This window comes from Ascaphus truei, chromosome 23 (assembly GCF_040206685.1).
Source record: "Ascaphus truei isolate aAscTru1 chromosome 23, aAscTru1.hap1, whole genome shotgun sequence".
NCBI classification, from domain to species: domain Eukaryota; kingdom Metazoa; phylum Chordata; class Amphibia; order Anura; family Ascaphidae; genus Ascaphus; species Ascaphus truei.
Window position 1 is genome coordinate 144,589 of NC_134505.1, and position 72,089 is coordinate 216,677.

At 53.5% G+C, this 72,089-nt stretch overlaps 1 protein-coding gene across 2 annotated transcripts; it reads right to left on the reverse strand.

Moving 5' to 3' along the window:
• Positions 1-1,668: 1,668 nt before the first annotated feature.
• ZPBP2 (zona pellucida binding protein 2) lies at positions 1,669-37,266 on the reverse strand. Of its 2 annotated transcripts, none has more exons than XM_075580139.1 (6): positions 37,134-37,266; positions 35,791-35,952; positions 16,406-16,624; positions 11,729-11,814; positions 6,427-6,604; positions 1,669-2,207 (listed from the first exon to the last, which is right to left on the reverse strand). In XM_075580139.1, the coding sequence occupies exons 1-6, from the start codon at positions 37,210-37,212 to the stop codon at positions 2,110-2,112; spliced, it is 822 nt and encodes a 273-aa protein (XP_075436254.1). In that variant the 5' UTR covers positions 37,213-37,266; the 3' UTR covers positions 1,669-2,109. The 2 variants fall into 2 exon arrangements, with proteins under 2 accessions (XP_075436254.1, XP_075436255.1); XM_075580140.1 differs by having other exon boundaries at positions 6,321-6,604.
• Between the last annotated feature and the right edge of the window lie 34,823 nt (positions 37,267-72,089).

A 72,089-nucleotide genomic window follows, 5' to 3' on the forward strand; every position in this document is an offset into this window, starting at 1 on the left:
AGGAGCAGAGGGTAGAGTGAGGGGTTGAGCACCAATGGGAGAGGAGGAGCAGAGGGTAGAGTGAGGGGTTGAGCACCAATGGGAGAGGAGGAGCAGAGGGTAGAGTGAGGGGTTGAGCACCAATGGGAGAGGAGGAGCAGAGGGTAGAGTGAGGGGTTGAGCACCAATGGGAGAGAGAGGAGGAGCAGAGAGTAGAGTGAGGGGTTGAGCACCAATGGGAGAGGAGGAGCAGAGGGTAGAGTGAGGGGTTGAGCACCAATGGGAGAGGAGGAGCAGAGGGTAGAGTGAGGGGTTGAGCACCAATGGGAGAGGAGGAGCAGAGGGTAGAGTGAGGGGTTGAGCACCAATGGGAGAGAGAGGAGGAGCAGAGAGTAGAGTGAGGGGTTGAGCATCAATGGGAGAGAGAGGAGCAGAGGGTAGAGTGAGGGGTTGAGCACCAATGGGAGAGAGAGGAGGAGCAGAGGGTAGAGTGAGTTGTTGAGCACCAATGGGAGGAGCAGAGGGTAGAGTGAGGGGTTGAGCACCAATGGGAGAGGAGGAGCAGAGGGTAGAGTGAGGGGTTGAGCACCAATGGGAGAGAGAGGAGGAGCAGAGGGTAGAGTGAGGGGTTGAGCACCAATGGGAGAGAGAGGAGCAGAGAGTAGAGTGAGGGGTTGAGCATCAATGGGAGAGAGAGGAGCAGAGGGTAGAGTGAGGGGTTGAGCACCAATGGGAGAGAGAGGAGGAGCAGAGGGTAGAGTGAGGGGTTGAGCACCAATGGGAGAGAGAGGAGCAGAGGGTAGAGTGAGGGGTTGAGCACCAATGGGAGAGAGAGGAGGAGCAGAGGGTAGAGTGAGGGGTTGAGCACCAATGGGAGAGGAGAAGCAGAGGGTAGAGTGAGGGGTTGAGCACCAATGGGAGAGAGGAGGAGCAGAGGGTAGAGTGAGGGGTTGAGCACCGATGGGAGAGAGAGGAGGAGCAGAGGGTAGAGTGAGGGGTTGCAGAGATAGGTCAGAAGGAGAAAGGGAGGAGCAGAGGGTAGAGTGAGGGGTTGAGCACCGATGGGAGAGAGAGGAGGAGCAGAGGGTAGAGTGAGGGGTTGAGCACCGATGGGAGAGAGAGGAGGAGCAGAGGGTAGAGTGAGGGGTTGCAGAGATAGGTCAGAAGGAGAAAGGGAGGAGGCAGGTAGATCAGACAGGGAAATGGCTTGCACACTATGAGGGGCGGAACCAGGGCTCAGGGAAGACCTACAAGTGGAGCGTGTGCGCGCGCCTTCTGTAAGGGTGGGATGTGCGCGCACAGTGTGTGCCAGGGAGCGTGAGGAGCGTCGCGCCGTGGGGGCGCTCGCCAAGGACGGCGAGGGGGCTGAAGGAGGTAATGTGACAGGAGAGGGAATAGAGAGGCGCCGTGAGCAATGAGTGCCGCGGAGGGGATTGGGTGTTTGGGGATAAGCACGGACCTCGCGGGAAACGCGCGTGACAGCTGGACGTGCGTCCGGACAGGCCGCAGAGGAACGGGTGCGGGAGGAGGAAGGGAGAGGTGAACGAGGAGGTGGAGGAGAAAGGTCAGAGGCAGGGAGAACAGGGGTGACGGGGACACATTGGGAAGCAGGAATCCCCTTAACCGTCACAATATCACGGCGGGATCCTTATGCAGATGAAAAATAATTGGATGACAACCCATGTTGGATAGTGACAAAATCAATGCATTTATTTTATTATCTCATTGTTTCACTGTGACCTCAAAAAAAAAGACAAAAAGTGTGAAAATAACTTGGTGAAAAGGTGACAGAAATACTGCTGGAATAATGGGATGAATCTACGCCATTGTTACTGTGATGTCGCAGCCTGACCGCCTAGGAGATTGGGTAAGACACAGGACTTCCAGAAACTTCTTATCTTCTAGTGCAAGAACGTCAGACAGAGAGATGCCTCAGGCTACGTTCCTGGCCTTCTACCTCCACTGCTCTGAAGAGTCCGGTCGCGTTACATAACCGGGCGGGCATTTCTCAAGTGAAACTGCAGACATTAATGGCGCTGCTTGTGCCTGTTGAAACAATGCCCCGTGTAGAGACCTCCGGAAGCAGTCGAGGGGGTGACCAGCAGTTTTTCGGCGGGGTTTTTTTATTGGCTAGCAAGCTGTTGCTCCGTAGTAGGTGATTCGAATGGCCGTGCACACCTCACATTGGACGGCGTTGCTAGCACTGTATGATCCTGGGTCGCAGACCACTGCAAAATGCACAAAGTAATCAGTACAAAATAAAATCAGAGGCGTAGCTATGTGCGCGACCGGCGTGCACTGAGAAACGGGTGCAAGGGATACATAGAGCTTCAGAAAAACAAGTTTACAGCACTTAATCCCTTCACGGTCAGACTTTTAGGGGTCATAATTCCGTCGGGTTAAAGTTCTGATTGTGGAATATAATTGGAGAGGAGATAATAGGATGTAACTAAGAAAACCCCGCTCAACCTTCTAGGTTGTAATAGTGATTAATTGTTGCAAGGTGCTGCAGAGGAATAATCAGCAGAAAGGATATTTCAAAAAGGGGTGTTTGTGTCTGCAAACTAAGGTATTCCTATATAGCAAATAGTAACAGTGAACTTTGAATCCACAGTTTAAAATGTATACGTATAGCTAAATATACACGGATATTGATATATACTAATATAACAGATTATTTATTTAAAAAAAAAAAAACGACAAAACAAGAGTCTCTCAAAGGTCTATCCCAATGATTAATGAGTCCTGCTTAACTAACATCTAATTATTAATAATAATATTTATATTTAACTATATGTATATATTTTAACCTACAGGTTGGATCAAACGGTTACTATTTGCTTGGTGTGCGCCTATATAGAAATACCTTCGTTTGTATCTATACAAACGCCCTTTTTGGCGATAATAGCATATACCCATTTCTGCAGCACTTGCTGTCAATTCATCTATACACCATGTGTGTACGTAACCCCCACCCCCCACCCCCCACCCCTCCCTCCGCCCCCCACCACCACGTGTAAACTTTCATACATTTAAAGTGTGAAGCTTGTGGCAAACGTACAAAGAATACAAGTATCGTACATTTGTCACGGACAGGAGAGATGGGAAGAGTTTCCCCTGCAGGGCAGCAGCAAGTTATTCCAGCCTGCTTGGTACAAACCCCCCTCTGAGACATTTAGCAATTACACACAGGAAACAGGACTGGTGCTTCTCTACGCTCCCAGGGCTGGGGTAGGACTGAAGTGGTTAACCCTCGCAGCCAGCACTCACTGACCGGCAGACATTCTCCACCTGCCATGTCATTGCTGCTTTCTGTTGATGTTTAGCTGTCAGATAAATACATTTCAGGGCTAATGTTGACACTGAACGTCGTTATTCAACGTCACAGCTGCTTCTTGCTCCTGGCGATCAGCGCTTATAACCAGTGACAGCCTTCACTACATTACCAAACGAGACCCAGCATTCGCGCACACACTGTATGTTACTACGCTGAAGCGTGCAGCTCGGATATACTTAACTCCCATTATCTTCATGTATTGTACGGAGTGAGCTGTGCAGAACCCCCCTTGATAGCTTCCTGACAAGACGCGGTCTCATTAGTTGGATGAACTCGGGCTGATCCTGAACCTGTTCACTGCAGAAAGTGGAACATTTGTAGGACAGGAGGGAGCGCGTACCCCCCCCCCCCGTCCACCTCGCAGGCGTCTCCCCCGCCTCCTCTCTTCACAAACTGCTCTGGCTCCCCTTTCATACCGCTGTGTCTCCCCCTTACTTATGTCCTCCCTGGTGGCACGTGCATTATGGGTAACTGGGGAAGCGCTTGCTGTGATTAGCATGGAGGCGGTAGGGAAACGCCATGTGAATATTTCAGTCAGCGACCCCGCTTTACTTTGGGCCACATGTAATATGTGGTGCGAATACACAAGGTCTTATGTCCGAGTACCGCTTACTAAATAATATGACCCCTGGTCCCTATTGCCACGGACATCTCATCCCAACCTGCACCACATTTGTTTGATTTCCTTAGAAGAAATCTTTATGGGGGGTGGGGGGATCCAGGCGCACAATCCGGGGACTCCTTTACATCAGAGGCAGTGGGTGCCACGGGTAGCCCTAACATTGGCTGCATGTGCCACGGGTAGCCCTAACATTGGCTGCATGTGCCACGGGTAGCCCTAACATTGGCTGCATGTGCCACGAGTAGCCCTAACATTGGCTGCATGTGCCACGGGTAGCCCTAACTTTGGCTGCATGTGCCACGGGTAGCCCTAACATTGGCTACATATGCCACGGGTAGCCCTAACATTGGCTGCATGTGCCACGGGTAGCCCTAACATTGGCTGCATGTGCCACGAGTAGCCCTAACATTGGCTGCATGTGCCACGGGTAGCCCTAACTTTGGCTGCATGTGCCACGGGTAGCCCTAACATTGGCTGCATGTGCCACGGGTAGCCCTAACATTGGCTGCATGTGCCACGGGTAGCCCTAACATTGGCTGCATGTGCCACGAGTAGCCCTAACATTGGCTGCATGTGCCACGGGTAGCCCTAACATTGGCTGCATGTGCCACGGGTAGCCCTAACATTGGCTGCATGTGCCACGGGTAGCCCTAACATTGGCTGCATGTGCCAAGGGTAGCCCTAACATTGGCTGCATGTGCCACGGGTAGCCCTAACATTGGCTGCATGTGCCACGGGTAGCCCTAACATTGGCTGCATGTGCCACGGGTAGCCCTAACATTGGCTGCATGTGCCACGAGTAGCCCTAACATTGGCTGCATGTGCCACGGGTAGCACTAACATTGGCTGCATGTGCCACGGGTAGCCCTAACATTGGCTGCATGTGCCACAGGTAGCCCTAACATTGGCTGCATGTGCCACGGGTAGCCCTAACATTGGCTGCATGTGCCACGGGTAGCCCTAACATTGGCTGCATGTGCCACGGGTAGCCCTAACATTGGCTGCATGTGCCACGGGTAGCCCTAACATTGGCTGCATGTGCCACGGGTAGCCCTAACTTTGGCTGCATGTGCCACGGGTAGCCCTAACATTGGCTGCATGTGCCACGGGTAGCCCTAACATTGGCTGCATGTGCCACGGGTAGCCCTAACATTGGCTGCATGTGCCACGGGTAGCCCTAACATTGGCTGCATGTGCCACGAGTAGCCCTAACATTGGCTGCATGTGCCACGGGTAGCCCCACGCTCCCACTGACTCCAAGACCGCTGCTGTTCCCCAATGCATTCTGGGACGTGCGGCCTGCTGACTAGAGCCGCCCCGGGGCAGTGAGAAGAGTGGGGGGGGGGGGGTTCTCCATATCTCACTGTTTACTCTGGCATCAGCGGCTTTTATCTCTGAATGGCAGCCGTGTTCTCACGTGATATACATTGTATGATGAGACAATAAGGCCACGGCGGGTTCTATGAAAAGAATGGGATAAGTAACAGCGCACACGGCGCGCCTGAGCGTCCCTGCGCCGCCTCGCGTCTTATCGTTAGCGGCTTTTCCTAGAAAGGAGCACAGTGTGCGAGCAGCATTAGCTTATGCTCAGAAAATAAGTATGTGCGTTACAAGCTGAATGAAAACACAGCCGCATGAAAGGGCCAATTTCCTCCCACGGTGAGAGAGAGAAAGCAGGGAAAGCAGACAGCCCCCTTTCCCTCGCTCCTCCAGCCCGGGCAACAAATTATTATAATTACCATGCTAAATCAATATGCCTGACAAAGAAAAGATTACGTTACTCCTCTGATGGTTGTGCAATCAATTCAAACTCAGCGTGTGCGGCGGCGGCAGAGGAGGAGACACAGAATGGGAACTTATCTCCCAGGCCCCGTGCGACATGCTCCTGAAAACGAGTGATGGCCGGGGGGGGGGCTCACAGGCTGGGCGGGAATTACATCAGGGGGTGCAGGATAGGAGCGTGTTTGGGGGTTACGCTGACATGGACACCCAGGTTACATTACAACGATACATCGCACGGGGCCACGGTTTGGGTTATCTAGTCTCCCCCTTTTTATTCTCGTCACAAAGATTATTTGCTGGGATAAAACCCCGGAGAAATGCGATGGCCCGAGCAGCCGAAATTGCAGCACCCCCTTATAATAAACCCCAGAAATAATGTGTCCGTTATCTCTCACTAGCTGACCCTTCTGTAAACACTTGGCTGGCGCATTGAGCAAAGGCAGAGAAAAGCGCCTTAATACTGTGTACCCAACCCCGTCATTGCCAGCGAGCAGGTAATAGCAACCGCAATGCACCTCACACGTGGGACAGCCTGCCGGAGACTCTCACAGCCGCCACCAGGCCACGTAATTAGTAAGTGGTGCTATTCCCACCACACACCTCCCAGCCCAGGAGCTGGTATCCGGTACCTTCCGGACCGGCACTTATTAAACGTGGGGCGGATTCCCCAGACGACGCTGTGCTTGGGAAATAAAGCCGGTGTTACCGCAGCAGCCGGAGCAGTCGTGGTGCGTGACCTCGTTTTTCCCAAAGCCGGGGCGGCAGCTGTCAGAGCGCGTGATCTCCAAACTGTGCGGGATGTAATGTATGTCCGGGACGTTCACAAAGTCTTCCCTCAGCACGCGAGGCTGCTCAATGAAGAACTCCTGTATCCGATCTCTGGCCTAAAGTGCGAGCACAAGCGGAGGCGTCAGCATGCGCTCAGCACCCGGATCTCTCACTATATACCCCACATCTCACCCGGATCTCTCACTATATACCCCTCACCCTGATATCTCACTATATACCCCACATCTCACCCAAATGTCTCACTATATACCCCTCACCCTGATATCTCACTATATACCCCTCACCCCGATATCTCACTATATACCCCTCACCCTGATATCTCACTATATACCCCTCACATCTCACCCTGATATCTCACTATATACCCCTCACATCTCACCCGGATCTCTCACTATATACCCATCACATCTCACCCGAATGTCTCACTATATACCCCTCACCCTGATATCTCACTATATACCCCTCACCCTGATATCTCACTATATACCCCTCACATCTCACCCGAATGTCTCACTATATACCCCTCACCCTGATATCTCACTATATACCCCTCACCCTGATATCTCACTATATACCCCTCACCCTGATCTCACTATATACCCCTCACATCTCACCCGAATGTCTCACTATATACCCCTCACCCTGATATCTCACTATATACCCCTCACCCTGATATCTCACTATATACCCCTCACCCTGATATCTCACTATATACCCCTCACATCTCACCCTGATATCTCACTGTATACCCCTCACATCTCACTATATACCCCTCACATCTCACTATATACCCCACATCTCACCCTGATATCTCACTATATACCCCTCACATCTCACTATATACCCCACATCTCACCCGGATCTCTCACTATATACCCCTCACATCTCACTATATACCCCACATCTCACCCGGATCTCTCACTATATACCCCTCACATCTCACTATATACCCCACATCTCACCCGGATCTCTCACTATATACCCCTCACATCTCACTATATACCCCACATCTCACCCGGATCTCTCACTATATACCCCTCACATCTCACTATATACCCCACATCTCACCCGGATCTCTCACTATATACCCCACATCTCACCCTGATATCTCACTATATACCCCTCACATCTCACTATATACCCCACATCTCACCCGGATCTCTCACTATATACCCCACATCTCACCCGAATGTCTCACTATATACCCCTCACATCTTACCCTGATATCTCACTATATACCCCTCACCCTGATATCTCACTATATACCCCTCACCCTGATATCTCACTATATACCCCTCACATCTCACCCTGATATCTCACTATATACCCCTCACATCTCACTATATACCCCACATCTCACCCGAATGTCTCACTATATACCCCTCACCCTGATATCTCACTATATACCCCTCACCCCGATATCTCACTATATACCCCTCACATCTCACCCGAATGTCTCACTATATACCCCTCACCCTGATATCTCACTATATACCCCTCACCCTGATATCTCACTATATACACCTCACATCTCACCCTGATATCTCACTATATACCCCTCACATCTCACTATATACCCCTCACATCTCACTATATACCCCTCACATCTCACTATATACCCCTCACATCTCACTATATACCCCACATCTCACCCGAATATCTCACTATATACCCCTCACATCTCACTATATACCCCACATCTCACCCTGATATCTCACTATATACCCCTCACATCTCACTATATACCCCACATCTCACCCGAATGTCTCACTATATACCCCTCACCCTGATATCTCACTATATACCCCTCACCCCGATATCTCACTATATACCCCTCACCCTGATATCTCACTATATACACCTCACATCTCACCCTGATATCTCACTATATACCCCTCACATCTCACTATATACCCCTCACATCTCACCCGGATCTCTCACTATATACCCATCACATCTCACTATATACCCCACATCTCACCCTGATATCTCACTATATACCCCTCACATCTCACTATATACCCCACATCTCACCCTGATATCTCACTATATACCCCACATCTCACCCTGATATCTCACTATATACCCCTCACCCTGATATCTCACTATATACCCCACATCTCACCCTAATATCTCACTATATACCCCTCACATCTCCCCCTGATATCTCACTGTATACCCCTCACATCTCACTATATACCCCTCACATCTTACCCTGATATCTCACTGTATACCCCTCACATCTCACTATATACCCCTCACATCTTACCCTGATATCTCACTGTATACCCCTCACATCTCACTATATACCCCTCACATCTCACCCTGATATCTCACTATATACCCCTCACATCTCACTATATACCCCACATCTCACCCTGATATCTCACTATATACCCCTCACATCTCACTATATACCCCACATCTCACCCTGATATCTCACTATATACCCCTCACATCTCACTATATACCCCACATCTCACCCGAATGTCTCACTATATACCCCTCACCCTGATATCTCACTATATACCCCTCACCCCGATATCTCACTATATACCCCTCACCCTGATATCTCACTATATACACCTCACATCTCACCCTGATATCTCACTATATACCCCTCACATCTCACTATATACCCCTCACATCTCACCCGGATCTCTCACTATATACCCATCACATCTCACTATATACCCCACATCTCACCCTGATATCTCACTATATACCCCTCACATCTCACTATATACCCCACATCTCACCCTGATATCTCACTATATACCCCACATCTCACCCTGATATCTCACTATATACCCCTCACCCTGATATCTCACTATATACCCCTCACATCTCACCCTAATATCTCACTATATACCCCTCACATCTCCCCCTGATATCTCACTGTATACCCCTCACATCTCACTATATACCCCTCACATCTTACCCTGATATCTCACTGTATACCCCTCACATCTCACTATATACCCCTCACATCTCACCCTGATATCTCACTATATACCCCTCACATCTCACTATATACCCCACATCTCACCCTGATATCTCACTATATACCCCTCACATCTCACTATATACCCCACATCTCACCCGAATGTCTCACTATATACCCCTCACCCTGATATCTCACTATATACCCCTCAACCCGATATCTCACTATATACCCCTCACCCTGATATCTCACTATATACACCTCACATCTCACCCTGATATCTCACTATATACCCCTCACATCTCACTATATACCCCTCACATCTCACCCGGATCTCTCACTATATACCCATCACATCTCACTATATACCCCACATCTCACCCTGATATCTCACTATATACCCCTCACATCTCACTATATACCCCACATCTCACCCTGATATCTCACTATATACCCCACATCTCACCCTGATATCTCACTATATACCCCTCACCCTGATATCTCACTATATACCCCTCACATCTCACCCTAATATCTCACTATATACCCCTCACATCTCCCCCTGATATCTCACTGTATACCCCTCACATCTCACTATATACCCCTCACATCTTACCCTGATATCTCACTGTATACCCCTCACATCTCACTATATACCCCTCACATCTTACCCTGATATCTCACTGTATACCCCTCACATCTCACCCTGATATCTCACTATATAACCCTCACATCTCACCCTAATATCTCACTATACCCTCCTCTGCTCCACCTTACATCTCACCCTAATATCTCACTATATACCCTCACATCTCACCCTAATATCTCACTATACCCTGCTCTGCCCCTCCTTACATCTCACCCTAATATCTCACTATACCCTCCTCTGCCCCTCCTTACATCTCCCCCTAATATCTCACTATACCCTCCTCTGACCCTCCTTATATCTCACCCAAATATCTCACTATACCCTCCTCTGCCCCTCCTTACATCTCACCCTAATATCTCACTATACCCTCCTCTGCCCCTCCTTACATCTCACCCTAATCTCACTATACCCTCCTCTGCCCCTCCTTACATCTCACCCTAATATCTCACTATACCCTCCTCTGTCCCTCCTTACATCTCACCCTAATATCTCACTATACCCTCCTCTGCCCCTCCTTACATCTCAGCCCTAATATCTCACTATTCCCTCCTCTGCCCCTCCTTACATCTCACCCCAATATCTCACTATACCCCCCTCTGCCCCTCCTTACATCTCACCCTAATATCTCACTATACCCCCCTCTGCCCCTCCTTACATCTCACCCTAATATCTCACTATACCCTCCTCTGCCCCTCCTTACATCACGCCCTAATATCTCACTATACCCTCCTCTCCCCCTCCTTACATCTCACCCTAATATCTCACTATACCCTCCTCTCCCCCTCCTTACATCTCACCCTAATATCTCACTATACCCTCCTCTCCCCCTCCTTACATCTCACCCTAATATCTCACTATACCCTCCTCTGCCCCTCCTTATATCTCACCCTAATATCTCACTATACCCTCCTCTCCCCCTCCTTACGTCTCACCCTAATATCTCACTATACCCTCCTCTGCCCCTCCTTACATTTCACCCTAATATCTCACTATACCCCCCTCTGCCCCTCCTTACATCTCACCCTAATATCTCACTATACCCTTCTCTGCCCCTCCTTACATCTCACCCTAATATCTCACTATACCCTCCTCTGCCCCTCCTTACATTTCACCCTAATATCTCACTATACCCTCCTTTGCCCCTCCTTACATCTCACCGTTTGTATCTAAAGCCCCCTTCCACCTAAAACCTGTCTCCCTCACTGCCCCGCACCTCTGGAATGCCCTCTCCCTCAATATCCGATTTGCACCCTCTCTCCACCTTTAGGACCCACCTTAAAACACACCTCTGTAACTAAACATATGGGCAGCTCCGCTGGCTGACACTACATCTCATATGTACTGACCGTGGCCCCCTGCAGACGCACTTACCAGAACGCTCTCCTACTGTCTCTGTACGTTCTCCCCCACTTAGAGTGTGAGCTCTTCAGGGCAGGGCTCCCTTTCCTATTGTTTTATGTCTCATGCTCTTATTTGCACTGCGTTATATGATGACCCGTGCGTTGCTGCTGCGACGCGCTATGTACCTGGACGGTGCTACACACACACACACACACACACACACACACACACACACACACACACACACACACACACACACACACACACGGCGCGGCAGAAACCTACCTTTTGCACTCGCTTATTGCTATCGTCTTCGCAATCATACGAAATGCCTCTGCATATTGACTCCCAACCGCGGCCAAACGGATTGACTGAAGTGACAGGAAGAAGACACGGAAAGAAATGAGGAACACAAGGGGTGTCATGTCATCCTAAAGACATTATCGCCACTATTTATCACACTACTTTGGCACGGTTTCATTAGCAAAGTGCTACGGGGACTCGCGGTAAGGAGAATGTGGGGGAGTCAGGGTAAGGAGAATGTGGGGGAGTCAGGGTAAGGAGAATGTGGGGGACTCGGGGTAAGGAGAATGTGGGGGAGTCGCGGTAGGGAGAATGAGGGGGAGTCGGGGTAAGGAGAATGTGGGGGAGTCGGGGTAAGGAGAATGTGGGGGAGTCGGGGTAAGGAGAATGTGGGGGAGTCAGGGTAAGGAGAATGTGGGGGAGTCAGGGTAAGGAGAATGTGGGGGAGTCAGGGTAAGGAGAATGTGGGGGAGTCAGGGTAAGGAGAATGTGGGGGAGTCGGGGTAAGGAGAATGTGGGGGAGTAGGGGTAAGGAGAATGTGGGGGAGTCGCGGTAAGGAGAATGTGGGGGAGTCGCGGTAAGGAGAATGAGGGGGAGTCGGGGTAAGGAGAATGTGGGGGAGTCGGGGTAAGGAGAATGTGGGGGAGTCGCGGTAGGGAGAATTAGGGGGAGTCGGGGTAAGGAGAATGTGGGGGAGTCGCGGTAGGGAGAATTAGGGGGAGTCGGGGTAAGGAGAATGTGGGGGAGTCGCGGTAGGGAGAATTAGGGGGAGTCGCGGTAGGGAGAATTAGGGGGAGTCGGGGTAAGGAGAATGTGGGGGAGTCGGGGTAACGAGAATGTGGGGGACTCGGGGTAAGGAGAATTTGGGGGAGTCGGGGTAAGGAGAATTTGGGGGTGCTGCAAGGAGAATGTGGGGGAGTTGTGGCAAACGAGAATGTGGGGGACTCGGGGTAAGGAGAATTTGGGGGAGTCGGGGTAAGGAGAATTTGGGGGTGCTGCAAGGAGAATGTGGGGGAGTCGGTGATTTACCTGATACACACATGATTACGAGATGTCCTTTTTATATATTGTTTTCTACTGCAAGTAAATTGGGGGGATAAAATGATCATTACTACCCAAAATGTCCCCACTGTACGACGTGTTTGGCTGTATCCGTTCCCCCTTGGTATGAGAAACGTATGTCACATTATGACAGCGCAGGCGGCCATTGTGCTTCCCAGTTTCTCTTGGAAGCAATGTTTACTTATTTTTATCTCATATACTGTCCCTTTATTCTCCTATTCCCCAGAACGTCTGAACACCGGCTTAAAGGAAACGTGTCAGATTTCATTCAAGTGACCAGGCGTCCAGCGCAGGAAGACGTCTCACGCATTAGCACCACTTAGTAAATGGGGCCCAATTCCCTATGTTTTCTTGCTCATGCTTCCTCAGCGCACAAACCCCACTACTTTGTATTCGCAATACTGCCCCGCCTGCGCCTCCCATACAAGGCACGTTACCGGGATGGGGGGGGGGGGAGGGGGTGTTATAGCAGGAGGTACCGGCCCATTTCCCAGCATGACACTTACAGTTAGTGGTCTCTGGGCCGTGCGGTGAAGATCTGATTAGTGACGGTTGTGAGGAGAGCGCAGCTCGATATTATCGATGCTGAGAGGAGCCCCGCTATGTAACGGCGGCGGGATACCTCCTCTCCCCCAGGAAAGGGGAGCACACGGAGGCTTGTTTTTATTTGAACTATTTAGGATGAGAAGCCCCGCGGCAAATGATCCCGGCTTAACCCCTTGTGTGCTTACAAAGACGGCACCGCCTTCCAGGCCCCGGCAGTGGAAGCGCGGCTCACGTTATGCTCCTACACGTCCCGTTTATTACGATACGCTCCATGTCCTTTCTATGTGTGGGGACAGGGCTAACGAGGGTTTAACCCTTACAGCTGCGGCCTGTGTGGGGGGATCGCACGTCCGTAGCGGGCCCCCCGCGGTGGTTGCATGTCACCGTGGGGTTTCCTGGGCAGCAGGGACAGTACGCCTGGCTACATCTGTCAGAACATGACTTGCAATTCATCTTAGGCGCTGATCTGTACTGTGCACTAAGGGACTGACAAGCAAGCTGCCTTTGTCTCTCCTGCATAATAACAAACACTCCCTCCTTTAATGCCCATCCCCAGAGAGACCCTGGTAGCAGAGTTTGAGCAGTGACAGCTAACACATCCCGTTAAGTAGCCCCCACAGACCATGCTCTGAGAAAGAGGTCTGCTCGGGGAGGAAGTCCTCCTCCTCCTCCTGACTCATGGAACAGCCTCCGGCTGAGATCCTGGTTGTTAGTTCAGCGCGGCGGTGGAGGCGGCGTGGACACACCGCTACGTGAGATATGAAAGGAAGCCACGGCCCGAACATGCGGTGAGGTTTCACAACAAACAGAAGCTGGCTGGGAAGGGGCCAGTGCTCCGTAGGTGTTAATTTCACATGCTAATTAAACAGCATCACAACTAATAGTGCGTCTCACATGCACAAGCGACGCTGCTCTGGGTAACCACACTCAGTGCAGATGCTTTTAGCAGTGTAAAGATGGAGCTGCTTTCCTTGGGTGTTTGTGTGTAATGTGCGAGATGAGTGAGATAACCCTCTCACGCTTCCTTAGCTGGAGGCAGAGATACTTGCTACCATCGTGCTTGTGTTTGAGTGTCACCTTTGGGCGACTTGCAAGAATAACTGCAGCTTGCAGAGGAAATCCAGCTGCAGCCTGCTGAATTTCACTTTCTGTGATAACGCACAGTATTGCATTGTAACATTGCAGAATATCAGTCTGCAAAGGGTCTCCTGGCAGTGGGACACCCAGTGGGAGCTATAACTGGCTACATCTGTATATCGCCTCCCTGCTATCAAGGAGAAGGAGGCAAATCTCTACACAGACACAATTTCTACACGTTGGGTTCCTTTAAATCTCTGTAACCCCGCTAGTAACTAATTGCTTAGCGGTGACTTGTAGTCTCTTCAGGTAATGAAACCTAGCGGTATTCATATGGTAACCAGCTCCAGCCCGCCGCACCTATTACTGAGCGCAATAACCACGCTCAGAAACTGGAGGATAGGAGGCGGAGGGGAAGTAATGGCCACGTCACGGCAGAGGTTCAGCCAATGAGGGCGAACCAGCCGTGTGACGTCATGGCCGCGCCCTCGCCTTGAGTGATCTCTGTTGCGCGCGCGCACTGAGGCCGTAGCCTACGGGTACACAAAAACGCTTGGGATAGGCGCAATTCTGTCCTACATATCCTAAATGCGTCCTGAGGTTTCACAGCAGCGGGGGAATTGGACACGGAGGGGCCGAGGGGTTCTTATCTGCTGTCAATTCCTGTGACGTTACGTAAAACACTCCAAATAAAAACGTGGTTTTAAACCCCTCCGTACTATTGAACAGCAACTGCCTTCCGGCAACACCCGTCACAAGGATTCATAAAGCCGAGGATCGTCCCGAAAAGTCACGTCAAAAAATATATAAAAATACAGGCTATAAAAGAAAGAAGCAGGCTCCAGGCGTCTGTCACGATAATGTCATGAGCTATTCAGTATTTTAATCGATCTGGTTCTCCAGGGGTTAATGTGGTTACTGTTTGTCGTAAAATACAATATATTGGTTTTCGACAGACCAAGAACCTTCCTGGGTCTGTGCAGATCTTCTAAAGTGCGCTTAATTGGGGGAGGTTATCACTAATGGCTCACTAAAAAGAGACATATGTGTTGTTTAGATGGCTATAAACCGATAACCAGATACTACTCTGTCAGCCTCAAAGAAAACAGAACATTGCTGAGTAATCACTTGTGTATGTCAGAGAGAGGTGTGCGAAACAGGTCACCGCTGAGCCGGAGGACTTTATTCAAAATGAGAATGTCGTGTGACATCATCTATTCTGAATAACAACAGGAACGTCTATTTCACATAATAACAGGAACATGTGCGGCGTTGTGGCAATAAGAAATCAAACCACACACCACATGGGTAAGGAGGTGCCAAGGACAGGTAACGGTTTCTCCAGCGAAAATAGCCGAGAGGCGATAACGTTTTACACGCAGGCGTGCGTGGGGATAGCACGGACGCAGCCGTGACGGTGCATCGTTTTTCTATAATGGATAGGGACCTGAAACCCTGGCAGATATACATGACATATTTTGCATACTTCTCAGGTGGTGGCAGCATATAGATGTGATTGTAACGGAGTAAGGGGTTAATATTAACTCATTGGAGATACCTTTGCAGATGAGAAAAGTGAGTTGGCTAGAGTAGCTGTGTGTATTAACCCTGGTTACATGTCTAAGTCACGTGCTCACACGTGTGATGTCCGTGACAGGTGGTACATGGGGACGGATTGTTCATTTGAGGGACCTCTGCGGAGGTGAGAAGTGGGACCGCTTGCGAGCGGTGTATTAACCCTTGTCCTGTATGTAGGTCACGGGCCCATACGTGGCAAATATCATTAAAAACCCAAACAATATCGCATGACTGGGGTACCTTTAGGGGGGATCGGCTACCGAGTACGGCGCTCGCCAACAAGGAAGCGCCTCATCTCCCCCTGAATAACACTTCGGAAAGCAGCACGGTACCAACGTTTCCGTCCAGCAGGAGACGGACACGCCTTGGCTCCCACCCCCGTGGCGCGGGCTTACCTCTGAACGTAACAAACAGCTCGCTTTGCAGCGTGTGCTGCGGTGCTTTGATGACGTGGCACTTATAAAACTTGTTGGTTAGATGGCAGGTCAGGCCGGACACGAGCCCCTCTACTAGGTCAAGCAGCTTGTCGTAAAAGTGCCCGTTGGCCGCCGTGTCGCAGGGCTTGGCGGTAAAGCGCACGTTTATCTGGTACATGTAGTCGGGCTCCCGGTACGCTGGGAAGAGAAAGGGGGTTGTGTGTGAGGGTGAGCAGCTTGCTGCTAGTTACACGGGAGAGAAAGGGGTGTGTGTGTGAGCCCTGTGTGAGGGTGAGCAGCTTGCTGCTAGTTACACGGGAGAGAAAGGGGTGTGTGTGTGAGCCCTGTGTGAGGGTGAGCAGCTTGCTGCTAGTTACACGGGAGAGAAAGGGGTGTGTGTGTGAGCCCTGTGTGAGGGTGAGCAGCTTGCTGCTAGTTACACGGGAGAGAAAGGGGTGTGTGTGTGAGCCCTGTGTCAGGGTGAGCAGCTTGCTGCTAGTTACACGGGAGAGAAAGGGGTGTGTGTGTGAGCCCTGTGTGAGGGTGAGCAGCTTGCTGCTAGTTACACGGGAGAGAAAGGGGTGTGTGTGTGAGCCCTGTGTCAGGGTGAGCAGCTTGCTGCTAGTTACACGGGAGAGAAAGGGGTGTGTGTGTGAGCCCTGTGTCAGGGTGAGCAGCTTGCTGCTAGTTACACGGGAGAGAAAGGGGTGTGTGTGTGAGCCCTGTGTCAGGGTGAGCAGCTTGCTGCTAGTTACACGGGAGAGAAAGGGGTGTGTGTGTGAGCCCTGTGTGAGGGTGAGCAGCTTGCTGCTAGTTACACGGGAGAGAAAGGGGTGTGTGTGTGAGCCCTGTGTGAGGGTGAGCAGCTTGCTGCTAGTTACATGGGAGAGAAAGGGGTGTGTGTGAGCCCTGTGTGAGGGTGAGCAGCTTGCTGCTAGTTACATGGGAGAGAAAGGGGTGTGTGTGTGAGCCCTGTGTGAGGGTGAGCAGCTTGCTGCTAGTTACACGGGAGAGAAAGGGGTGTGTGTGTGAGCCCTGTGTGAGGGTGAGCAGCTTGCTGCTAGTTACACGGGAGAGAAAGGGGTGTGTGTGAGCCCTGTGTGAGGGTGAGCAGCTTGCTGCTAGTTACACGGGAGAGAAAGGGGTGTGTGTGTGAGCCCTGTGTGAGGGTGAGCAGCATGCTGCTAGTTACACGGGAGAGAAAGGGGTGTGTGTGAGCCCTGTGTGAGGGTGAGCAGCTTGCTGCTAGTTACACGGGAGAGAAAGGGGTGTGTGTGTGAGCCCTGTGTGAGGGTGAGCAGCTTGCTGCTAGTTACACGGGAGAGAAAGGGGTGTGTGTGAGCCCTGTGTCAGGGTGAGCAGCTTGCTGCTAGTTACACGGGAGAGAAAGGGGTGTGTGTGAGCCCTGTGTCAGGGTGAGCAGCATGCTGCTAGTTACACGGGAGAGAAAGGGGTGTGTGTGAGCCCTGTGTGAGGGTGAGCAGCTTGCTGCTAGTTACACGGGAGAGAAAGGGGTGTGTGTGTGAGCCCTGTGTGAGGGTGAGCAGCTTGCTGCTAGTTACACGGGAGAGAAAGGGGTGTGTGTGAGCCCTGTGTCAGGGTGAGCAGCTTGCTGCTAGTTACACGGGAGAGAAAGGGGTGTGTGTGTGAGCCCTGTGTCAGGGTGAGCAGCTTGCTGCTAGTTACACGGGAGAGAAAGGGGTGTGTGTGTGAGCCCTGTGTGAGGGAGAGCAGCTTGCTGCTAGTTACACGGGAGAGAAAGGGGTGTGTGTGTGAGCCCTGTGTGAGGGTGAGCAGCATGCTGCTAGTTACACGGGAGAGAAAGGGGTGTGTGTGTGAGCCCTGTGTCAGGGTGAGCAGCTTGCTGCTAGTTACACGGGAGAGAAAGGGGTGTGTGTGTGAGCCCTGTGTCAGGGTGAGCAGCTTGCTGCTAGTTACACGGGAGAGAAAGGGGTGTGTGTGTGTGAGCCCTGTGTCAGGGTGAGCAGCTTGTTGCTAGTTACACGGGAGAGAAAGGGGTGTGTGTGTGAGCCCTGTGTCAGGGTGAGCAGTTTGCTGCTAGTTACACGGGAGAGAAAGGGGTGTGTGTGTGAGCCCTGTGTGAGGGTGAGCAGCTTGCTGCTAGTTACACGGGAGAGAAAGGGGTGTGTGTGTGAGCCCTGTGTCAGGGTGAGCAGCTTGCTGCTAGTTACACGGGAGAGAAAGGGGTGTGTGTGTGAGCCCTGTGTCAGGGTGAGCAGCTTGCTGCTAGTTACACGGGAGAGAAAGGGGTTTGTGTGTGAGCCCTGTGTCAGGGTGAGCAGCTTGCTGCTAGTTACACGGGAGAGAAAGGGGTGTGTGTGTGAGCCCTGTGTGAGGGTGAGCAGCTTGCTGCTAGTTACACGGGAGAGAAAGGGGTGTGTGTGTGTGAGCCCTGTGTCAGGGTGAGCAGCTTGTTGCTAGTTACACGGGAGAGAAAGGGGTGTGTGTGTGAGCCCTGTGTGAGGGTGAGCAGCTTGCTGCTAGTTACACGGGAGAGAAAGGGGTGTGTGTGTGAGCCCTGTGTGAGGGCGAGCAGCTTGCTGCTAGTTACACGGGAGAGAAAGGGGTGTGTGTGTGAGCCCTGTGTCAGGGTGAGCAGCTTGCTGCTAGTTACACGGGAGAGAAAGGGGTGTGTGTGTGAGCCCTGTGTCAGGGTGAGCAGCTTGCTGCTAGTTACACGGGAGAGAAAGGGGTGTGTGTGTGAGCCCTGTGTCAGGGTGAGCAGCTTGCTGCTAGTTACACGGGAGAGAAAGGGGTGTGTGTGTGTGAGCCCTGTGTCAGGGTGAGCAGCTTGCTGCTAGTTACACGGGAGAGAAAGGGGTGTGTGTGTGTGAGCCCTGTGTGAGGGAGAGCAGCTTGCTGCTAGTTACACGGGAGAGAAAGGGGTGTGTGTGTGAGCCCTGTGTGAGGGTGAGCAGCATGCTGCTAGTTACACGGGAGAGAAAGGGGTGTGTGTGTGAGCCCTGTGTGAGGGTGAGCAGCATGCTGCTAGTTACACGGGAGAGAAAGGGGTGTGTGTGGGAGCCCTGTGTGAGGGTGAGCAGCATGCTGCTAGTTACACGGGAGAGAAAGGGGTGTGTGTGGGAGCCCTGTGTGAGGGTGAGCAGCTTGCTGCTAGTTACACGGGAGAGAAAGGGGTGTGTGTGTGAGCCCTGTGTCAGGGTGAGCAGCTTGCTGCTAGTTACACGGGAGAGAAAGGGGTGTGTGTGTGAGCCCTGTGTCAGGGTGAGCAGCTTGCTGCTAGTTACACGGGAGAGAAAGGGGTGTGTGTGTGAGCCCTGTGTGAGGGTGAGCAGCTTGCTGCTAGTTACACGGGAGAGAAAGGGGTGTGTGTGTGAGCCCTGTGTGAGGGTGAGCAGCTTGCTGCTAGTTACACGGGAGAGAAAGGGGTGTGTGTGTGAGCCCTGTGTGAGGGTGAGCAGCATGCTGCTAGTTACACGGGAGAGAAAGGGGTGTGTGTGAGCCCTGTGTCAGGGTGAGCAGCTTGCTGCTAGTTACACGGGAGAGAAAGGGGTGTGTGTTTGAGCCCTGTGTGAGGGTGAGCAGCTTGCTGCTAGTTACACGGGAGAGAAAGGGGTGTGTGTGTGAGCCCTGTGTCAGGGTGAGCAGCTTGCTGCTAGTTACACGGGAGAGAAAGGGGTGTGTGTGTGAGCCCTGTGTCAGGGTGAGCAGCTTGTTGCTAGTTACACGGGAGAGAAACGGGTGTGTGTGTGGGCCCTGTGTCAGGGTGAGCAGTTTGCTGCTAGTTACACGGGAGAGAAAGGGGTGTGTGTGTGAGCCCTGTGTCAGGGTGAGCAGCTTGCTGCTAGTTACACGGGAGAGAAAGGGGTGTGTGTGTGAGCCCTGTGTCAGGGTGAGCAGCTTGTTGCTAGTTACACGGGAGAGAAAGGGGTGTGTGTGTGGGCCCTGTGTCAGGGTGAGCAGTTTGCTGCTAGTTACACGGGAGAGAAAGGGGTGTGTGTGTGAGCCCTGTGTGAGGGTGAGCAGCATGCTGCTAGTTACACGGGAGAGAAAGGGGTGTGTGTGTGAGCCCTGTGTCAGGGTGAGCAGCTTGCTGCTAGTTACACGGGAGAGAAAGGGGTGTGTGTGTGAGCCCTGTGTCAGGGTGAGCAGCTTGCTGCTAGTTACACGGGAGAGAAAGGGGTGTGTGTGTGAGCCCTGTGTCAGGGTGAGCAGCTTGCTGCTAGTTACACGGGAGAGAAAGGGGTGTGTGTGTGAGCCCTGTGTCAGGGTGAGCAGCTTGCTGCTAGTTACACGGGAGAGAAAGGGGTGTGTGTGTGAGCCCTGTGTCAGGGTGAGCAGCATGCTGCTAGTTACACGGGAGAGAAAGGGGTGTGTGTGTGAGCCCTGTGTGAGGGAGAGCAGCTTGCTGCTAGTTACACGGGAGAGAAAGGGGTGTGTGTGTGTGAGCCCTGTGTGAGGGTGAGCAGCTTGCTGCTAGTTACACGGGAGAGAAAGGGGTGTGTGTGTGAGCCCTGTGTGAGGGTGAGCAGCTTGCTGCTAGTTACACGGGAGAGAAAGGGGTGTGTGTGTGAGCCCTGTGTCAGGGTGAGCAGCTTGCTGCTAGTTACACGGGAGAGAAAGGGGTGTGTGTGTGAGCCCTGTGTCAGGGTGAGCAGTTTGCTGCTAGTTACACGGGAGAGAAAGGGGTGTGTGTGTGAGCCCTGTGTCAGGGTGAGCAGCTTGTTGCTAGTTACACGGGAGAGAAAGGGGTGTGTGTGTGAGCCCTGTGTGAGGGTGAGCAGCTTGCTGCTAGTTACACGGGAGAGAAAGGGGTGTGTGTGTGAGCCCTGTGTCAGGGTGAGCAGTTTGCTGCTAGTTACACGGGAGAGAAAGGGGTGTGTGTGTGAGCCCTGTGTCAGGGTGAGCAGTTTGCTGCTAGTTACACGGGAGAGAAAGGGGTGTGTGTGTGAGCCCTGTGTCAGGGTGAGCAGCTTGCTGCTAGTTACACGGGAGAGAAAGGGGTGTGTGTGTGAGCCCTGTGTGAGGGTGAGCAGCTTGCTGCTAGTTACACGGGAGAGAAAGGGGTGTGTGTGTGAGCCCTGTGTCAGGGTGAGCAGCTTGCTGCTAGTTACACGGGAGAGAAAGGGGTGTGTGTGTGAGCCCTGTGTCAGGGTGAGCAGCTTGCTGCTAGTTACACGGGAGAGAAAGGGGTTTGTGTGTGAGCCCTGTGTCAGGGTGAGCAGCTTGCTGCTAGTTACACGGGAGAGAAAGGGGTGTGTGTGTGAGCCCTGTGTGAGGGTGAGCAGCTTGCTGCTAGTTACACGGGAGAGAAAGGGGTGTGTGTGTGTGAGCCCTGTGTCAGGGTGAGCAGCTTGTTGCTAGTTACACGGGAGAGAAAGGGGTGTGTGTGTGAGCCCTGTGTGAGGGTGAGCAGCTTGCTGCTAGTTACACGGGAGAGAAAGGGGTGTGTGTGTGAGCCCTGTGTCAGGGTGAGCAGCTTGCTGCTAGTTACACGGGAGAGAAAGGGGTGTGTGTGTGAGCCCTGTGTCAGGGTGAGCAGCTTGCTGCTAGTTACACGGGAGAGAAAGGGGTGTGTGTGTGAGCCCTGTGTCAGGGTGAGCAGCTTGCTGCTAGTTACACGGGAGAGAAAGGGGTGTGTGTGAGCCCTGTGTCAGGGTGAGCAGCTTGCTGCTAGTTACACGGGAGAGAAAGGGGTGTGTGTGTGAGCCCTGTGTGAGGGTGAGCAGCTTGCTGCTAGTTACACGGGAGAGAAAGGGGTGTGTGTGTGAGCCCTGTGTGAGGGTGAGCAGCTTGCTGCTAGTTACACGGGAGAGAAAGGGGTGTGTGTGTGAGCCCTGTGTCAGGGTGAGCAGCTTGCTGCTAGTTACACGGGAGAGAAAGGGGTGTGTGTGTGAGCCCTGTGTGAGGGCGAGCAGCTTGCTGCTAGTTACACGGGAGAGAAAGGGGTGTGTGTGAGCCCTGTGTGAGGGTGAGCAGCTTGCTGCTAGTTACACGGGAGAGAAAGGGGTGTGTGTGTGTGAGCCCTGTGTGAGGGAGAGCAGCTTGCTGCTAGTTACACGGGAGAGAAAGGGGTGTGTGTGTGAGCCCTGTGTGAGGGTGAGCAGCTTGCTGCAAGTTACACGGGAGAGAAAGGGGTGTGTGTGTGAGCCCTGTGTGAGGGAGAGCAGCTTGCTGCTAGTTACACGGGAGAGAAAGGGGTGTGTGTGTGAGCCCTGTGTGAGGGAGAGCAGCTTGCTGCTAGTTACACGGGAGAGAAAGGGGTGTGTGTGTGAGCCCTGTGTCAGGGTGAGCAGCTTGCTGCTAGTTACACGGGAGAGAAAGGGGTGTGTGTGTGAGCCCTGTGTGAGGGTGAGCAGCTTGCTGCTAGTTACACGGGAGAGAAAGGGGTGTGTGTGTGAGCCCTGTGTCAGGGTGAGCAGCTTGCTGCTAGTTACACGGGAGAGAAAGGGGTGTGTGTGTGGGCCCTGTGTGAGGGTGAGCAGCTTGCTGCTAGTTACACGGGAGAGAAAGGGGTGTGTGTGTGAGCCCTGTGTCAGGGTGAGCAGCTTGCTGCTAGTTACACGGGAGAGAAAGGGGTGTGTGTGTGAGCCCTGTGTGAGGGTGAGCAGCTTGCTGCTAGTTACACGGGAGAGAAAGGGGTGTGTGTGTGAGCCCTGTGTCAGGGTGAGCAGCTTGCTGCTAGTTACACGGGAGAGAAAGGGGTGTGTGTGTGTGAGCCCTGTGTGAGGGTGAGCAGCTTGCTGCTAGTTACACGGGAGAGAAAGGGGTGTGTGTGAGCCCTGTGTCAGGGTGAGCAGCTTGCTGCTAGTTACACGGGAGAGAAAGGGGTGTGTGTGTGAGCCCTGTGTGAGGGTGAGCAGCTTGCTGCTAGTTACACGGGAGAGAAAGGGGTGTGTGTGTGAGCCCTGTGTGAGGGAGAGCAGCTTGCTGCTAGTTACACGGGAGAGAAAGGGGTGTGTGTGAGCCCTGTGTGAGGGTGAGCAGCTTGCTGCTAGTTACACGGGAGAGAAAGGGGTGTGTGTGTGAGCCCTGTGTCAGGGTGAGCAGCTTGCTGCTAGTTACACGGGAGAGAAAGGGGTGTGTGTGTGAGCCCTGTGTCAGGGTGAGCAGCTTGCTGCTAGTTACACGGGAGAGAAAGGGGTGTGTGTGTGAGCCCTGTGTCAGGGTGAGCAGCTTGCTGCTAGTTACACGGGAGAGAAAGGGGTGTGTGTGTGAGCCCTGTGTCAGGGTGAGCAGCTTGCTGCTAGTTACACGGGAGAGAAAGGGGTGTGTGTGTGAGCCCTGTGTGAGGGAGAGCAGCTTGCTGCTAGTTACACGGGAGAGAAAGGGGTGTGTGTGAGCCCTGTGTGAGGGTGAGCAGCTTGCTGCTAGTTACACGGGAGAGAAAGGGGTGTGTGTGTGAGCCCTGTGTGAGGGTGAGCAGCTTGCTGCTAGTTACACGGGAGAGAAAGGGGTGTGTGTGTGAGCCCTGTGTCAGGGTGAGCAGCTTGCTGCTAGTTACACGGGAGAGAAAGGGGTGTGTGTGTGAGCCCTGTGTCAGGGTGAGCAGCTTGCTGCTAGTTACACGGGAGAGAAAGGGGTGTGTGTGTGAGCCCTGTGTGAGGGTGAGCAGCTTGCTGCTAGTTACACGGGAGAGAAAGGGGTGTGTGTGTGAGCCCTGTGTGAGGGAGAGCAGCTTGCTGCTAGTTACACGGGAGAGAAAGGGGTGTGTGTGTGAGCCCTGTGTCAGGGCGAGCAGCTTGCTGCTAGTTACACGGGAGAGAAAGGGGTGTGTGTGTGAGCCCTGTGTCAGGGTGAGCAGCTTGCTGCTAGTTACACGGGAGAGAAAGGGGTGTGTGTGTGAGCCCTGTGTCAGGGTGAGCAGCTTGCTGCTAGTTACACGGGAGAGAAAGGGGTGTGTGTGTGAGCCCTGTGTCAGGGTGAGCAGCTTGCTGCTAGTTACACGGGAGAGAAAGGTGTGTGTGTGTGAGCCCTGTGTCAGGGTGAGCAGCTTGCTGCTAGTTACACGGGAGAGAAAGGGGTGTGTGTGTGGGCCCTGTGTGAGGGAGAGCAGCTTGCTGCTAGTTACACGGGAGAGAAAGGGGTGTGTGTGTGTGAGCCCTGTGTCAGGGTGAGCAGCTTGCTGCTAGTTACACGGGAGAGAAAGGGGTGTGTGTGAGCCCTGTGTGAGGGTGAGCAGCTTGCTGCTAGTTACACGGGAGAGAAAGGGGTGTGTGTGTGAGCCCTGTGTGAGGGTGAGCAGCTTGCTGCTAGTTACACGTGAGAGAAAGGGGTGTGTGTGTGAGCCCTGTGTCAGGGTGAGCAGCTTGCTGCTAGTTACACGGGAGAGAAAGGGGTGTGTGTGTGAGCCCTGTGTCAGGGTGAGCAGCTTGCTGCTAGTTACACGGGAGAGAAAGGGGTGTGTGTGTGAGCCCTGTGTGAGGGTGAGCAGCTTGCTGCTAGTTACACGGGAGAGAAAGGGGTGTGTGTGTGAGCCCTGTGTCAGGGTGAGCAGCTTGCTGCTAGTTACACGGGAGAGAAAGGGGTTTGTGTTTGAGCCCTGTGTGAGGGTGAGCAGCATGCTGCTAGTTACACGGGAGAGAAAGGGGTGTGTGTGTGAGCCCTGTGTGAGGGTGAGCAGCTTGCTGCTAGTTACACGGGAGAGAAAGGGGTTTGTGTTTGAGCCCTGTGTGAGGGTGAGCAGCTTGCTGCTAGTTACACGGGAGAGAAAGGGGTGTGTGTGTGAGCCCTGTGTGAGGGTGAGCAGCATGCTGCTAGTTACACGGGAGAGAAAGGGGTGTGTGTGTGGGCCCTGTGTGAGGGTGAGCAGCTTGCTGCTAGTTACACGGGAGAGAAAGGGGTGTGTGTGTGAGCCCTGTGTGAGGGTGAGCAGCTTGCTGCTAGTTACACGGGAGAGAAAGGGGTGTGTGTGTGAGCCCTGTGTCAGGGTGAGCAGCTTGCTGCTAGTTACACGGGAGAGAAAGGGGTGTGTGTGTGAGCCCTGTGTGAGGGTGAGCAGCTTGCTGCTAGTTACACGGGAGAGAAAGGGGTGTGTGTGTGAGCCCTGTGTGAGGGTGAGCAGCATGCTGCTAGTTACACGGGAGAGAAAGGGGTGTGTGTGTGAGCCCTGTGTCAGGGTGAGCAGCTTGCTGCTAGTTACACGTGAGAGAAAGGGGTGTGTGTGTGTGAGCCCTGTGTCAGGGTGAGCAGCTTGCTGCTAGTTACACGGGAGAGAAAGGGGTGTGTGTGTGAGCCCTGTGTGAGGGTGAGCAGCATGCTGCTAGTTACACGGGAGAGAAAGGGGTGTGTGTGTGAGCCCTGTGTGAGGGTGAGCAGCATGCTGCTAGTTACACGGGAGAGAAAGGGGTGTGTGTGTGAGCCCTGTGTGAGGGTGAGCAGCTTGCTGCTAGTTACACGTGAGAGAAAGGGGTGTGTGTGTGTGAGCCCTGTGTCAGGGTGAGCAGCTTGCTGCTAGTTACACGTGAGAGAAAGGGGTGTGTGTGTGAGCCCTGTGTCAGGGTGAGCAGCTTGCTGCTAGTTACATGGGAGAGAAAGGGGTGTGTGTGTGAGCCCTGTGTGAGGGTGAGCAGCTTGCTGCTAGTTACATGGGAGAGAAAGGGGTGTGTGTGTGAGCCCTGTGTCAGGGTGAGCAGCTTGCTGCTAGTTACACGGGAGAGAAAGGGGTGTGTGTGTGAGCCCTGTGTGAGGGTGAGCAGCATGCTGCTAGTTACACGGGAGAGAAAGGGGTGTGTGTGTGAGCCCTGTGTGAGGGTGAGCAGCATGCTGCTAGTTACACGGGAGAGAAAGGGGTGTGTGTGTGAGCCCTGTGTGAGGGTGAGCAGCATGCTGCTAGTTACACGGGAGAGAAAGGGGTGTGTGTGTGAGCCCTGTGTGAGGGTGAGCAGCTTGCTGCTAGTTACACGGGAGAGAAAGGGGTGTGTGTGTGAGCCCTGTGTCAGGGTGAGCAGCTTGCTGCTAGTTACACGGGAGAGAAAGGGGTGTGTGTGAGCCTGTGTGAGGGTGAGCAGCTTGCTGCTAGTTACACGGGAGAGAAAGGGGTGTGTGTGTGAGCCCTGTGTCAGGGTGAGCAGCTTGCTGCTAGTTACACGGGAGAGAAAGGGGTGTGTGTGTGAGCCCTGTGTCAGGGTGAGCAGCTTGCTGCTAGTTACACGGGAGAGAAAGGGGTGTGTGTGTGTGAGCCCTGTGTCAGGGTGAGCAGCTTGCTGCTAGTTACACGGGAGAGAAAGGGGTGTGTGTGTGAGCCCTGTGTGAGGGGCAGCAGCTTGCTGCTAGTTACACGGGAGAGAAAGGGGTGTGTGTGTGAGCCCTGTGTGAGGGTGAGCAGCTTGCTGCTAGTTACACGGGAGAGAAAGGGGTGTGTGTGTGAGCCCTGTGTGAGGGTGAGCAGCTTGCTGCTAGTTACACGGGAGAGAAAGGGGTGTGTGTGTGAGCCCTGTGTGAGGGGCAGCAGCTTGCTGCTAGTTACACGGGAGAGAAAGGGGTGTGTGTGTGAGCCCTGTGTGAGGGGCAGCAGCTTGCTGCTAGTTACACGGGAGAGAAAGGGGTGTGTGTGTGAGCCCTGTGTGAGGGTGAGCAGCTTGCTGCTAGTTACACGGGAGAGAAAGGGGTGTGTGTGTGTGAGCCCTGTGTCAGGGTGAGCAGCTTGCTGCTAGTTACACGGGAGAGAAAGGGGTGTGTGAGCCCTGTGTGAGGGTGAGCAGCTTGCTGCTAGTTACACGGGAGAGAATAAGAGCAGCACAATGTTTACGTCGGCCTGTAACCTGGGCTAGCAACGCCTGCTGCTGCAGCTGCTGTCCTCTGCATCTTGTATGTTGTCCACATGCAATCCGGTGCAGGGCGTGAAATGATCTCTTATGCAAATAACCTGCAGGGCGGCGGCAGCAGGCTGGGTTACTTTGTCTCACGTTAACTCAAGCTAATAATACGATTTACTGCGTGACCAGCTTCCCCGGTACACTGCACGGCCCAGCTCAGCCAGTCACGGGGCAGGCACAAAAATAACATAGGAGTAGAAGGGACACACGTGGATTATAACGTCATTTTGAGAACACTGCAAGCATTTGTAACTCCTTCTACTATATATCTATACGGCCTTTCTACTCCTATGTTATATGTAGGGTGGCCACCTCCAGTCCTTAAGAGCCACCAACAGGCCGGGTTTTCAAGATCTCTGCTTCAGCATAGGTGGCTCAATCAGTGGTTCAGTCTTCAACGGCATCACCCGTGCTGAAGCTGGGACTGATGTGATGAAGCAGGCTGGAGTTGGCCTCCCCTGATCTATATTATATTAGCCTAGCTTACAAGTGAATTGTGGTGTGAAACGCGGCACTCAGCTGCCGGAGTGACTGCGATGAACGTGGCGTGCGCATGCGTTGCATCTAACCCCCGGCCCACCAGCTGAGGAGTCCTGCTCTAAATTACTTCAACTAAAGGATTAGCGCTGCGGGGGTCCCATTCACAAGCACGGACCCCTAAAGCAGGCACGGCCCCGGGGGCTGCGGGGGTCCCATTCACAAGCACGGACCCCTCAAGCAGGCACGGCCCCGGGGGCTGCGGGGTCCCATTCACAAGCACGGACCCCTAAAGCAGACACGGCCCCGGCGCTGCGGGGGTCCCATTCACAAGCACGGACCCCTCAAGCAGACACGGCCCCGGGCGCTGCGGGGGTCCCATTCACAAGCACGGACCCCTCAAGCAGGCACGGCCCGGGGGCTGCGGGGGTCCCATTCACAAGCACGGACCCCTCAAGCAGGCCCGGCCCCGGGCGCTGCGGGGGTCCCATTCACAAGCACGGACCCCTAAAGCAGGCACGGTCCCGGGCGCTGCGGGGGTCCCATTCACTAGCACGGACCCCTCAAGCAGACACGGCCCCGGGCGCTGCGGGGGTCCCATTCACAAGCACGGACCCCTCAAGCAGACACGGTCCCGGGGGCTGCGGGGGTCCCATTCACAAGCACGGACCCCTAAAGCAGACACGGCCCCGGGGGCTGCGGGGGTCCCATTCACAAGCACGGACCCCTCAAGCAGACACGGTCCCGGGGGCTGCGGGGGTCCCATTCACAAGCACGGACCCCTCAAGCAGGCACGGCCCCGGGCGCTGCGGGGGTCCCATTCACAAGCACGGACCCCTCAAGCAGGCACGGCCCCGGGGGCTGCGGGGGTCCCATTCACAAGCACGGACCCCTCAAGCAGGCACGGCCCCGGGCGCTGCGGGGGTCCCATTCACAAGCACGGACCCCTAAAGCAGGCACGGCCCCGGGCGCTGCGGGGGTCCCATTCACAAGCACGGACCCCTCAAGCAGGCCCGGCCCCGGGGGCTGCGGGGGTCCCATTCACAAGCACGGACCCCTAAAGCAGACACGGCCCCGGGGGCTGCGGGGGTCCCATTCACAAGCACGGACCCCTCAAGCAGGCACGGCCCCGGGGGCTGCGGGGGTCCCATTCACAAGCACGGACCCCTCAAGCAGGCCCGGCCCCGGGCGCTGCGGGGGTCCCATTCACAAGCACGGACCCCTCAAGCAGGCCCGGCCCCGGGGGCTGCGGGGGTCCCATTCACAAGCACGGACCCCTAAAGCAGACACGGCCCCGGGGGCTGCGGGGGTCCCATTCACAAGCACGGACCCCTAAAGCAGACACGGCCCCGGGGGCTGCGGGGGTCCCATTCACAAGCACGGACCCCTAAAGCAGGCCCGGTCCCGGGGGCTGCGGGGGTCCCATTCACAAGCACAGACCCCTAAAGCAGACACGGCCCCGGGCGCTGCGGGGGTCCCATTCACAAGCACGGACCCCTAAAGCAGGCCCGGTCCCGGGGGCTGCGGGGGTCCCATTCACAAGCACGGACCCCTCAAGCAGACACGGCCCCGGGGGCTGCGGGGGTCCCATTCACAAGCACGGACCCCTCAAGCAGGCACGGCCCCGGGCGCTGCGGGGGTCCCATTCACAAGCACGGACCCCTAAAGCAGACACGGCCCCGGGCGCTGCGGGGGTCCCATTCACAAGCACGGACCCCTAAAGCAGACACGGCCCCGGGCGCTGCGGGGGTCCCATTCACAAGCACGGACCCCTAAAGCAGACACGGTCCCGGGCGCTGCGGGGGTCCCATTCACAAGCACGGACCCCTAAAGCAGACACGGCCCCGGGTGCTGCGGGGGTCCCATTCACAAGCACGGACCCCTAAAGCAGACACGGCCCCGGGCGCTGCGGGGGTCCCATTCACAAGCACGGACCCCTAAAGCAGACACGGCCCCGGGCGCTGCGGGGGTCCCATTCACAAGCACGGACCCCTAAAGCAGACACGGTCCCGGGCGCTGCGGGGGTCCCATTCACAAGCACGGACCCCTCAAGCAGGCACGGCCCCGGGGGCTGCGGGGGTCCCATTCACAAGCACGGACCCCTCAAGCAGACACGGCCCCGGGCGCTGCGGGGGTCCCATTCACAAGCACGGACCCCTCAAGCAGGCACGGCCCCGGGGGCTGCGGGGGTCCCATTCACAAGCACGGACCCCTCAAGCAGGCACGGCCCCGGGCGCTGCGGGGGTCCCATTCACAAGCACGGACCCCTCAAGCAGGCACGGCCCCGGGCGCTGCGGGGGTCCCATTCACAAGCACGGACCCCTCAAGCAGACACGGCCCCGGGGGCTGCGGGGGTCCCATTCACAAGCACGGACCCCTAAAGCAGGCCCGGTCCCGGGCGCTGCGGGGGTCCCATTCACAAGCACGGACCCCTCAAGCAGGCACGGCCCCGGGCGCTGCGGGGGTCCCATTCACAAGCACGGACCCCTCAAGCAGGCCCGGCCCCGGGCGCTGCGGGGGTCCCATTCACAAGCACGGACCCCTAAAGCAGACACGGCCCCGGGTGCTGCGGGGGTCCCATTCACAAGCACGGACCCCTAAAGCAGACACGGCCCCGGGCGCTGCGGGGGTCCCATTCACAAGCACGGACCCCTAAAGCAGACACGGCCCCGGGCGCTGCGGGGGTCCCATTCACAAGCACGGACCCCTAAAGCAGACACGGTCCCGGGCGCTGCGGGGGTCCCATTCACAAGCACGGACCCCTAAAGCAGACACGGCCCCGGGGGCTGCGGGGGTCCCATTCACAAGCACGGACCCCTCAAGCAGGCACGGCCCCGGGGGCTGCGGGGGTCCCATTCACAAGCACGGACCCCTCAAGCAGGCACGGCCCCGGGCGCTGCGGGGGTCCCATTCACAAGCACGGACCCCTCAAGCAGGCACGGCCCCGGGCGCTGCGGGGGTCCCATTCACAAGCACGGACCCCTCAAGCAGACCCGGTCCCGGGCGCTGCGGGGGTCCCATTCACAAGCACGGACCCCTAAAGCAGACACGGCCCCGGGTGCTGCGGGGGTCCCATTCACAAGCACGGACCCCTCAAGCAGGCACGGTCCCGGGCGCTGCGGGGGTCCCATTCACAAGCACGGACCCCTAAAGCAGACACGGCCCCGGGGGCTGCGGGGGTCCCATTCACAAGCACGGACCCCTAAAGCAGACACGGTCCCGGGCGCTGCGGGGGTCCCATTCACAAGCACGGACCCCTAAAGCAGACACGGCCCCGGGGGCTGCGGGGGTCCCATTCACAAGCACGGACCCCTCAAGCAGGCACGGCCCCGGGCGCTGCGGGGGTCCCATTCACAAGCACGGACCCCTCAAGCAGGCCCGGCCCCGGGGGCTGCGGGGGTCCCATTCACAAGCACGGACCCCTCAAGTAGACACGGCCCCGGGCGCTGCGGGGGTCCCATTCACAAGCACGGACCCCTCAAGCAGGCCCGGCCCCAGGCGCTGCGGGGGTCCCATTCACAAGCACGGACCCCTAAAGCAGACCCGGTCCCGGGCGCTGCGGGGGTCCCATTCACAAGCACGGACCCCTCAAGCAGACACGGCCCCGGGGGCTGCGGGGGTCCCATTCACAAGCACGGACCCCTCAAGCAGACACGGCCCCGGGCGCTGCGGGGGTCCCATTCACAAGCACGGACCCCTCAAGCAGACACGGCCCCGGGGGCTGCGGGGGTCCCATTCACAAGCACGGACCCCTCAAGCAGGCACGGCCCCGGGGGCTGCGGGGGTCCCATTCACAAGCACGGACCCCTCAAGCAGACCCGGTCCCGGGCGCTGCGGGGGTCCCATTCACAAGCACGGACCCCTCAAGCAGGCACGGCCCCGGGCGCTGCGGGGGTCCCATTCACAAGCACGGACCCCTCAAGCAGGCACGGCCCCGGGGGCTGCGGGGGTCCCATTCACAAGCACGGACCCCTAAAGCAGACACGGCCCCGGGCGCTGCGGGGGTCCCATTCACAAGCACGGACCCCTCAAGCAGACACGGCCCCGGGGGCTGCGGGGGTCCCATTCACAAGCACGGACCCCTAAAGCAGACACGGCCCCGGGGGCTGCGGGGGTCCCATTCACAAGCACGGACCCCTCAAGCAGACACGGCCCCGGGGGCTGCGGGGGTCCCATTCACAAGCACGGACCCCTCAAGCAGGCACGGCCCCGGGCGCTGCGGGGGTCCCATTCACAAGCACGGACCCCTCAAGCAGGCACGGCCCCGGGGGCTGCGGGGGTCCCATTCACAAGCACGGACCCCTAAAGCAGACACGGCCCCGGGGGCTGCGGGGGTCCCATTCACAAGCACGGACCCCTCAAGCAGGCACGGCCCCGGGCGCTGCGGGGGTCCCATTCACAAGCACGGACCCCTCAAGCAGGCACGGCCCCGGGGGCTGCGGGGGTCCCATTCACAAGCACGGACCCCTAAAGCAGACACGGCCCCGGGGGCTGCGGGGGTCCCATTCACAAGCACGGACCCCTCAAGCAGGCACGGCCCCGGGCGCTGCGGGGGTCCCATTCACAAGCACGGACCCCTCAAGCAGGCACGGCCCCGGGCGCTGCGGGGGTCCCATTCACAAGCACGGACCCCTAAAGCAGACACGGCCCCGGGGGCTGCGGGGGTCCCATTCACAAGCACGGACCCCTCAAGCAGGCACGGCCCCGGGCGCTGCGGGGGTCCCATTCACAAGCACGGACCCCTCAAGCAGGCACGGCCCCGGGGGCTGCGGGGGTCCCATTCACAAGCACGGACCCCTCAAGCAGGCCCGGCCCCGGGGGCTGCGGGGGTCCCATTCACAAGCACGGACCCCTCAAGCAGACACGGCCCCGGGGGCTGCGGGGGTCCCATTCACAAGCACGGACCCCTCAAGCAGGCCCGGCCCCGGGGGCTGCGGGGGTCCCATTCACAAGCACGGACCCCTCAAGCAGGCACGGTCCCGGGCGCTGCGGGGGTCCCATTCACAAGCACGGACCCCTAGAGCAGGCACGGCCCCGGGGGCTGCGGGGGTCCCATTCACAAGCACGGACCCCTCAAGCAGGCCCGGTCCCGGGCGCTGCGGGGGTCCCATTCACAAGCACGGACCCCTCAAGCAGGCACGGCCCCGGGGGCTGCGGGGGTCCCATTCACAAGCACGGACCCCTAAAGCAGGCACGGCCCCGGGCGCTGCGGGGGTCCCATTCACAAGCACGGACCCCTAAAGCAGACACGGCCCCGGGGGCTGCGGGGGTCCCATTCACAAGCACGGACCCCTCAAGCAGGCCCGGCCCCGGGGGCTGCGGGGGTCCCATTCACAAGCACGGACCCCTAAAGCAGACACGGCCCCGGGGGCTGCGGGGTCCCATTCACAAGCACGGACCCCTCAAGCAGGCACGGCCCCGGGCGCTGCGGGGGTCCCATTCACAAGCACGGACCCCTCAAGCAGGCACGGCCCCGGGGGCTGCGGGGGTCCCATTCACAAGCACGGACCCCTCAAGCAGGCCCGGCCCCGGGGGCTGCGGGGGTCCCATTCACAAGCACGGACCCCTCAAGCAGACACGGCCCCGGGGGCTGCGGGGGTCCCATTCACAAGCACGGACCCCTCAAGCAGGCCCGGCCCCGGGGGCTGCGGGGGTCCCATTCACAAGCACGGACCCCTCAAGCAGGCACGGTCCCGGGCGCTGCGGGGGTCCCATTCACAAGCACGGACCCCTAGAGCAGGCACGGCCCCGGGGGCTGCGGGGGTCCCATTCACAAGCACGGACCCCTCAAGCAGGCCCGGTCCCGGGCGCTGCGGGGGTCCCATTCACAAGCACGGACCCCTCAAGCAGGCACGGCCCCGGGGGCTGCGGGGGTCCCATTCACAAGCACGGACCCCTAAAGCAGGCACGGCCCCGGGCGCTGCGGGGGTCCCATTCACAAGCACGGACCCCTAAAGCAGACACGGCCCCGGGGGCTGCGGGGGTCCCATTCACAAGCACGGACCCCTCAAGCAGGCCCGGCCCCGGGGGCTGCGGGGGTCCCATTCACAAGCACGGACCCCTAAAGCAGGCACGGCCCCGGGGGCTGCGGGGGTCCCATTCACAAGCACGGACCCCTCAAGCAGGCCCGGTCCCGGGCGCTGCGGGGGTCCCATTCACAAGCACGGACCCCTCAAGCAGGCACGGCCCCGGGGGCTGCGGGGGTCCCATTCACAAGCACGGACCCCTAAAGCAGGCACGGCCCCGGGGGCTGCGGGGGTCACATTCACAAGCACGGACCCCTCAAGCAGGCACGGCCCCGGGCGCTGCGGGGGTCCCATTCACAAGCACGGACCCCTCAAGCAGACACGGCCCCGGGGGCTGCGGGGGTCCCATTCACAAGCACGGACCCCTAAAGCAGACACGGCCCCGGGGGCTGCGGGGGTCCCATTCACAAGCACGGACCCCTAAAGCAGACACGGCCCCGGGGGCTGCGGGGTCCCATTCACAAGCACGGACCCCTCAAGCAGGCCCGGCCCCGGGGGCTGCGGGGGTCCCATTCACAAGCACGGACCCCTAAAGCAGACACGGCCCCGGGCGCTGCGGGGGTCCCATTCACAAGCACGGACCCCTAAAGCAGACACGGTCCCGGGCGCTGCGGGGGTCCCATTCACAAGCACGGACCCCTCAAGCAGGCACGGCCCCGGGGGCTGCGGGGGTCCCATTCACAAGCACGGACCCCTCAAGCAGGCACGGCCCCGGGCGCTGCGGGGGTCCCATTCACAAGCACGGACCCCTCAAGCAGACACGGCCCCGGGGGCTGCGGGGGTCCCATTCACAAGCACGGACCCCTAAAGCAGACACGGCCCCGGGGGCCCCATTCACAAGCACGGACCCCTCAAGCAGGCACGGCCCCGGGCGCTGCGGGGGTCCCATTCACAAGCACGGACCCCTCAAGCAGGCACGGCCCCGGGCGCTGCGGGGGTCCCATTCACAAGCACGGACCCCTCAAGCAGGCACGGCCCCGGGGGCTGCGGGGGTCCCATTCACAAGCACGGACCCCTCAAGCAGGCACGACCCCGGGGGCTGCGGGGGTCCCATTCACAAGCACGGACCCCTAAAGCAGGCACGGCCCCGGGGGCTGCGGGGGTCCCATTCACAAGCAGAAGCCCCTAAAGCAGGCACGGCCCCGGGGGCTGCGGGGGTCCCATTCACAAGCACGGACCCCTCAAGCAGGCCCGGCCCCGGGGGCTGCGGGGGTCCCATTCACAAGCACGGACCCCTAAAGCAGACACGGTCCCGGACGCTGCAGCCGGTTGCATGTTGGTCCGTGGTGCCGGGGACACGGTGCCTTCCTACGTCTGTACCCCCCAAACACCACAGTTTGCTCTCACAGGAACGGGCGCGTTCTGGGAAGGGGTCCCGGGCTGGAGAAGGGGGAGCGTGGCTGCCGAATCGCCAGCTTTTATTTGGGCCGGACATCACTGGGAGGAAGCAAGTGACCGTCGCTGCCCGGCCATTAGCATGTGCTGCTATTTCCCGCCCTGCTGAAGCAGTGACGGTGTGCGGGCTGTGCCCGTGTTTTCTGGGAAACTGAGCCGAGTGGCAACAATTTGCATTCAGCCACAGAGATCCGCCACCCCACGAGACACTGCAACGGGGAGGGACTGTGGGAGGGCGGTCAGGAGTACCACAAGCGCTGCGTTTTTATTTAAAGACACAAAGGAGCCATTGTTACAGTGTAAGGCCGGGGCTCCCAACTCCAGTGTGCAGGGGCCACCAACAGGGCAGGTTTTCCGGATATCCCTGCTTCAGCACAGGTGGCTCAATCGAAGACTGCCCCTGAGTGAGCCACCAAAGGGATATCCTTAAACCCTGCCCTGTTTGGGGGGCTTGAGGACTGGAGTTGGGAAGACCCCGGTGTAAGGGAAAGTGGGTAACGTGAGGGGAACCCTGGCCAATTAGTTGCAGACACATACTGTACAAAGCGCGCCGCTCACACTGCCGCTATATGACATCATTCCTCTTTATTGTTCCTATTCTTGTCTTGCCGACATCCGAAGAGGTTATGCCCCCAAATAAATGCAGGGTTCGAGCCTGCGCCCTTACCCAGCACCAGGAACGCATAGCTCTTAAACTTCTCCTTTTCCTCCCTGATGTTGTTCTTGATGCTGCTGAAAGATAGGGTGCAGCTGTAGGGCCCCGACATGGATTTCTCAAAAGATTTCAGCGCCAGCTTTCCTGTTTCGGTTATGTTCGCGTTGCTGTGACCTGAGACAAAAACAGGAAATGACTGTAGGCGACAGCTGGAATATACCGACGCCTGGTACGTACAGGAGCCCATGCAGAGGCTGCCAGGACAGTCATCCAGTGTGCAGTATGTCACCGTTAGTGAGCCGTGAAAGGTCACCCGTGGCTGGTGGAAGGAAGCGCTCAGTGGCGTTCGCTGACACCGCTGTGCTATGGCAAGCGAGAGGAATCCCAGAGGTTATGCTGCTTTGTACGTGATGGGGTCTTTGCACCTCAAAAGGAGTTAGCCACACACACCACCCACCCTGTCTGTGGGACTATTTGTAAGGGTGATATCACTAGCATATACTTATATTATGCCGATTTTATCGCCCATCAGCATGGTTTGCTGTAAGATTGTTAGCAGCTCCTGTCTTGTTACACTAAGCAAGGGCTGTAAAAGAGCTGGTGAAAGATATTGGAGTTGTCCTTATAACTTTAAGAGGACCTGTATCTTCAAACATGCCTGAGGTGTTAATCTGTGACCAAACCCGCCCTCAGCATGGCAAAGAGTTACTCTGACAAGATGGCGGGGTACGATTCTTAGCTTACAGAAAGTATACAGCTTCAGGGGTGCTTGAGAATTTTTTTTGTGGGTGGGGCACGGCAGAGTTAGGGTTGGAGTGCGCCCCATGTCACTCCCTGCGCGTTACCTTTGGGGAGACTGAGTTTACTTTACCCCCTTTGTGTGGTTCGTTGCTGGAGTAAAAACGTTCTTGCACCAGCACTTCTGCATGTGCTTCTTCCTACATGTACTCAACAATAGCGGTGTGATTCACCGTGTCCCTGTTCAACGGAGGAGTGTGCAACATTAGCAGTGCTGGTGTGTGACTGTGTACTCACTTTATCACACCCTGCCAGTACGCGCTGTGAACACTAACTTTCTGTACTCTCTGTATATAGCGGTCGGGAACGTGCGAGTGTTAGGCAGCCCCTGATCTGACTTTCACTGGAATTGCACCAAACAGTATTAGCTATTTGTTTGTCACTTATGTCACCAGTTTAAGTTTGCGCCTTGTTTCCTTTACATTACATGGAGTAGGTGGAGCAGGAGAGGCCTAATGACTGAGCTACCTGTGCTGAAGCAGGGATATCCTGCCCTGTGGTGGCCCTTGAGGACTGGAGTTGGCCACCCCTGAGATAGAGAAAAGGATGGTACCTACCTTTTAAGTTTCTGCCATCAGGACCCAGCCATATGTAATACGGGTCTATGGTCTCCTTCAGAGCGATGTCCACGTCCATGCATGCCAGGACCGGGCTGTCCCTGAACACTTTCACATACACCGCCACTGGGAGGCAACAGAAAGGCCGTTATTACATTACGTCACCGTTACTACACCCGCACAGCGCCACTGGGAGGCAACAGAAAGACCGTTATTACATCACGTCACCGTTACTACACCCGCACAGCGCCACTGGGAGGCAACAGAAAGACCGTTATTACATCACGTCACCGTTACTACACCTGCACAGCGCCCTGCGCTCGCCACAGGAGGGCCGTTATTACATTACGTCACCGTTACTACACCTGCACAGCGCCCTGCTCTCACCACAGGAGGGCCGTTATTACATTACGTCACCGTTACTACACCTGCACAGCGCCCGGCTCTCACCACAGGAGGGCCGTTATTACATCACGTCACCGTTACTACACCCGCACAGCGCCCGGCTCTCACCACAGGAGGGCCGTTATTACATTACGTCACCGTTACTACACCCGCACAGCGCCCTGCTCTCACCACAGGAGGGCCGTTATTACATTACGTCACCGTTACTACACCCGCACAGCGCCCGGCTCTCACCACAGGAGGGCCGTTATTACATCACGTCACCGTTACTACACCTGCACAGCGCCCGGCTCTCGCCACAGGAGGGCCGTTATTACATTACGTCACCGTTACTACACCTGCACAGCGCCCGGCTCTCACCACAGGAGGGCCGTTATTACATTATGTCACCGTTACTACACCCGCACAGCGCCCGGCTCTCACCACAGGAGGGCCGTTATTACATCACGTCACCGTTACTACACCCGCACAGCGCCCGGCTCTCACCACAGGAGGGCCGTTATTACATCACGTCACCGTTACTACACCTGCACAGCGCCCGGCTCTCACCACAGGAGAACCGTTATTACATTACGTCACCGTTACTACACCTGCACAGCGCCCTGCTCTCACCACAGGAGGGCCGTTATTACATTACGTCACCGTTACTACACCTGCACAGCGCCCGGCTCTCACCACAGGAGGGCCGTTATTACATCACGTCACCGTTACTACACCTGCACAGCGCCCTGCTCTCACCACAGGAGGGCCGTTATTACATCACGTCACCGTTACTACACCTGCACAGCGCCCTGCTCTCACCACAGGAGGGCCGTTATTACATTACGTCACCGTTACTACACCCGCACAGCGCCCGGCTCTCACCACAGGAGGGCCGTTATTACATTACGTCACCGTTACTACACCTGCACAGCGCCCGGCTCTCACCACAGGAGGGCCGTTATTACATTATATCACCGTTACTACACCTGCACAGCGCCCGGCTCTCACCACAGGAGGGCCGTTATTACATTATGTCACCGTTACTACACCCGCACAGCGCCCGGCTCTCACCACAGGAGGGCCGTTATTACATCACGTCACCGTTACTACACCTGCACAGCGCCCGGCGCTCGCCACAGGAGGGCCGTTATTACATCACGTCACCGTTACTACACCTGCACAGCGCCCGGCTCTCACCACAGGAGGGCCGTTATTACATCACGTCACCGTTACTACACCTGCACAGCGCCCGGCTCTCACCACAGGAGGGCCGTTATTACATCACGTCACCGTTACTACACCTGCACAGTGCCCTGCTCTCACCACAGGAGGGCCGTTATTACATTACGTCACCGTTACTACACCTGCACAGCGCCCTGCTCTCACCACAGGAGGGCCGTTATTACATTACGTCACCGTTACTACACCTGCACAGCGCCCGGCTCTCACCACAGGAGGGCCGTTATTACATTACGTCACCGTTACTACACCTGCACAGCGCCCGGCTCTCACCACAGGAGGGCCGTTATTACATCACGTCACCGTTACTACACCCGCACAGCGCCCTGCGCTCACCACAGGAGAACCGTTATTACATCACGTCACCGTTACTACACCTGCACAGCGCCCTGCTCTCACCACAGGAGGGCCGTTATTACATTACGTCACCGTTACTACACCTGCACAGCGCCCGGCTCTCACCACAGGAGGGCCGTTATTACATCACGTCACCGTTACTACACCCGCACAGCGCCCTGCTCTCACCACAGGAGGGCCGTTATTACATTACGTCACCGTTACTACACCTGCACAGCGCCCTGCTCTCACCACAGGAGGGCCGTTATTACATTACGTCACCGTTACTACACCCGCACAGCGCCCGGCTCTCACCACAGGAGGGCCGTTATTACATTACGTCACCGTTACTACACCTGCACAGCGCCCTGCTCTCACCACAGGAGGGCCGTTATTACATTATGTCACCGTTACTACACCTGCACAGCGCCCGGCTCTCACCACAGGAGGGCCGTTATTACATCACGTCACCGTTACTACACCTGCACAGCGCCCGGCTCTCACCACAGGAGGGCCGTTATTACATTATGTCACCGTTACACCTGCACAGCGCCCGGCTCTCACCACAGGAGGGCCGTTATTACATTACGTCACCGTTACTACACCTGCACAGCGCCCGGCTCTCACCACAGGAGAACCGTTATTACATTACGTCACCGTTACTACACCTGCACAGCGCCCTGCTCTCACCACAGGAGGGCCGTTATTACATTACGTCACCGTTACTACACCCGCACAGCGCCCGGCTCTCACCACAGGCGGGCCGTTATTACATTACGTCACCGTTACTACACCCGCACAGCGCCCGGCTCTCACCACAGGAGGGCCGTTATTACATTATGTCACCGTTACTACACCTGCACAGCGCCCGGCTCTCACCACAGGAGGGCCGTTATTACATTACGTCACCGTTACTACACCTGCACAGCGCCCTGCTCTCACCACAGGAGGGCCGTTATTACATCACGTCACCGTTACTACACCTGCACAGCGCCCGGCTCTCACCACAGGAGGGCCGTTATTACATTACGTCACCGTTACTACACCCGCACAGCGCCCGGCTCTCACCACAGGAGGACCGTTATTACATTACGTCACCGTTACTACACCCGCACAGCGCCCGGCTCTCACCACAGGAGGGCCGTTATTACATTACGTCACCGTTACTACACCTGCACAGCGCCCGGCTCTCACCACAGGAGGGCCGTTATTACATCACGTCACCGTTACTACACCTGCACAGCGCCCGGCTCTCACCACAGGAGGGCCGTTATTACATTACGTCACCGTTACTACACCTGCACAGCGCCCGGCTCTCACCACAGGAGGACCGTTATTACATCACGTCACCGTTACTACACCTGCACAGCGCCCGGCTCTCACCACAGGAGGGCCGTTATTACATTACGTCACCGTTACTACACCTGCACAGCGCCCGGCTCTCACCACAGGAGGGCCGTTATTACATCACGTCACCGTTACTACACCCGCACAGCGCCCGGCTCTCACCACAGGAGGGCCGTTATTACATCACGTCACCGTTACTACACCTGCACAGCGCCCGGCTCTCACCACAGGAGGGCCGTTATTACATTACGTCACCGTTACTACACCTGCACAGCGCCCGGCTCTCACCACAGGAGGGCCGTTATTACATTACGTCACCGTTACTACACCTGCACAGCGCCCGGCTCTCACCACAGGAGGGCCGTTATTACATTACGTCACCGTTACTACACCTGCACAGCGCCCGGCTCTCACCACAGGAGGGCCGTTATTACATCACGTCACCGTTACTACACCTGCACAGCGCCCGGCTCTCACCACAGGAGGGCCGTTATTACATTACGTCACCGTTACTACACCTGCACAGCGCCCGGCTCTCACCACAGGAGGGCCGTTATTACATTACGTCACCGTTACTACACCTGCACAGCGCCCTGCGCTCACCACAGGAGGGCCGTTATTACATCACGTCACCGTTACTACACCTGCACAGCGCCCTGCTCTCACCACAGGAGGGCCGTTATTACATTACGTCACCGTTACTACACCTGCACAGCGCCCGGCTCTCACCACAGGAGGGCCGTTATTACATCACGTCACCGTTACTACACCTGCACAGCGCCCGGCTCTCACCACAGGAGGGCCGTTATTACATTACGTCACCGTTACTACACCTGCACAGCGCCCGGCTCTCACCACAGGAGGACCGTTATTACATCACGTCACCGTTACTACACCTGCACAGCGCCCGGCTCTCACCACAGGAGGGCCGTTATTACATTACGTCACCGTTACTACACCTGCACAGCGCCCGGCTCTCACCACAGGAGGGCCGTTATTACATCACGTCACCGTTACTACACCCGCACAGCGCCCGGCTCTCACCACAGGAGGGCCGTTATTACATCACGTCACCGTTACTACACCTGCACAGCGCCCGGCTCTCACCACAGGAGGGCCGTTATTACATTACGTCACCGTTACTACACCTGCACAGCGCCCGGCTCTCACCACAGGAGGGCCGTTATTACATTACGTCACCGTTACTACACCTGCACAGCGCCCGGCTCTCACCACAGGAGGGCCGTTATTACATTACGTCACCGTTACTACACCTGCACAGCGCCCGGCTCTCACCACAGGAGGGCCGTTATTACATCACGTCACCGTTACTACACCTGCACAGCGCCCGGCTCTCACCACAGGAGGGCCGTTATTACATTACGTCACCGTTACTACACCTGCACAGCGCCCGGCTCTCACCACAGGAGGGCCGTTATTACATTACGTCACCGTTACTACACCTGCACAGCGCCCTGCGCTCACCACAGGAGGGCCGTTATTACATCACGTCACCGTTACTACACCTGCACAGCGCCCTGCTCTCACCACAGGAGGGCCGTTATTACATTACGTCACCGTTACTACACCTGCACAGCGCCCGGCTCTCACCACAGGAGGGCCGTTATTACATCACGTCACCGTTACTACACCTGCACAGCGCCCGGCTCTCACCACAGGAGGGCCGTTATTACATTACGTCACCGTTACTACACCTGCACAGCGCCCTGCTCTCACCACAGGAGGGCCGTTATTACATCACGTCACCGTTACTACACCTGCACAGCGCCCGGCTCTCACCACAGGAGGGCCGTTATTACATCACGTCACCGTTACTACACCTGCACAGCGCCCGGCTCTCACCACAGGAGGGCCGTTATTACATTACGTCACCGTTACTACACCCGCACAGCGCCCTGCGCTCACCACAGGAGGGCCGTTATTACATTACGTCACCGTTACTACACCTGCACAGCGCCCTGCTCTCACCACAGGAGGGCCGTTATTACATCACGTCACCGTTACTACACCTGCACAGCGCCCTGCTCTCACCACAGGAGGACCGTTATTACATCACGTCACCGTTACTACACCTGCACAGCGCCCGGCTCTCACCACAGGAGGGCCGTTATTACATCACGTCACCGTTACTACACCTGCACAGCGCCCGGCTCTCACCACAGGAGGGCCGTTATTACATTACGTCACCGTTACTACACCTGCACAGCGCCCGGCTCTCACCACAGGAGGGCCGTTATTACATTATGTCACCGTTACTACACCTGCACAGCGCCCGGCTCTCACCACAGGAGGGCCGTTATTACATTACGTCACCGTTACTACACCTGCACAGCGCCCGGCTCTCACCACAGGAGGGCCGTTATTACATCACGTCACCGTTACTACACCTGCACAGCGCCCGGCTCTCACCACAGGAGGGCCGTTATTACATTACGTCACCGTTACTACACCCGCACAGCGCCCGGCTCTCACCACAGGAAGGCCGTTATTACATCACGTCACCGTTACTACACCTGCACAGCGCCCGGCTCTCACCACAGGAGGGCCGTTATTACATTATGTCACCGTTACTACACCTGCACAGCGCCCGGCTCTCACCACAGGAGGGCCGTTATTACATTACGTCACCGTTACTACACCTGCACAGCGCCCGGCTCTCACCACAGGAGGGCCGTTATTACATCACGTCACCGTTACTACACCTGCACAGCGCCCTGCTCTCGCCACAGGAGGGCCGTTATTACATCACGTCACCGTTACTACACCTGCACAGCGCCCGGCTCTCGCCACAGGAGGGCCGTTATTACATCACGTCACCGTTACTACACCTGCACAGCGCCCGGCTCTCGCCACAGGAGGGCCGTTATTACATCACGTCACCGTTACTACACCTGCACAGCGCCCGGCTCTCACCACAGGAGGGCCGTTATTACATCACGTCACCGTTACTACACCTGCACAGCGCCCGGCTCTCACCACAGGAGGGCCGTTATTACATCACGTCACCGTTACTACACCTGCACAGCGCCCGGCTCTCACCACAGGAGGGCCGTTATTACATTATGTCACCGTTACTACACCTGCACAGCGCCCGGCTCTCACCACAGGAGGGCCGTTATTACATTACGTCCCCGTTACTACACCTGCACAGCGCCCGGCTCTCACCACAGGAGGGCCGTTATTACATTACGTCACCGTTACTACACCTGCACAGCGCCCTGCTCTCACCACAGGAGGGCCGTTATTACATTACGTCACCGTTACTACACCTGCACAGCGCCCGGCTCTCACCACAGGAGGGCCGTTATTACATTACGTCACCGTTACTACACCTGCACAGCGCCCTGCTCTCACCACAGGAGGGCCGTTATTACATTACGTCACCGTTACTACACCTGCACAGCGCCCGGCTCTCACCACAGGAGGGCCGTTATTACATTACGTCACCGTTACTACACCCGCACAGCGCCCGGCTCTCACCACAGGAGGGCCGTTATTACATCACGTCACCGTTACTACACCTGCACAGCGCCCTGCTCTCACCACAGGAGGGCCGTTATTACATTACGTCACCGTTACTACACCTGCACAGCGCCCGGCTCTCACCACAGGAGGGCCGTTATTACATCACGTCACCGTTACTACACCTGCACAGCGCCCTGCGCTCGCCACAGGAGAACCGTTATTACATTACGTCACCGTTACTACACCTGCACAGCGCCCGGCTCTCACCACAGGAGGGCCGTTATTACATTACGTCACCGTTACTACACCTGCACAGCGCCCGGCTCTCACCACAGGAGGGCCGTTATTACATCACGTCACCGTTACTACACCTGCACAGCGCCCGGCTCTCACCACAGGAGGGCCGTTATTACATCACGTCACCGTTACTACACCTGCACAGCGCCCGGCTCTCACCACAGGAGGGCCGTTATTACATTACGTCACCGTTACTACACCTGCACAGCGCCCGGCTCTCACCACAGGAGGGCCGTTATTACATTATGTCACCGTTACTACACCTGCACAGCGCCCTGCTCTCACCACAGGAGGGCCGTTATTACATCACGTCACCGTTACTACACCTGCACAGCGCCCGGCTCTCACCACAGGAGGGCCGTTATTACATCACGTCACCGTTACTACACCTGCACAGCGCCCGGCTCTCACCACAGGAGGGCCGTTATTACATCACGTCACCGTTACTACACCTGCACAGCGCCCGGCTCTCACCACAGGAGGGCCGTTATTACATCACGTCACCGTTACTACACCTGCACAGCGCCCGGCTCTCACCACAGGAGGGCCGTTATTACATTACGTCACCGTTACTACACCTGCACAGCGCCCGGCGCTCGCCACAGGAGGGCCGTTATTACATTACGTCACCGTTACTACACCTGCACAGCGCCCGGCTCTCACCACAGGAGGGCCGTTATTACATTACGTCACCGTTACTACACCTGCACAGCGCCCGGCTCTCACCACAGGAGGGCCGTTATTACATTACGTCACCGTTACTACACCTGCACAGCGCCCGGCTCTCACCACAGGAGGGCCGTTATTACATTATGTCACCGTTACTACACCTGCACAGCGCCCTGCTCTCACCACAGGAGGGCCGTTATTACATCACGTCACCGTTACTACACCCGCACAGCGCCCGGCTCTCACCACAGGAGGGCCGTTATTACATTACGTCACCGTTACTACACCTGCACAGCGCCCGGCTCTCACCACAGGAGGGCCGTTATTACATTACGTCACCGTTACTACACCTGCACAGCGCCCGGCTCTCACCACAGGAGGGCCGTTATTACATTACGTCACCGTTACTACACCTGCACAGCGCCCTGCTCTCACCACAGGAGAACCGGCGGGCAACTTCGCTGCAGACAACAACAAAAGATCATTCAACCCAATCGGAAGCGGCATCAGGTGTAACAGAACACAACATGCCCATCTAAACACGTGTTTCCCAGCTCCAGTCCTCAGGGAACCCAAACAGGTCTTACGGATATCCCTGCTCCAGCACAGGCGGGCCAGTCAGCGGCTCAGTGACTGACCCGCCTGTGCTGGAGCGGGGATATCCGTAAGACCTGTTTGGGTTCCCGGAGAACTGGAGCTGGGAAACGCTGCTCTGCACACATGCAGACACAACGAGGGCTCTTTATACCCGCGCTGTAACACAACGCATAGAAAGGACGCAGCGTTTCCTTTCCCTGCACATCACTCATTCCTGTGACATTACATGAAGAAAGCCGTGGGCTTCCCGATCCTGCCTCTCTCCGCGCAGTAAGGCTGAGTCCCCGCTGGCGCTGAGCGGGCGGCTCTTGCGGCGGTTACTTGCATATATAGATATATGTAAGTCCCCGGTCGCACGGTGCTCGTGCACGGGCACACACGCTCACCCGCGCTCGGCGCCTATTTAAACAAAAAAACTATACGTACCCGCGCGCTCAACTACCCGCAATGCCCCCCGCCCCCCCCCCCCCCCCCCCCCGCGCGCGCGCGCGTACAAGCAGGACACCCGGTGCTCATACTTGGAGCGCTCTCCAAGCATGAGCGCGCTCAGCGCCAGCGGGGACTCAGCTTTAGGGACATGAAAGCGTATCAAACCAAAGTTCTTAATACACATCTTTCATGACCATGTTTGCCCCGTGGGTTTTTTTTATTTTTTATTGTCAGGTTGAAGTAAAAATTAAAAACAAAAAAGCAAAAGTTAACTTTCCATTACCCATGTAAATAAAACGCTGACTATAGAAGGACAAATGGAGAAGAAATGGGCAGAATGGTATATAATAACAGCACGATATAATGAAAGGGAAAACATTGATCACGGTTTGGATGGTATATAATAACGGCACTGCCGTACAATAGACACAATATAATGGAAGGGATCACATTGATCACGGTTTGGATGGTATATAATAACGGCACTGCCGTACAATAGACACGATATAATGGAAGGGATCACATTGATCACGGTTTGGATGGTATATAATAACGGCACTGCCGTACAATAGACACGATATAATGGAAGGGATCACATTGATCACGGTTTGGATGGTATATAATAACGTCACTGCCGTACAATAGACATGATATAATGGAAGGGATCACTTTGATCACGGTTTGGATGGTATATAATAACGGCACTGCCGTACAATAGACACAATATAATGGAAGGGATCACATTGATCACGGTTTGGATGGTATATAATAACGTCACTGCCGTACAATAGACACGATATAATGGAAGGGATCACGTCGATCACGGTTTGGATGGTATATAATAACGTCACTGCCGTACAATAGACACGATATAATGGAAGGGATCACATTGATCACGGTTTGGATGGTATATAGTAACGGCACTGCCGTACAATAGACACGATATAATGGAAGGGATCACGTTGATCACGGTTTGGATGGTATATAATAACGGCACTGCCGTACAATAGACACAATATAATGGAAGGGATCACATTGATCACGGTTTGGATGGTATATAATAACGGCACTGCCGTACAATAGACACGATATAATGGAAGGGATCACATTGATCACGGTTTGGATGGTATATAATAACGTCACTGCCGTACAATAGACACGATATAATGGAAGGGATCACGTTGATCACGGTTTGGATGGTATATAATAACGTCACTGCCGTACAATAGACACAATATAATGGAAGGGATCACGTCGATCACGGTTTGGATGGTATATAATAACGTCACTGCCGTACAATAGACACAATATAATGGAAGGGATCACATTGATCACGGTTTGGATGGTATATAATAACGGCACTGCCGTACAATAGACACAATATAATGGAAGGGATCACATTGATCACGGTTTGGATGGTATATAATAACGGCACTGCCGTACAATAGACACAATATAATGGAAGGGATCACGTTGATCACGGTTTGGATGGTATATAATAACGGCACTGCCGTACAATAGACACGATATAATGGAAGGGATCACGTTGATCACGGTTTGGATGGTATATAATAACGGCACTGCCGTACAATAGACACGATATAATGGAAGGGATCACGTTGATCACGGTTTGGATGGTATATAATAACGGCACTGCCGTACAATAGACACGATATAATGGAAGGGATCACGTTGATCACGGTTTGGATGGTATATAATAACGGCACTGCCGTACAATAGACACGATATAATGGAAGGGATCACGTTGATCACGGTTTGGATGGTATATAATAACGTCACTGCCGTACAATAGACACGATATAATGGAAGGGATCACATTGATCACGGTTTGGATGGTATATAATAACGTCACTGCCGTACAATAGACACGATATAATGGAAGGGATCACATTGATCACGGTTTGGATGGTATATAATAACGTCACTGCCGTACAATAGACACGATATAATGGAAGGGATCACGTCGATCACGGTTTGGATCGTATATAATAACGTCACTGCCGTACAATAGACACAATATAATGGAAGGGATCACGTTGATCACGGTTTGGATGGTATATAATAACGTCACTGCCGTACAATAGACACAATATAATGGAAGGGATCACGTTGATCACGGTTTGGATGGTATATAATAACGTCACTGCCGTACAATAGACACGATATAATGGAAGGGATCACATTGATCACGGTTTGGATGGTATATAATAACGTCACTGCCGTACAATAGACACAATATAATGGAAGGGATCACGTTGATCACGGTTTGGATGGTATATAATAACGTCACTGCCGTACAATAGACACAATATAATGGAAGGGATCACGTTGATCACGGTTTGGATGGTATATAATAACGTCACTGCCGTACAATAGACACGATATAATGGAAGGGATCACATTGATCACGGTTTGGATGGTATATAATAACGTCACTGCCGTACAATAGACACGATATAATGGAAGGGATCACGTTGATCACGGTTTGGATGGTATATAATAACGTCACTGCCGTACAATAGACACAATATAATGGAAGGGATCACGTCGATCACGGTTTGGATGGTATATAATAACGGCACTGCCGTACAATAGACACAATATAATGGAAGGGATCACGTTGATCACGGTTTGGATGGTATATAATAACGGCACTGCCGTACAATAGACACGATATAATGGAAGGGATCACATTGATCACGGTTTGGATGGTATATAATAACGTCACTGCCGTACAATAGACACGATATAATGGAAGGGATCACGTTGATCACGTTTTGGATGGTATATAATAACGGCACTGCCGTACAATAGACACGATATAATGGAAGGGATCACGTTGATCACGGTTTGGATGGTATATAATAACGTCACTGCCGTACAATAGACACGATATAATGGAAGGGATCACATTGATCACGGTTTGGATGGTATATAATAACGTCACTGCCGTACAATAGACACAATATAATGGAAGGGATCACGTCGATCACGGTTTGGATGGTATATAATAACGTCACTGCCGTACAATAGACACGATATAATGGAAGGGATCACGTTGATCACGGTTTGGATGGTATATAATAACGTCACTGCCGTACAATAGACACGATATAATGGAAGGGATCACGTCGATCACGGTTTGGATGGCATATAATAACGGCACTGCCGTACAATAGACACGATATAATGGAAGGGATCACGTTGATCACGGTTTGGATGGTATATAATAACGGCACTGCCGTACAATAGACACGATATAATGGAAGGGATCACGTTGATCACGGTTTGGATGGTATATAATAACGGCACTGCCGTACAATAGACACGATATAATGGAAGGGATCACGTTGATCACGGTTTGGATGGTATATAATAACGTCACTGCCGTACAATAGACACGATATAATGGAAGGGATCACGTTGATCACGTTTTGGATGGTATATAATAACGGCACTGCCGTACAATAGACACAATATAATGGAAGGGATCACGTTGATCACGGTTTGGATGGTATATAATAACGTCACTGCCGTACAATAGACACAATATAATGGAAGGGATCACGTTGATCACGGTTTGGATGGTATATAATAACGTCACTGCCGTACAATAGACACGATATAATGGAAGGGATCACGTTGATCACGGTTTGGATGGTATATAATAACGTCACTGCCGTACAATAGACACGATATAATGGAAGGGATCACGTTGATCACGGTTTGGATGGTATATAATAACGGCACTGCCGTACAATAGACACAATATAATGGAAGGGATCACGTTGATCACGGTTTGGATGGTATATAATAACGGCACTGCCGTACAATAGACACGATATAATGGAAGGGATCACGTTGATCACGGTTTGGATGGTATATAATAACGGCACTGCCGTACAATAGACACAATATAATGGAAGGGATCACGTTGATCACGTTTTGGATGGTATATAATAACGGCACTGCCGTACAATAGACACAATATAATGGAAGGGATCACGTTGATCACGGTTTGGATGGTATATAATAACGTCACTGCCGTACAATAGACACAATATAATGGAAGGGATCACGTTGATCACGTTTTGGATGGTATATAATAACGGCACTGCCGTACAATAGACACGATATAATGGAAGGGATCACATTGATCACGGTTTGGATGGTATATAATAACGGCACTGCCGTACAATAGACACAATATAATGGAAGGGATCACATTGATCACGGTTTGGATGGTATATAATAACGTCACTGCCGTACAATAGACACAATATAATGGAAGGGATCACATTGATCACGGTTTGGATGGTATATAATAACGTCACTGCCGTACAATAGACACGATATAATGGAAGGGATCACATTGATCACGGTTTGGATGGTATATAATAACGTCACTGCCGTACAATAGACACAATATAATGGAAGGGATCACGTTGATCACGGTTTGGATGGTATATAATAACGGCACTGCCGTACAATAGACACGATATAATGGAAGGGATCACGTTGATCACGGTTTGGATGGTATATAATAACGGCACTGCCGTACAATAGACACGATATAATGGAAGGGATCACATTGATCACGGTTTGGATGGTATATAATAACGTCACTGCCGTACAATAGACACAATATAATGGAAGGGATCACATTGATCACGGTTTGGATGGTATATAATAACGGCACTGCCGTACAATAGACACAATATAATGGAAGGGATCACATTGATCACGGTTTGGATGGTATATAATAACGTCACTGCCGTACAATAGACACAATATAATGGAAGGGATCACATTGATCACGGTTTGGATGGTATATAATAACGGCACTGCCGTACAATAGACACAATATAATGGAAGGGATCACATTGATCACGGTTTGGATGGTATATAATAACGTCACTGCCGTACAATAGACACAATATAATGGAAGGGATCACGTTGATCACGGTTTGGATGGTATATAATAACGGCACTGCCGTACAATAGACACGATATAATGGAAGGGATCACGTTGATCACGGTTTGGATGGTATATAATAACGGCACTGCCGTACAATAGACACGATATAATGGAAGGGATCACGTTGATCACGGTTTGGATGGTATATAATAACGGCACTGCCGTACAATAGACACAATATAATGGAAGGGATCACGTTGATCACGGTTTGGATGGTATATAATAACGTCACTGCCGTACAATAGACACAATATAATGGAAGGGATCACGTTGATCACGGTTTGGATGGTATATAATAACGGCACTGCCGTACAATAGACACGATATAATGGAAGGGATCACGTCGATCACGGTTTGGATGGCATATAATAACGGCACTGCCGTACAATAGACACGATATAATGGAAGGGATCACATTGATCACGGTTTGGATGGTATATAATAACGTCACTGCCGTACAATAGACACGATATAATGGAAGGGATCACGTCGATCACGGTTTGGATGGTATATAATAACGTCACTGCCGTACAATAGACACAATATAATGGAAGGGATCACGTTGATCACGGTTTGGATGGTATATAATAACGGCACTGCCGTACAATAGACACGATATAATGGAAGGGATCACGTTGATCACGGTTTGGATGGTATATAATAACGTCACTGCCGTACAATAGACACGATATAATGGAAGGGATCACTTTGATCACGGTTTGGATGGTATATAATAACGTCACTGCCGTACAATAGACACGATATAATGGAAGGGATCACATTGATCACGGTTTGGATGGTATATAATAACGTCACTGCCGTACAATAGACACGATATAATGGAAGGGATCACGTTGATCACGGTTTGGATGGTATATAATAACGGCACTGCCGTACAATAGACACGATATAATGGAAGGGATCACGTTGATCACGGTTTGGATGGTATATAATAACGGCACTGCCGTACAATAGACACAATATAATGGAAGGGATCACGTTGATCACGGTTTGGATGGTATATAATAACGGCACTGCCGTACAATAGACACGATATAATGGAAGGGATCACGTTGATCACGTTTTGGATGGTATATAATAACGTCACTGCCGTACAATAGACACGATATAATGGAAGGGATCACGTTGATCACGGTTTGGATGGTATATAATAACGTCACTGCCGTACAATAGACACAATATAATGGAAGGGATCACTTTGATCACGGTTTGGATGGTATATAATAACGTCACTGCCGTACAATAGACACAATATAATGGAAGGGATCACGTTGATCACGGTTTGGATGGTATATAATAACGGCACTGCCGTACAATAGACACGATATAATGGAAGGGATCACTTTGATCACGGTTTGGATGGTATATAATAACGTCACTGCCGTACAATAGACACGATATAATGGAAGGGATCACGTTGATCACGGTTTGGATGGTATATAATAACGGCACTGCCGTACAATAGACACGATGTAATGGAAGGGATCACGTTGATCACGGTTTGGATGGTATATAATAACGGCACTGCCGTACAATAGACACGATATAATGGAAGGGATCACATTGATCACGGTTTGGATGGTATATAATAACGTCACTGCCGTACAATAGACACAATATAATGGAAGGGATCACATTGATCACGGTTTGGATGGTATATAATAACGGCACTGCCGTACAATAGACACGATATAATGGAAGGGATCACATTGATCACGGTTTGGATGGTATATAATAACGGCACTGCCGTACAATAGACACAATATAATGGAAGGGATCACTTTGATCACGGTTTGGATGGTATATAATAACGGCACTGCCGTACAATAGACACAATATAATGGAAGGGATCACGTTGATCACGGTTTGGATGGTATATAATAACGGCACTGCCGTACAATAGACACAATATAATGGAAGGGATCACTTTGATCACGGTTTGGATGGTATATAATAACGGCACTGCCGTACAATAGACACAATATAATGGAAGGGATCACTTTGATCACGGTTTGGATGGTATATAATAACGTCACTGCCGTACAATAGACACGATATAATGGAAGGGATCACGTTGATCACGTTTTGGATGGTATATAATAACGGCACTGCCGTACAATAGACACGATATAATGGAAGGGATCACGTCGATCACGGTTTGGATGGTATATAATAACGTCACTGCCGTACAATAGACACAATATAATGGAAGGGATCACGTCGATCACGGTTTGGATGGTATATAATAACGGCACTGCCGTACAATAGACACGATATAATGGAAGGGATCACGTTGATCACGGTTTGGATGGTATATAATAACGGCACTGCCGTACAATAGACACAATATAATGGAAGGGATCACATTGATCACGGTTTGGATGGTATATAATAACGTCACTGCCGTACAATAGACACGATATAATGGAAGGGATCACATTGATCACGGTTTGGATGGTATATAATAACGGCACTGCCGTACAATAGACACGATATAATGGAAGGGATCACGTCGATCACGGTTTGGATGGTATATAATAACGTCACTGCCGTACAATAGACACGATATAATGGAAGGGATCACGTCGATCACGGTTTGGATGGTATATAATAACGTCACTGCCGTACAATAGACACGATATAATGGAAGGGATCACGTTGATCACGGTTTGGATGGTATATAATAACGTCACTGCCGTACAATAGACACGATATAATGGAAGGGATCACGTCGATCACGGTTTGGATGGCATATAATAACGGCACTGCCGTACAATAGACACGATATAATGGAAGGGATCACGTTGATCACGGTTTGGATGGTATATAATAACGGCACTGCCGTACAATAGACACGATATAATGGAAGGGATCACGTTGATCACGGTTTGGATGGTATATAATAACGGCACTGCCGTACAATAGACACGATATAATGGAAGGGATCACGTTGATCACGGTTTGGATGGTATATAATAACGTCACTGCCGTACAATAGACACGATATAATGGAAGGGATCACGTTGATCACGTTTTGGATGGTATATAATAACGGCACTGCCGTACAATAGACACAATATAATGGAAGGGATCACGTTGATCACGGTTTGGATGGTATATAATAACGTCACTGCCGTACAATAGACACAATATAATGGAAGGGATCACGTTGATCACGGTTTGGATGGTATATAATAACGTCACTGCCGTACAATAGACACGATATAATGGAAGGGATCACGTTGATCACGGTTTGGATGGTATATAATAACGTCACTGCCGTACAATAGACACGATATAATGGAAGGGATCACGTTGATCACGGTTTGGATGGTATATAATAACGGCACTGCCGTACAATAGACACAATATAATGGAAGGGATCACGTTGATCACGGTTTGGATGGTATATAATAACGGCACTGCCGTACAATAGACACGATATAATGGAAGGGATCACGTTGATCACGGTTTGGATGGTATATAATAACGGCACTGCCGTACAATAGACACAATATAATGGAAGGGATCACGTTGATCACGTTTTGGATGGTATATAATAACGGCACTGCCGTACAATAGACACAATATAATGGAAGGGATCACGTTGATCACGGTTTGGATGGTATATAATAACGTCACTGCCGTACAATAGACACAATATAATGGAAGGGATCACGTTGATCACGTTTTGGATGGTATATAATAACGGCACTGCCGTACAATAGACACGATATAATGGAAGGGATCACATTGATCACGGTTTGGATGGTATATAATAACGGCACTGCCGTACAATAGACACAATATAATGGAAGGGATCACATTGATCACGGTTTGGATGGTATATAATAACGTCACTGCCGTACAATAGACACAATATAATGGAAGGGATCACATTGATCACGGTTTGGATGGTATATAATAACGTCACTGCCGTACAATAGACACGATATAATGGAAGGGATCACATTGATCACGGTTTGGATGGTATATAATAACGGCACTGCCGTACAATAGACACGATATAATGGAAGGGATCACATTGATCACGGTTTGGATGGTATATAATAACGTCACTGCCGTACAATAGACACAATATAATGGAAGGGATCACGTTGATCACGGTTTGGATGGTATATAATAACGGCACTGCCGTACAATAGACACGATATAATGGAAGGGATCACGTTGATCACGGTTTGGATGGTATATAATAACGGCACTGCCGTACAATAGACACGATATAATGGAAGGGATCACATTGATCACGGTTTGGATGGTATATAATAACGTCACTGCCGTACAATAGACACAATATAATGGAAGGGATCACATTGATCACGGTTTGGATGGTATATAATAACGGCACTGCCGTACAATAGACACAATATAATGGAAGGGATCACATTGATCACGGTTTGGATGGTATATAATAACGTCACTGCCGTACAATAGACACAATATAATGGAAGGGATCACATTGATCACGGTTTGGATGGTATATAATAACGGCACTGCCGTACAATAGACACAATATAATGGAAGGGATCACATTGATCACGGTTTGGATGGTATATAATAACGTCACTGCCGTACAATAGACACAATATAATGGAAGGGATCACGTTGATCACGGTTTGGATGGTATATAATAACGTCACTGCCGTACAATAGACACGATATAATGGAAGGGATCACGTTGATCACGGTTTGGATGGTATATAATAACGGCACTGCCGTACAATAGACACGATATAATGGAAGGGATCACGTTGATCACGGTTTGGATGGTATATAATAACGGCACTGCCGTACAATAGACACGATATAATGGAAGGGATCACGTTGATCACGGTTTGGATGGTATATAATAACGGCACTGCCGTACAATAGACACGATATAATGGAAGGGATCACGTTGATCACGGTTTGGATGGTATATAATAACGTCACTGCCGTACAATAGACACGATATAATGGAAGGGATCACGTTGATCACGGTTTGGATGGTATATAATAACGGCACTGCCGTACAATAGACACGATATAATGGAAGGGATCACGTCGATCACGGTTTGGATGGCATATAATAACGGCACTGCCGTACAATAGACACGATATAATGGAAGGGATCACGTCGATCACGGTTTGGATGGTATATAATAACGTCACTGCCGTACAATAGACACGATATAATGGAAGGGATCACGTCGATCACGGTTTGGATGGTATATAATAACGTCACTGCCGTACAATAGACACGATATAATGGAAGGGATCACATTGATCACGGTTTGGATGGTATATAATAACGGCACTGCCGTACAATAGACACGATATAATGGAAGGGATCACATTGATCACGGTTTGGATGGTATATAATAACGTCACTGCCGTACAATAGACACAATATAATGGAAGGGATCACGTCGATCACGGTTTGGATGGTATATAATAACGGCACTGCCGTACAATAGACACAATATAATGGAAGGGATCACGTTGATCACGGTTTGGATGGTATATAATAACGGCACTGCCGTACAATAGACACGATATAATGGAAGGGATCACATTGATCACGGTTTGGATGGTATATAATAACGTCACTGCCGTACAATAGACACGATATAATGGAAGGGATCACGTCGATCACGGTTTGGATGGTATATAATAACGTCACTGCCGTACAATAGACACGATATAATGGAAGGGATCACGTTGATCACGGTTTGGATGGTATATAATAACGGCACTGCCGTACAATAGACACAATATAATGGAAGGGATCACATTGATCACGGTTTGGATGGTATATAATAACGTCACTGCCGTACAATAGACACGATATAATGGAAGGGATCACGTCGATCACGGTTTGGATGGTATATAATAACGTCACTGCCGTACAATAGACACGATATAATGGAAGGGATCACGTTGATCACGGTTTGGATGGTATATAATAACGTCACTGCCGTACAATAGACACAATATAATGGAAGGGATCACTTTGATCACGGTTTGGATGGTATATAATAACGTCACTGCCGTACAATAGACACGATATAATGGAAGGGATCACGTTGATCACGTTTTGGATGGTATATAATAACGGCACTGCCGTACAATAGACACGATATAATGGAAGGGATCACGTCGATCACGGTTTGGATGGTATATAATAACGTCACTGCCGTACAATAGACACAATATAATGGAAGGGATCACGTCGATCACGGTTTGGATGGTATATAATAACGGCACTGCCGTACAATAGACACGATATAATGGAAGGGATCACGTTGATCACGGTTTGGATGGTATATAATAACGGCACTGCCGTACAATAGACACAATATAATGGAAGGGATCACATTGATCACGGTTTGGATGGTATATAATAACGTCACTGCCGTACAATAGACACGATATAATGGAAGGGATCACATTGATCACGGTTTGGATGGTATATAATAACGGCACTGCCGTACAATAGACACGATATAATGGAAGGGATCACGTCGATCACGGTTTGGATGGTATATAATAACGTCACTGCCGTACAATAGACACAATATAATGGAAGGGATCACGTCGATCACGGTTTGGATGGTATATAATAACGTCACTGCCGTACAATAGACACGATATAATGGAAGGGATCACGTTGATCACGGTTTGGATGGTATATAATAACGTCACTGCCGTACAATAGACACGATATAATGGAAGGGATCACGTCGATCACGGTTTGGATGGCATATAATAACGGCACTGCCGTACAATAGACACGATATAATGGAAGGGATCACGTTGATCACGGTTTGGATGGTATATAATAACGGCACTGCCGTACAATAGACACGATATAATGGAAGGGATCACGTTGATCACGGTTTGGATGGTATATAATAACGGCACTGCCGTACAATAGACACGATATAATGGAAGGGATCACGTTGATCACGGTTTGGATGGTATATAATAACGTCACTGCCGTACAATAGACACGATATAATGGAAGGGATCACGTTGATCACGTTTTGGATGGTATATAATAACGGCACTGCCGTACAATAGACACAATATAATGGAAGGGATCACGTTGATCACGGTTTGGATGGTATATAATAACGTCACTGCCGTACAATAGACACAATATAATGGAAGGGATCACGTTGATCACGGTTTGGATGGTATATAATAACGTCACTGCCGTACAATAGACACGATATAATGGAAGGGATCACGTTGATCACGGTTTGGATGGTATATAATAACGTCACTGCCGTACAATAGACACGATATAATGGAAGGGATCACGTTGATCACGGTTTGGATGGTATATAATAACGGCACTGCCGTACAATAGACACAATATAATGGAAGGGATCACGTTGATCACGGTTTGGATGGTATATAATAACGGCACTGCCGTACAATAGACACGATATAATGGAAGGGATCACGTTGATCACGGTTTGGATGGTATATAATAACGGCACTGCCGTACAATAGACACAATATAATGGAAGGGATCACGTTGATCACGTTTTGGATGGTATATAATAACGGCACTGCCGTACAATAGACACAATATAATGGAAGGGATCACGTTGATCACGGTTTGGATGGTATATAATAACGTCACTGCCGTACAATAGACACAATATAATGGAAGGGATCACGTTGATCACGTTTTGGATGGTATATAATAACGGCACTGCCGTACAATAGACACGATATAATGGAAGGGATCACATTGATCACGGTTTGGATGGTATATAATAACGGCACTGCCGTACAATAGACACAATATAATGGAAGGGATCACATTGATCACGGTTTGGATGGTATATAATAACGTCACTGCCGTACAATAGACACAATATAATGGAAGGGATCACATTGATCACGGTTTGGATGGTATATAATAACGTCACTGCCGTACAATAGACACGATATAATGGAAGGGATCACATTGATCACGGTTTGGATGGTATATAATAACGGCACTGCCGTACAATAGACACGATATAATGGAAGGGATCACATTGATCACGGTTTGGATGGTATATAATAACGTCACTGCCGTACAATAGACACAATATAATGGAAGGGATCACGTTGATCACGGTTTGGATGGTATATAATAACGGCACTGCCGTACAATAGACACGATATAATGGAAGGGATCACGTTGATCACGGTTTGGATGGTATATAATAACGGCACTGCCGTACAATAGACACGATATAATGGAAGGGATCACATTGATCACGGTTTGGATGGTATATAATAACGTCACTGCCGTACAATAGACACAATATAATGGAAGGGATCACATTGATCACGGTTTGGATGGTATATAATAACGGCACTGCCGTACAATAGACACAATATAATGGAAGGGATCACATTGATCACGGTTTGGATGGTATATAATAACGTCACTGCCGTACAATAGACACAATATAATGGAAGGGATCACATTGATCACGGTTTGGATGGTATATAATAACGGCACTGCCGTACAATAGACACAATATAATGGAAGGGATCACATTGATCACGGTTTGGATGGTATATAATAACGTCACTGCCGTACAATAGACACAATATAATGGAAGGGATCACGTTGATCACGGTTTGGATGGTATATAATAACGTCACTGCCGTACAATAGACACGATATAATGGAAGGGATCACGTTGATCACGGTTTGGATGGTATATAATAACGGCACTGCCGTACAATAGACACGATATAATGGAAGGGATCACGTTGATCACGGTTTGGATGGTATATAATAACGGCACTGCCGTACAATAGACACGATATAATGGAAGGGATCACGTTGATCACGGTTTGGATGGTATATAATAACGGCACTGCCGTACAATAGACACGATATAATGGAAGGGATCACGTTGATCACGGTTTGGATGGTATATAATAACGTCACTGCCGTACAATAGACACGATATAATGGAAGGGATCACGTTGATCACGGTTTGGATGGTATATAATAACGGCACTGCCGTACAATAGACACGATATAATGGAAGGGATCACGTCGATCACGGTTTGGATGGCATATAATAACGGCACTGCCGTACAATAGACACGATATAATGGAAGGGATCACGTCGATCACGGTTTGGATGGTATATAATAACGTCACTGCCGTACAATAGACACGATATAATGGAAGGGATCACGTCGATCACGGTTTGGATGGTATATAATAACGTCACTGCCGTACAATAGACACGATATAATGGAAGGGATCACATTGATCACGGTTTGGATGGTATATAATAACGGCACTGCCGTACAATAGACACGATATAATGGAAGGGATCACATTGATCACGGTTTGGATGGTATATAATAACGTCACTGCCGTACAATAGACACAATATAATGGAAGGGATCACGTCGATCACGGTTTGGATGGTATATAATAACGGCACTGCCGTACAATAGACACAATATAATGGAAGGGATCACGTTGATCACGGTTTGGATGGTATATAATAACGGCACTGCCGTACAATAGACACGATATAATGGAAGGGATCACATTGATCACGGTTTGGATGGTATATAATAACGTCACTGCCGTACAATAGACACGATATAATGGAAGGGATCACGTCGATCACGGTTTGGATGGTATATAATAACGTCACTGCCGTACAATAGACACGATATAATGGAAGGGATCACGTTGATCACGGTTTGGATGGTATATAATAACGGCACTGCCGTACAATAGACACAATATAATGGAAGGGATCACATTGATCACGGTTTGGATGGTATATAATAACGTCACTGCCGTACAATAGACACGATATAATGGAAGGGATCACGTCGATCACGGTTTGGATGGTATATAATAACGTCACTGCCGTACAATAGACACGATATAATGGAAGGGATCACGTTGATCACGGTTTGGATGGTATATAATAACGTCACTGCCGTACAATAGACACGATATAATGGAAGGGATCACTTTGATCACGGTTTGGATGGTATATAATAACGTCACTGCCGTACAATAGACACGATATAATGGAAGGGATCACATTGATCACGGTTTGGATGGTATATAATAACGTCACTGCCGTACAATAGACACGATATAATGGAAGGGATCACGTTGATCACGGTTTGGATGGTATATAATAACGGCACTGCCGTACAATAGACACGATATAATGGAAGGGATCACGTTGATCACGGTTTGGATGGTATATAATAACGGCACTGCCGTACAATAGACACGATATAATGGAAGGGATCACGTTGATCACGGTTTGGATGGTATATAATAACGTCACTGCCGTACAATAGACACGATATAATGGAAGGGATCACGTTGATCACGGTTTGGATGGTATATAATAACGGCACTGCCGTACAATAGACACGATATAATGGAAGGGATCACGTTGATCACGGTTTGGATGGTATATAATAACGGCACTGCCGTACAATAGACACGATATAATGGAAGGGATCACGTTGATCACGGTTTGGATGGTATATAATAACGGCACTGCCGTACAATAGACACGATATAATGGAAGGGATCACGTTGATCACGTTTTGGATGGTATATAATAACGTCACTGCCGTACAATAGACACGATATAATGGAAGGGATCACGTTGATCACGGTTTGGATGGTATATAATAACGTCACTGCCGTACAATAGACACAATATAATGGAAGGGATCACTTTGATCACGGTTTGGATGGTATATAATAACGTCACTGCCGTACAATAGACACGATATAATGGAAGGGATCACGTTGATCACGGTTTGGATGGTATATAATAACGGCACTGCCGTACAATAGACACGATATAATGGAAGGGATCACGTTGATCACGGTTTGGATGGTATATAATAACGGCACTGCCGTACAATAGACACGATGTAATGGAAGGGATCACGTTGATCACGGTTTGGATGGTATATAATAACGGCACTGCCGTACAATAGACACGATATAATGGAAGGGATCACATTGATCACGGTTTGGATGGTATATAATAACGTCACTGCCGTACAATAGACACAATATAATGGAAGGGATCACATTGATCACGGTTTGGATGGTATATAATAACGTCACTGCCGTACAATAGACACGATATAATGGAAGGGATCACATTGATCACGGTTTGGATGGTATATAATAACGGCACTGCCGTACAATAGACACAATATAATGGAAGGGATCACTTTGATCACGGTTTGGATGGTATATAATAACGGCACTGCCGTACAATAGACACAATATAATGGAAGGGATCACATTGATCACGGTTTGGATGGTATATAATAACGGCACTGCCGTACAATAGACACAATATAATGGAAGGGATCACTTTGATCACGGTTTGGATGGTATATAATAACGGCACTGCCGTACAATAGACACAATATAATGGAAGGGATCACGTTGATCACGGTTTGGATGGTATATAATAACGTCACTGCCGTACAATAGACACAATATAATGGAAGGGATCACATTGATCACGGTTTGGATGGTATATAATAACGGCACTGCCGTACAATAGACACAATATAATGGAAGGGATCACATTGATCACGGTTTGGATGGTATATAATAACGGCACTGCCGTACAATAGACACAATATAATGGAAGGGATCACATTGATCACGGTTTGGATGGTATATAATAACGGCACTGCCGTACAATAGACACAATATAATGGAAGGGATCACGTTGATCACGGTTTGGATGGTATATAATAACGGCACTGCCGTACAATAGACACGATATAATGGAAGGGATCACGTTGATCACGGTTTGGATGGTATATAATAACGGCACTGCCGTACAATAGACACGATATAATGGAAGGGATCACATTGATCACGGTTTGGATGGTATATAATAACGGCACTGCCGTACAATAGACACAATATAATGGAAGGGATCACTTTGATCACGGTTTGGATGGTATATAATAACGTCACTGCCGTACAATAGACACGATATAATGGAAGGGATCACGTTGATCACGGTTTGGATGGTATATAATAACGGCACTGCCGTACAATAGACACGATATAATGGAAGGGATCACGTTGATCACGGTTTGGATGGTATATAATAACGTCACTGCCGTACAATAGACACGATGTAATGGAAGGGATCACATTGATCACGGTTTGGATGGTATATAATAACGGCACTGCCGTACAATAGACACAATATAATGGAAGGGATCACATTGATCACGGTTTGGATGGTATATAATAACGGCACTGCCGTACAATAGACACGATGTAATGGAAGGGATCACGTTGATCACGTATTTGCACATATACATTGTGAATACGTCACTTTGCTGAATGCTTGTTACAATCGATGCGGCGGCCCAGAGGCAGAATGGGAAACTATTTAGGGGCTGTGTGCCATTAATGCAGCCGGCGGGACGCACTGTTCCCGTAGCTCCCTAAAGGGGCCGTAATGGTTTCTTAATGCAGACGTTGCTAGCACAGGAGCAGCCTTTTATCCATTTATATGCCAGAGCTGAGAGTTGCCAGTAACAGGGATGTTGAAGCAACCTAGCACTGCACCCCAGCACTGCACCCCAGCACTGCACCCCAGCACTGGACCCCAGCACCGCACCCCAGCACCGCATCCCAGCACCGGACCCCAGCACTGCACCCCAGCACTGCACCCTAGCACCGCACCCCAGCACCGGACCCCAGCACTCCACCCCAGCACTGCACCCCAGCACTGCACCCCAGCACTGCACCCCAGCACTGCACCCTAGCACCGCACCCCAGCACCGGACCCCAGCACTCCACCCCAGCACTGCACCCCAGCACTGCACCCTAGCACTGCACCCCAGCACCGCACCCCAGCACCGGACCCCAGCACTCCACCCCAGCACTGCACCCCAGCACTGCACCCTAGCACTGCACCCCAGCACTGCACCCCAGCACTGCACCCCAGCACCGGATCCCAGCACTGCACCCCAGCACTGCACCCCAGCACCGGACCCCAGCACTGCACCCCAGCACCGGACCCCAGCACTGCACCCCAGCCCCGGACCCCAGCACTGCACCCCAGCACCGGATCCCAGCACTGCACCCCAGCCCCGCACCCCAGCACCGGATCCCAGCACCGGACCCCAGCACCGGACCCCAGCACTGCACCCCAGCACCGGATCCCAGCACTGCACCCCAGCCCCGGACCCCAGCACTGCCTGCAGCCATGCACGGGGTATAATCCAAGTGGTCAGTAAGATGTATCGGTGATTACGTGCTGGGGACGATGGGAAAGGTACAGCCCCGGGGGATGGAAGAGGGGAGGCTTCGGTAAAATGGCGGGTTACACATGTAGGAGGTTCACAAATCCTACCCTCAAGTCTCCTCACCCAGGGGCGGAAGTAGTCACCGTGGGCCCCTCTCGCTCTCCCCCCGGGGCCCGATCGGTGGAACCCACTCAGGAGATGATTGCGGAAGGAAGGACCACCTGTGTGGGCCTCCGCCGGGTAAGGACTCACTCCACGGGTGGGACCCGTGGACGGGGTGTGCAGAAAAGGAAGGGGGGGGGGGGTCCCGGCGCGTGGCGGGTGGAAGCCTAAAGGCGGTGCTCTGCACATATGGGAGCTTCGCAACTGGCATCTACAGCAAATACTAGACACAAAATAAGTTATTAAAGTGTGAAAAAAGTGACAAAAACCCTCTGCTGTGCGGAAAATGTACCCCCCACGTAATGAGCCCATTCACACGCCTCAGGCAGGTCTGCAACCATGCTCTTCCCCCTCATCTCTTAGCATACAGTGCTTCCACTGCAGCTAGGCATTCTGGGCCATCACATGCAAATGAGCGCTGGCAGTAAATACTACAAGGCAGCGTGCTCACGCTTGATTTTGGCACGCGGTAAACTGTTTGCACCACGGCACAAGTACCAAGCCCTTGATATGCAGCCCCCAAACCGTGCTCTTCCCACACCGGCACAGGGAGGAGCTCGTAACTCCCTGTGCGCTCCAGCTATTAACAGGCTTCACTCCCGACCTGCGCTCGACTGCGGCATCGCAAACGGCTGGGACTAAAATAGCAGATCACGTGAAATCCTGTCAGTGAGAAGTGAGGCGGTAAAAACACAAGCGCCAGAAATAACACTCCTCCCGGGACGCGCGCGAAGCACGCCGCCTCTCTGCCGCCCCGGGGAACAGGAAACGCACTGCGGGTCCCTCTAACAGAGAAGGGGGGTCGTTAGGAGTGAAACGCTTCTCTCGCGTTAATGTCCCGGGCCCACGGGCATCGTTACTGCTCTAGAGATCCTCCTGTGTGTCATGCGGTGCTCTCCCTGTTACAGTCAGACCGCGCCGGGCGCTGCCCACGCAGCGCGGGAACACGCGCCTCTGAACAGCTTCGTGTAATAAGCCACAAGGGAAATTTGGGAGAACTTTACGAGGCTTTGTTTGAGTTTCTGACAATGGGTGGGAATGATTGTGCCGGTCTCGCGCTTTGCAATGCCTGTCTGTGTCTATAAAGAGAATATTTCTTTCACTGGAAGCGCTGATGTTATATGTAACATATATGTACATTATAATATGTATATTATATGTACTATAGGACGTGGCCGGGGGCCCGTATTATATACGCTGAACGTCATGAGGTTTTGCTGGTTTTCTAGGGGGGAGGTGGGGGGGGCGTTTGTGATCACAAGAGCGCTGATTGCAAACTAAACAGACCCCCCCCCCCCCCTCGCTTCATTTACAGCTTCCTATTGGCCTGTTGGACCTGCACCCATTTTTTTTTAATGTCTGCAAAGAGATTTTAAACCCGGGAACTTCCTCAGGAAAAAGGAGCCACAATATGGTGCAGTTCAGCTCCGGAGCCTGGCGGGGAGGTCAGGCAGGGAGTTTAGCTCTGCGGGGAGGTCAGGCAGGGAGTTTAGCTCTGCGGGGAGGTCAGGCAGGGAGTTTAGCTCTGCAGGGAGGTCAGGCAGGGAGTTTAGCTCTGCGGGGAGGTCAGGCAGGGAGTTTAGCTCTGCGGGGCGGTCAGGCAGGGAGTTTAGCTCTGCGGGGAGGTCAGGCAGGGAGTTTAGCTCTGCGGGGCGGTCAGGCAGGGAGTTTAGCTCTGCGGGGAGATCAGGCAGGGAGTTTAGCTCTGCGGGGAGATCAGGCGGGGAGTTTAGCTCTGCGGGGCGGTCAGGCAGGGAGTTTAGCTCTGCGGGGAGGTCAGGCAGGGAGTTTAGCTCTGCGGGGAGGTCAGGCAGGGAGTTTAGCTCTGCGGGGAGGTCAGGCAGGGAGTTTAGCTCTGCGGGGAGATCAGGCAGGGAGTTTAGCTCTGCGGGGCGGTCAGGCAGGGAGTTTAGCTCTGCGGGGCGGTCAGGCAGGGAGTTTAGCTCTGCGGGGAGATCAGGCAGGGAGTTTAGCTCTGCGGGGAGATCAGGCAGGGAGTTTAGCTCTGCGGGGAGGTCAGGCAGGGAGTTTAGCTCTGCGGGGAGGTCAGGCAGGGAGTTTAGCTCTGCGGGGAGGTCAGGCAGGGAGTTTAGCTCTGCGGGGCGGTCAGGCAGGGAGTTTAGCTCTGCGGGGAGGTCAGGCAGGGAGTTTAGCTCTGCGGGGCGGTCAGGCAGGGAGTTTAGCTCTGCGGGGCGGTCAGGCAGGGAGTTTAGCTCTGCGGGGAGGTCAGGCAGGGAGTTTAGCTCTGCGGGGAGGTCAGGCAGGGAGTTTAGCTCTGCGGGGAGGTCAGGCAGGGAGTTTAGCTCTGCGGGGCGGTCAGGCAGGGAGTTTAGCTCTGCGGGGAGGTCAGGCAGGGAGTTTAGCTCTGCGGGGCGGTCAGGCAGGGAGTTTAGCTCTGCGGGGAGGTCAGGCAGGGAGTTTAGCTCTGCGGGGAGGTCAGGCAGGGAGTTTAGCTCTGCGGGGAGGTCAGGCAGGGAGTTTAGCTCTGCGGGGCGGTCAGGCAGGGAGTTTAGCTCTGCGGGGCGGTCAGGCAGGGAGTTTAGCTCTGCGGGGCGGTCAGGCAGGGAGTTTAGCTCTGCGGGGAGGTCAGGCAGGGAGTTTAGCTCTGCGGGGCGGTCAGGCAGGGAGTTTAGCTCTGCGGGGAGGTCAGGCAGGGAGTTTAGCTCTGCGGGGAGGTCAGGCAGGGAGTTTAGCTCTGCGGGGCGGTCAGGCAGGGAGTTTAGCTCTGCGGGGAGATCAGGCAGGGAGTTTAGCTCTGCGGGGCGGTCAGGCAGGGAGTTTAGCTCTGCGGGGAGGACAGGCAGGGAGTTTAGCTCTGCGGGGAGGTCAGGCAGGGAGTTTAGCTCTGCGGGGAGATCAGGCAGGGAGTTTAGCTCTGCGGGGCGGTCAGGCAGGGAGTTTAGCTCTGCGGGGAGGTCAGGCAGGGAGTTTAGCTCTGCGGGGAGATCAGGCAGGGAGTTTAGCTCTGCGGGGCGGTCAGGCAGGGAGTTTAGCTCTGCGGGGAGATCAGGCAGGGAGTTTAGCTCTGCGGGGCGGTCAGGCAGGGAGTTTAGCTCTGCGGGGAGGTCAGGCAGGGAGTTTAGCTCTGCGGGGAGATCAGGCAGGGAGTTTAGCTCTGCGGGGCGGTCAGGCAGGGAGTTTAGCTCTGCGGGGAGGTCAGGCAGGGAGTTTAGCTCTGCGGGGAGGTCAGGCAGGGAGTTTAGCTCTGCGGGGAGATCAGGCAGGGAGTTTAGCTCTGCGGGGAGATCAGGCAGGGAGTTTAGCTCTGCGGGGCGGTCAGGCAGGGAGTTTAGCTCTGCGGGGAGATCAGGCAGGGAGTTTAGCTCTGCGGGGAGGTCAGGCAGGGAGTTTAGCTATGCGGGGAGATCAGGCAGGGAGTTTAGCTCTGCAGGGCGGTCAGGCAGGGAGTTTAGCTCTGCGGGGAGATCAGGCAGGGAGTTTAGCTCTGCGGGGAGATCAGGCAGGGAGTTTAGCTCTGCGGGGCGGTCAGGCAGGGAGTTTAGCTCTGCGGTGCGGTCAGGCAGGGAGTTTAGCTCTGCGGGGAGATCAGGCAGGGAGTTTAGCTCTGCGGGGAGATCAGGCAGGGAGTTTAGCTCTGCGGGGAGGTCAGGCAGGGAGTTTAGCTCTGCGGGGAGATCAGGCAGGGAGTTTAGCTCTGCGGGGAGATCAGGCAGGGAGTTTAGCTCTGCGGGGCGGTCAGGCAGGGAGTTTAGCTCTGCGGGGCGGTCAGGCAGGGAGTTTAGCTCTGCGGGGCGGTCAGGCAGGGAGTTTAGCTCTGCGGGGAGGTCAGGCAGGGAGTTTAGCTCTGCGGGGAGATCAGGCAGGGAGTTTAGCTCTGCGGGGCGGTCAGGCAGGGAGTTTAGCTCTGCGGGGAGATCAGGCAGGGAGTTTAGCTCTGCGGGGCGGTCAGGCAGGGAGTTTAGCTCTGCGGGGAGATCAGGCAGGGAGTTTAGCTCTGCGGGGCGGTCAGGCAGGGAGTTTAGCTCTGCGGGGAGGTCAGGCAGGGAGTTTAGCTCTGCGGGGAGATCAGGCAGGGAGTTTAGCTCTGCGGGGCGGTCAGGCAGGGAGTTTAGCTCTGCGGGGAGGTCAGGCAGGGAGTTTAGCTCTGCGGGGAGGTCAGGCAGGGAGTTTAGCTCTGCGGGAGGTCAGGCAGGGAGTTTAGCTCTGCGGGGAGATCAGGCAGGGAGTCTAGCTCTGCGGGGCGGTCAGGCAGGGAGTTTAGCTCTGCGGGGCGGTCAGGCAGGGAGTTTAGCTCTGCGGGGAGGTCAGGCAGGGAGTTTAGCTCTGCGGGGCGGTCAGGCAGGGAGTTTAGCTCTGCGGGGAGGTCAGGCAGGGAGTTTAGCTCTGCGGGGCGGTCAGGCAGGGAGTTTAGCTCTGCGGGGCGGTCAGGCAGGGAGTTTAGCTCTGCGGGGAGGTCAGGCAGGGAGTTTAGCTCTGCGGGGCGGTCAGGCAGGGAGTTTAGCTCTGCGGGGAGGTCAGGCAGGGAGTTTAGCTCTGCGGGGCGGTCAGGCAGGGAGTTTAGCTCTGCGGGGCGGTCAGGCAGGGAGTTTAGCTCTGCGGGGCGGTCAGGCAGGGAGTTTAGCTCTGCGGGGAGGTCAGGCAGGGAGTTTAGCTCTGCGGGGAGATCAGGCAGGGAGTTTAGCTCTGCGGGGCGGTCAGGCAGGGAGTTTAGCTCTGCGGGGAGATCAGGCAGGGAGTTTAGCTCTGCGGGGCGGTCAGGCAGGGAGTTTAGCTCTGCGGGGCGGTCAGGCAGGGAGTTTAGCTCTGCGGGGAGATCAGGCAGGGAGTTTAGCTCTGCGGGGAGATCAGGCAGGGAGTTTAGCTCTGCGGGGAGGTCAGGCAGGGAGTTTAGCTCTGCGGGGCGGTCAGGCAGGGAGTTTAGCTCTGCGGGGCGGTCAGGCAGGGAGTTTAGCTCTGCGGGGCGGTCAGGCAGGGAGTTTAGCTCTGCGGGGAGGTCAGGCAGGGAGTTTAGCTCTGCGGGGCGGTCAGGCAGGGAGTTTAGCTCTGCGGGAGGTCAGGCAGGGAGTTTAGCTCTGCGGGGAGGTCAGGCAGGGAGTTTAGCTCTGCGGGACGGTCAGGCAGGGAGTTTAGCTCTGCGGGGCGGTCAGGCAGGGGGTTTAGCTCTGCGGGGAGATCAGGCAGGGAGTTTAGCTCTGCGGGGAGGTCAGGCAGGGAGTTTAGCTCTGCGGGGAGGTCAGGCAGGGAGTTTAGCTCTGCGGGGCGGTCAGGCAGGGAGTTTAGCTCTGCGGGGCGGTCAGGCAGGGAGTTTAGCTCTGCGGGGAGATCAGGCAGGGAGTTTAGCTCTGCGGGGAGGTCAGGCAGGGAGTTTAGCTCTGCGGGGCGGTCAGGCAGGGAGTTTAGCTCTGCGGGGAGGTCAGGCAGGGAGTTTAGCTCTGCGGGGCGGTCAGGCAGGGAGTTTAGCTCTGCGGGGAGATCAGGCAGGGAGTTTAGCTCTGCGGGGCGGTCAGGCAGGGAGTTTAGCTCTGCGGGGAGGTCAGGCAGGGAGTTTAGCTCTGCGGGGCGGTCAGGCAGGGAGTTTAGCTCTGCGGGGAGATCAGGCAGGGAGTTTAGCTCTGCGGGGCGGTCAGGCAGGGAGTTTAGCTCTGCGGGGAGATCAGGCAGGGAGTTTAGCTCTGCGGGGCGGTCAGGCAGGGAGTTTAGCTCTGCGGGGAGGTCAGGCAGGGAGTTTAGCTCTACGGGGAGATCAGGCAGGGAGTTTAGCTCTGCGGGGAGGTCAGGCAGGGAGTCTAGCTCTGCGGGGAGGTCAGGCAGGGAGTTTAGCTCTGCGGGGCGGTCAGGCAGGGAGTTTAGCTCTGCGGGGCGGTCAGGCAGGGAGTTTAGCTCTGCGGGGAGGTCAGGCAGGGAGTTTAGCTCTGCGGGGAGATCAGGCAGGGAGTTTAGCTCTGCGGGGCGGTCAGGCAGGGAGTTTAGCTCTGCGGGGCGGTCAGGCAGGGAGTTTAGCTCTGCGGGGAGGTCAGGCAGGGAGTTTAGCTCTGCGGGGAGGTCAGGCAGGGAGTTTAGCTCTGCGGGGAGATCAGGCAGGGAGTTTAGCTCTGCGGGGCGGTCAGGCAGGGAGTTTAGCTCTGCGGGGAGGTCAGGCAGGGAGTTTAGCTCTGCGGGGAGGTCAGGCAGGGAGTTTAGCTCTGCGGGAGGTCAGGCAGGGAGTTTAGCTCTGCGGGAGGTCAGGCAGGGAGTTTAGCTCTGCGGGGCGGTCAGGCAGGGAGTTTAGCTCTGCGGGGAGATCAGGCAGGGAGTTTAGCTCTGCGGGGAGATCAGGCAGGGAGTTTAGCTCTGCGGGGAGGTCAGGCAGGGAGTTTAGCTCTGCGGGGAGGTCAGGCAGGGAGTTTAGCTCTGCGGGGAGGTCAGGCAGGGAGTTTAGCTCTGCGGGGCGGTCAGGCAGGGAGTTTAGCTCTGCGGGGCGGTCAGGCAGGGAGTTTAGCTCTGCGGGGCGGTCAGGCAGGGAGTTTAGCTCTGCGGGGCGGTCAGGCAGGGAGTTTAGCTCTGCGGGGAGATCAGGCAGGGAGTTTAGCTCTGCGGGGAGATCAGGCAGGGAGTTTAGCTCTGCGGGGAGGTCAGGCAGGGAGTTTAGCTCTGCGGGGAGGTCAGGCAGGGAGTTTAGCTCTGCGGGGAGGTCAGGCAGGGAGTTTAGCTCTGCGGGGCGGTCAGGCAGGGAGTTTAGCTCTGCGGGGCGGTCAGGCAGGGAGTTTAGCTCTGCGGGGCGGTCAGGCAGGGAGTTTAGCTCTGCGGGGCGGTCAGGCAGGGAGTTTAGCTCTGCGGGGAGGTCAGGCAGGGAGTTTAGCTCTGCGGGAGGTCAGGCAGGGAGTTTAGCTCTGCGGGGCGGTCAGGCAGGGAGTTTAGCTCTGCGGGGCGGTCAGGCAGGGAGTTTAGCTCTGCGGGGCGGTCAGGCAGGGAGTTTAGCTCTGCGGGGAGGTCAGGCAGGGAGTTCAGCTCTGCGGGGAGATCAGGCAGGGAGTTTAGCTCTGCGGGAGATCAGGCAGGGAGTTTAGCTCTGCGGGGCGGTCAGGCAGGGAGTTTAGCTCTGCGGGGAGGTCAGGCAGGGAGTTCAGCTCTGCGGGGAGATCAGGCAGGGAGTTTAGCTCTGCGGGAGATCAGGCAGGGAGTTTAGCTCTGCGGGGCGGTCAGGCAGGGAGTTTAGCTCTGCGGGGAGATCAGGCAGGGAGTTTAGCTCTGCGGGGAGATCAGGCAGGGAGTTTAGCTCTGCGGGGAGGTCAGGCAGGGAGTTTAGCTCTGCGGGGAGATCAGGCAGGGAGTTTAGCTCTGCGGGGAGGTCAGGCAGGGAGTTTAGCTCTGCGGGGCGGTCAGGCAGGAGTTTAGCTCTGCGGGGCGGTCAGGCAGGGAGTTTAGCTCTGCGGGGCGGTCAGGCAGGGAGTTTAGCTCTGCGGGGCGGTCAGGCAGGGAGTTTAGCTCTGCGGGGAGGTCAGGCAGGGAGTTTAGCTCTGCGGGGCGGTCAGGCAGGGAGTTTAGCTCTGCGGGGAGGTCAGGCAGGGAGTTTAGCTCTGCGGGGAGATCAGGCAGGGAGTTTAGCTCTGCGGGGAGGTCAGGCAGGGAGTTTAGCTCTGCGGGGCGGTCAGGCAGGGAGTTTAGCTCTGCGGGGCGGTCAGGCAGGGAGTTTAGCTCTGCGGGGCGGTCAGGCAGGGAGT

Bases quoted from the DNA above. Each gene is read 5' to 3' on its own strand.
- ZPBP2 (XM_075580139.1), bottom strand. From the start codon at position 37,212: ATGGACGTGGACATCGCTCTGAAGGAGACCATAGACCCGTATTACATA. The intron at 16,625-35,790 runs GTAAGGGCGCAG...TTCTCTTCCCAG, and splicing joins CTATGCGTTCCTGGTGCTGG to CGTACCGGGAGCCCGACTAC. The intron at 11,815-16,405 runs GTAAGCCCGCGC...CTGTCACTTCAG, and splicing joins GCTGTTTGTTACGTTCAGAG to TCAATCCGTTTGGCCGCGGT.